Here is a 72,089-nt window from a genome sequence, read left to right on the forward strand (position 1 = left end):
CATGTTCCTTAAAGTAGATTACTAGTGTTATTGTCCTCACTAAAACAAAAATACACGTAATTGAACATTTGATTGAAATACTGTAGAATGCCATTCATTCCTATGGAGAACTGCTCCTACTAGGGAGTGCCAATATGGATGACCAACAGCTTCAAAGCCTCTCAATGGCCCACACATAGCATCAGCAATCCAGAGTTTATATACATCATTGCACTTACCCCATTCATAGACGCCAACTGTTTTTGCGCCTATTTGTGATAGTATCTTCTGACGAGGGAGTTTTGTTAAGAGCCTAGCTTAAGGCACCGTTTTGGAAACATAAATAACTTATAAAACAACACCTTCATAAGGTTAGTGTTCCACGTGGCCATATTATATCCATGTTACAGCGTTTGTTTACAGAAAACAGAGGTGACCACCTGTGCTATTTTGCTATGTTTCGAACACACCTGCACAATGAAATGTTGCGTTTGCCTTGCAGCATCGTGTTGCGGAGGGCAGTTGCAGTGCGTTCGGTGTGGTGCATACGTTGAACGTATGCGTCAAACTGTCAGTGTAGACGGCTTGACAGAAATGGCAGCAGAAGGTGAATGTTGAACTTTGGTTGCATACATATCCAGATGATGCTGCATACTATTTTGCGCAATGTCACGGTCGGTGTGTTCGAACCGTATCTAGCGTGCTTCAAACACTTGTACGCGTAACTCGGGGAGTGTAGTTTCGTCAGATGGAGGCACCTATATCTGTATGAATCTGTGCAAAATATTTTTTATTTAAAGTATTGTTTTCTCGCTAATGAAAGGGCCATATGTTTCGAGAGCGATTATTACCAAATCGTATTAGTCACATGCACCGAATACAACAGGTGAAATGCTTACTTACAAGACCCTAACAAACAATGCAGTTACAAGAAATACAGATAATAATAAGAGAAAAGTAACATTATTAAAGAGCAGCATGAAATAACAGGGAGAGTAAACAGGGGGGTACCGATACATTTGCCTGGAAACCCAACATTGAATTGGTTAGAATGCTATGTCAGCAAGAAATTAGCTTTTGAATAATGAACGTTTCCTCTCACGACCCCATTTTATTTAACTAGGCAAGTCAGTAAGAACAAATTATTATTTTAAATGACGACATAGGAACAGTGGGTAAACTGCCTTGTTCAGGGGCAGAACGATAGATGTTTACCTTGTCAGGTCGGGGATTCGATCTTGAAACCTTCCGGTTACTAGTCAAACGCTAGGCTACCTGCCGCCCCGCTATAGGCCAGAATGTTGAATACAATTACCGGTGTCTGTGCAAAAGTTGATGTAATTATACTTTCCTATCGATATGTCTCACATTCCTACCACCAAAGGGACCAACTGCACGGACCACCGGTAGGCCTACCTTAAAATAGATTTGTATTGAACATTCTCGCTTGTGGAGGAAGAGGAAACTTTCATGATTCAAAACGCTCATTTCGGATGGACGTAGAATTCTAGGGAATTCAATGTCGGGTTTCCAGGCAACTCTATCTATCTTCTATGCGAACTTTGTAAATGTCGACAAATCACTGGACAAGTTCACGGAAACATAACTAGTGACACAAAGGAGATAAGTCACTCACAGCATATAGCTGGTAGGCAGAGGCATAATGTTTAACGTTATTACAGATCTGATGTTTACAGACATACAAGACCGAGGGAAACAATTACCAATGACAAGTGGAGGCACAGATGACATGATGATGATAACGGCGGAAATATTACGATTTATTTTTGTGAACATGTTGCCACTATTTCAGCACTCACCAATAAAGGCCAGCTTCTGACGTTAACAGTACTGCAGCAAACAAAACAGCCACCCACCTATGCTAACGATGCTAGTACTTCTGTTAGCTTGCTCTCTCTGTTTCTGTCCTTTTCATAGAGTTCTAGCTATTTAGATGATCCCGCATTCTAGTAGGGGCAGTAATCCTTAAATCAGCAACGTATCAAGTCACGTCTCATATATAAATATATTTATTATAAATTGGAAAACGCGGAGTTGCTAGCCACCTACCTGATGGCAGCACAAATATTACGCCACTTCCGGTTTTAGTACGGAACGGAAGTTTACAGTCCTACTGGAGCGCAACCTTTTCTCCCCAAACGATTAATAGCAAAGACTTTTCAACGTTAAATGTGAGTTTAGGAGTTGACTAATGTGCGACTAAAGCTTGCATGGCGCACAGTAAACATTAGGTTTACTGCAGGTAGCTAGCTGCTAGCCAAAGGTAGCTTTTTTTTGTTACTAGCTAACGTTAGCTAGCTGCACCAGTATCTTGGTAGAGGAGACGTTGAATTTGACGAATATCCTCTCTTGTCCAGTAATTTACAATCTATTGCCCCATTAGACAACTCTGCAACCGTTATAATGTCAAAATACGTTCGCTCCGATTTGGAAAATCGTTTTGAACAGCCATCCAAGTCGGATACTAGGGTATCTTTCTAGAGCTCCGACCTGAAGTTTACTAACGTCATTATTTAACCTCGTTTCCCCCCCAGTTGTCCTGAAAGCACCAGTACTTCCAAAAAAGGTCTACATTCGAGAAGGGGGTAGCTGCCGCTCAATATGGCGAGTGGGTGTGTCGAAAGCGCTCTGGTTTTGATGGATTTGCGCTCCGGTTTTTTTTCTTCCGTTTCTTACCACGCAATACTGTAAATTGACCTAATATACAGCTAGAGTTTGTACTTCTGTTTTGAAGCCAAAGGATGAGTCCGAGTCGCATTTCACTGTTAGTTTTATACAAACCATTTTTTTTTGTACTGATGATGAGGGAAACGATACCTAGTCAGTTGTTCAACTGAATGCATTTAATCCAACCCCTCTGCTTCAAGCGCTGTATGCATGTGCTGACTATGACCCTGAAACTAGGTAGCTACTTCTCATGCCATTGCCGGACAGTAGTGTTGTTGCCATTCATGGCCTCCCCATTGAGTCGAATGTATGTACATGTATCAAGGTGACAACTAGATGGTTATCAATATTAACTATCTAGAAAGGCACTATAGGAGTGTCATGGCAAAAACTAACAGATTGGCCAATAGCTTCTACCCGCAGACCATTTGGGCTCTCGAGTGGCGCAGCATCTCAGTGCAAGAGGCGTCACTATAGTCCCTGGTTCGAATCCAGGCTGTATCACATCTGGCCGTGATTGAGAGTCCCATAGAACACCGGTGCACTAGTCTACGGCTTATTGACTCGTTGTGCAGCCCAATCAGCCATGTACAATCGTTTTGAGTGGCAAAAAATCTGCCCAATTAGCTGATTCGCTCTCCATACACCCACACTCCGGTTGCCATATTGGGCTGCAGCTACCCATACTTTCTCAAATCTTTGTCTTCTTCAGTTTTGTCTTCTTCAGTGGGGTTTTAGGGTGGACTACAACCTGAAAAGTTGTATTACTGCCCTCTACTGGATTCATAAAACAAAGGGTGGAAATCCAAAATAGAAAAGGGAAAAAAAGAAAACAACTTAACCCCCTCAAACGTCTGAAAAACAACATACAAAACAAAAACGTAATCCTCAGTCATTCAGATTCCCCCAGAGCCCTACACAGATCTGGGGACCTGAGAGGATGGAACTACTCCAGCCAGTATTCCGTGCAGCTGTCAAGGTCCCCTGTCGCGCATCGCCACCTTGCTGTCAAAGGTCTGAAGAAAAATGTAGAAAACAACTATGTAAAGTAGTTTGAGCTACCACCACGGGGGGAAGTAAGGTGGTACGACGTCCCCGGCAAAATAAATAGTGGGGGTACGCCGTACTGGTAAAACATGAGCCTTTCACAATAATTAAAACATGAGCCTTTCATAATAATTAAAACATGAGCCTTTCACAATAATTAAAACAAAATGTCAAACTGTAGGCTAGTAGACCACTATTTATCACTACTGCCTGTCAGAGGCATGAACAACGAGCCAATGGCCTTAAACGGGTGGTGTAGCCTACGCTCCATAATGTCAGTGTTCTCGTCTAACCTAACACATTTAGCCAAGGCAGAGATGAGTTGACGACACGAGACTCACGCGGATAGCAGTGGATGCATATATTCTGGCATAATGACAATCTCCAAATGTCATCACACTTTCTGGTGTTTTGTGTAACAGATGTCTCTTTCCATTCACGACTGTAGCCTAATAAAGGAGACCTTTTGAGGTGATTGTTTGACAATGAGATGAAAACATTATTTCATGACTGGTTGTGTTTATGCCACAATTTACATTTATAAAGTCAAATCACAAATCTTTATGACTTAAAGGGATTCTTAATGTAATTATATTTCAATTGAACCTTTATTTAACTAGGCAAGTCAAACTCTTATTTTCAATGACTGCCTAGGAACAGTGGGTTAACTGCCTCGCTCAGGGGTAGAATGACAGATTTGTACCTTGTCAGCTCGGGGATTTGATCTTGCAACCTTTCGGTTACTAGTCCAACGCTCTAACCACTAGGCTACCTGCCTCGCCATAAATGAATATGATGTCGTGACGTGACTATAATTAATGTGATGACAGCTATTGATGAATAATTACCTACTACGTTTAATTGTTACTCAATTAAATTAATCATGTAACAATTAACTCATTGGGAATTTGGGGCACCACGGGAAAAGTTGTTTACTGAGTTACTATCTCCCGACTTAAACTATAAAGATCTATACATTTCTCTTACATTAATAACAGTCAATTATTCATTATTACCTCATCAGTCTCATTCTGAACGTCGCAATATTCCTGGATCCGCAAGAACCCTTAACCTAAGTGATGAATCAGCGATACATAAATTGGCTTAATTATTTATTTAGTAACTAAATAATCACACAGAATACACAAACACACGGTATAGGTTATTGATTACTAACATAATGCAATGGTCCCTAGTGGACCGTTTGGTTACACCATGCAAAGGGAGGGGTGATAAGGGATGAAGGAGACAAAAAGACTGGATTCAGAAAACAAAGGGTGGAAATCCAAAATAGAAAAGGGGAAAAAAAGGAAAAAAACGTAACCCCCTCAAACGTCTGAAAAACAACATACAAAACAAAAACGTAATCCTCAGTCATTCAGATTCCCCCAGAGCCCTACACAGATCTGGGGACCTGAGAGGATGGAACTACTCCAGCCAGTATTCCGTGCAGCTGTCAAGGTCCCCTGTCGCGCATCGCCACCTTGCTGTCAAAGGTCTGAAGAAAAATGTAGAAAACAACTATGTAAAGTAGCTTGAGCTACCACCACGGGGGGAAGTAAGGTGGTACGACGTCCCCGGCAAAATAAATAGTGGGGGTACGCCGTACTGGTAAAACATGAGCCTTTCACAATAATTAAAACATGAGCCTTTCATAATAATTAAAACATGAGCCTTTCACAATAATTAAAACAAAATGTCAAACTGTAGGCTAGTAGACCACTATTTATCACTACTGCCTGTCAGAGGCATGAACAACGAGCCAATGGCCTTAAACGGGTGGTGTAGCCTACGCTCCATAATGTCAGTGTTCTCGTCTAACCACATCACATTTTGCCAAGGCAGAGATGAGTGGCCGACGAGACTCACACGGACAGCAGTGGACGCATAAATTCTGGCATAATGACAATCTCCAAATGTCATTACACTTTCTGGTGTTTTGTGTAACAGATGTCTCTTTCCATTCACGACTGTAGCCTAATAAAGGAGACCTTTTGAAGTGATTGTTTGACAATCAGATGAAAACATTATTTCATGACTGGTTGTGTTTATGCCACAATAAAACATTTACATTAATAAAGTCAAATCACAAAATCTTTATGACTCACAGAGATGCTATTGAATTAAAGGGATTCTTAATGTAATTATATTTTTTTCAATTTAACCTTTATTTAACTAGGCAAGTCATTTAAGAACACATTCTTATTTTCAATGACTGCCTAGGAACAGTGGGTTAACTGCCTCGCTCGGGGGCAAAACGACAGATTTGTACCGTGTCAGCTCGGAGATTTGATCTTGCAACCTTTAATTTACTAGTCCAACGTTATACTGTTACATTTAGCAACGGTTATGAACGAGGCCCCTGTGAGTTGTAGAATTTTGCCAGTACAGAGTGACGTGCTTCAGTAAGGTTGGCTAAGTTTGGCTTTTTAGTCTTCATTGTCATGGTTATCAACTGTACACTCTAAAAAGAAAAGGTTCCTTGTGTATCATTTAGGAGTTCTTCAAATTGAAACTGTGAGGGAAGCCCTATAAATTCTTCACATTGAAACTGTGGGAGAAGCCCTATAACTTCTTCAAATTGAAACTGTGGGGGAAGCCCTATAAGTTATTCGAATTGAAACTGCGAGGGAAGCCCTATAAGTTCTTACCATTTAAACTGTGGGGGAAGCCCTATAAGTTCTTCAAATTGAAACTGGGGGAAGCCCTATAAATTCTTCAAATTGAAACTGTGGGGGAAGCCCTATAAGTTCTTCAAATTGAAACTGTGGGGGAAGCCCTATAAGTTCGTCACATTGAAACTGTGGGGGAAGCCCTATAAGTTCTTCAAATTGAAACTGTGGGGGAAGCCCTATAAGTTCTTCGAATTGAAACTGTGAGGGAAGCCCTATAAGTTCTAAAAATTGAAACTGTGGGGGAAGCCCTATAAATTCTTCGAATTGAAACTGTGGGGGAAGCCCTATACGTTCTTCAAATTGAAACTGTGGGGGAAGCCCTATAAATTCTTCAAATTGAAACTGTGGGGGAAGCCCTATAAGTTCTTCACATTGAAACTGTGGGGGAAGCCCTATAAGTTCTTCACATTGAAACTGTGGGGGAAGCCCTATACGTTCTTCAAATTGAAACTGTGGGGGAAGCCCTATAAATTCTTCACATTGAAACTGTGGGGGAAGCCCTATAAGTTCTTCAAATAACCTTTTAAAATAACCGTTTGGGGTAAAAATGTATCCCCCTCCCCCATATTATTATTAATATGCATAACAATAACAACAATAATACAATATTTTAGCTGTCAGTGTTATGATTTTAGTGGCAAAGCAGAATACAAACAATCTAAACATGAGGTAAACTCCCAGCAGAGCCCCAAGTCCAATGTCCAATCCTCTGGCCTGTTGATGTTAATGTGTTGATGTTCTCCGTATATAGCCAGAAGGATTTGGCAGTGCATGATGATTGAACAGGTTTCCTGTTATATTCAGAGGTGTAGGGATGGTGAAGTCTGTGAATCCAAAAAATACAAAGGTATGTTAATTGGTATGTGTTATGCATATCACATTTACCATCCTCCTTCCTTACCTTGCCAATGAATATCCCATAGGACAATGTATGTTTATGAAAACCAATATCCCAAAATATTTTTTCATTCACACTTACCACAAAAACCAAGGTAAAAAATAATAATAAAATCAAATCAAATTTTATTTGTCACATACACATAATGCGAGATGTTAATGCGAGTGTAGCCAAATGCTAATGATGAATATAACAGGAAACCTCTGGCTATTCTGGCTATGGATACCGAGAACATCAACAATACTTGGCATGGTAATTTGTATTTTTCTATCACAAAGTATAATTAATTTATTCTCCGGTCCAGGTGGTGGCGGTAATGCAACATTATACTGGATGCCACCCGCCGTTAAACCAAAGAAGGAGTTGCGCGAGCTAGAACAACAACAGCTGCCAATTCAATGTCAAGCGTCAAGGTAAGATCTAGATTTCTAACATATTCTGAAACGATTCCATATGTAAACATTAGTAGGCGGATTATTTATCCACGTCCACCAAATTATGTGTAAACAATAGCCATTTTAGCAAACGTTAGCTAGCTTACTCACTGGTCATTAAAATGCCTACTCAAGCTAACGAAGGTTTCTATCTATCGATCGATCGATCATGCCAAGCAACTCTTAAAGATGCTGTTGTGAATGATACCGTTATTTGTTATTAAGACAGTAATGTGAATTGTGTGATGTGTGAATTGTCCATCTTCAAGATGGCAAAGATATATTGGCAACCCTTAGCTAATAAGTTAGCATGGCTAGTTAGCTAGTCTGTTTCTAAGGCTGGCTAGCTAGCAAGCTAGTTATTTTAATTTCAGTACCTAATCATTAGCTAATTGGTCATTTTAGAGATTACAAATCAAATGTTATTTTGGTTCGGCAATGTTTCAAATGAACTTCTTGCTGATAATTTGTTTATCGTTTTTTCCTAGTGAGAAAGTGACAGTAAAATTCGTCAGTAAGCTAATGCTAACCCAACTAGCTTAACGTTGCTAACGCTAGCTGTACAATCGCCAAAGCAATACCAGCTAGCTAAATGTATTAGTGAATATTTAGATATATTCCTTTATTAACTAAGATGTTCCAGTTGTGAAACTCACCTTACGTTTTCGTTTATGCCTCTTTTGAATCCTACTATAGCCTTCCATGTCTGAACCCAAGTCCCCGGGTTCTTACTGTGGTGTTCCAGCACAGAGAAGCTCACAGTGGGGTCCAGAGATGGTCTTAGTGAAGCTGGAGGACTGCAGTCAACCACTGGAACTCAATGTGATAGTCAAAGAGGAGGAGGAGGAGAGAGGGATTAAAGAGGAGGGGGAGGAGAGAGCATTCAAAGAGGAGGCAGAGGAGAGAGCATTCAAAGAGGAGGAGGCAGAAGAGAGCGCATTCAAAGAGGAGGAGGCAGAGGAGCGCGCATTCAAAGAGGAGGCGGAGGAGAGAGCATTCACAGAGGAGCAGAGAGCATTCAAAGAGGAGGCGGAGGAGAGAGCATACAAAGAGGAGGAGGAGGCGGAGAGAGCATTCAAAGAGGAGCAGAGTGCAGTCACAGAGGAGGTGGAGGAGAGAGCATTCAAAGAGGAGGAGGAGGCGGAGAGAGCATTCAAAGAGGAGCAGAGAGCAGTCACAGAGGAGGCGGAGGAGAGAGCATTCAAAGAGGAGGAGGAGGCGGAGAGAGCATTCAAAGAGGAGCAGAGAGCATTCACAGAGGAGGCGGAGCAGAGAGCATTCATAGTGGAGCAGAGAGCAGTCACAGAGGAGGCGGAGGAGAGAGCATTCACAGCGGAGCAGAGAGCATTCACAGAGGAGGCGGTGCAGGGAGCATTCACAGCGGAGCAGAGAGCATTCAAAGAGGAGGCGGAGGAGAGAGCATACAAAGAGGAGGAGGAGGCGGAGAGAGCATTCAAAGAGGAGCAGAGAGCAGTCACAGAGGAGGCAGAGGAGAGAGCATACAAAGAGGAGGAGGAGGCGGAGAGAGCATTCAAAGAGGAGCAGAGAGCAGTCACAGAGGAGGCAGAGGAGAGAGCATACAAAGAGGAGGAGGAGGCGGAGAGAGCATTCAAAGAGGAGCAGAGAGAAGTCACAGAGGAGGTGGAGGAGAGAGCATTAACAGCGGAGCAGAGAGCATTCACAGCGGAGCAGAGAGCAGTCACAGAGAGGGCAGAGGAGAGAGCATTCACAGAAGTGGAGAACAGGGAAGAGGAGGAAGAAGTAGATGGGAACACTGACCCAGGTAAGTTCAGTAGTTTAGGATGGAGAGAGGCTGGTGCATTGACAACCACAGGGGATTCCAGAACTATTATTGTCTTTCCACCAATCTGGTAACTTTTTCTTTGAAGGGGTAAGCAGGGTAGGCTCTATCCACCAATCAGGGCTGTGTATGTAAATATATTTTAATTTGTATCAACATGCCCAGAAGATCAGACTGAGCATTTCAATGGCAAAAGGAGGCTCAGGGAAATCAATGATAACAAATATATTTGAAGTTATTTTCATGAAATAAAAACATGCAGTGATTTATTAAAAATACTGCATGGGGGCTTTAACATTATGGGCTGTTTTCAGCTGGCGATTAGGAGGCCCAAGTGTCAAATACACATTAGTTTGGAATTGTAAGAGCATGAGCGCTGGCATTTTCCAGCCCCAACGCCAGGTTCACCTATGTACCTGTCTAACATCTGTGTAACATCAGCTCACTTGTGCTGAGGTGGGAGTGGTGGCAATATTGGAGGCGTGTCCTTAAAAACACTGACAGTTTCATGCAGCTCTAAAAGGAACGTTTCAGACCCACAAACAGCAGGTCTCCTTGGTAACACAGTTGGTTTAGAGAGTGGAACCACAACCTATCCAGCCATGACACACAGTGTCCATGGTAGAGAGATGTTCATTTTGTGCTGGTGAATCTGGTATTTACAAACAGCCTACCCTACTCCTAAATCCTGGCTGGTTTAACAGCATCACATAGGTGTCTTTTGATCCTGGCCATTAGCCCAGTAGCCTAATAATAAAGGGGATTTAAATGGTCTACTGAGAGTGCCTTGAAATATTAGCCTTAATGTTTTTTCATTATTCACAATTCACATACCAGCATACTTCATTTTCCTCGTTTTGAGTAAGCTATCTAGCCCCAACTCCAGCTCCAAACTATTCCATCCTCCTATAATGCCATAAACTATTGATAGGAGCCTAGTATTTTGTATACACTTGCAAATGTTATGTGTGAAGACATTTAGGCGTGTGCACAGAGAAGCGATTTTATGAGTTGATGTTTCTGACCCGAATCCTATTTAGAAATATTGTTGTTGGTTTAACAAATAGATTTGGGTTTTAATCAAATTAAACGAAAAACAAAGGTATTAGAAAGATTCAGCATCCGTGGTTTCATGGTGAGAACGGACATGGCTTCAATGCAATTTCTCCTTCTATTTATGGAAAAGTGCCAATTTCCCCCGTTAGATGGATGAAGGATGTTTATAAAACATAACAATACAACAGTATAATGGTGAGTGGACATTTCCCCCGTTAGATGGATGAAGGATGTTTATGAAACATAACAATACAACAGTATAATGGTGAGTGGACATTTCCCCCGTTAGATGGATGAAGGATGTTTATAAAACATAACAATACAACACTATAATGGTGAGTGGACATTTCCCCCGTTAGATGGATGAAGGATGTTTATAAAACATAACAATACAACAGTATAATGGTGAGTGGACATTTCCCCCGTTAGATGGATGAAGGATGTTTATAAAACATAACAATACAACAGTATAATGGTGAGTGGACATTTCCCCCGTTAGATGGATGAAGGATGTTTATGAAACATAACAATACAACAGTATAATGGTGAGTGGACATTTCCCCCGTTAGATGGATGAAGGATGTTTATGAAACATAACAATACAACAGTATAATGGTGAGTGGACATTTCCCCCGTTAGATGGATGAAGGATGTTTATGAAACATAACAATACAACAGTATAATGGTGAGTGGACATTTCCCCCGTTAGATGGATGAAGGATGTTTATGAAACATAACAATACAACAGTATAATGGTGAGTGGACATTTCCCCCGTCTCTTTGATATTGGATCTTTATCCAGCTCCTGTGAAAGAGTTTCTATGTAAAACCCTCCATAGTCTAAGTTGCCTTGTCTGTATTAAACGCACAGGGAACAAATCATGGTGCCTGTAACTGTATTTAGACGGCCGATTATGATTAGAATTATACACTGTCTTTTTAGGCCTTATCAATAGCCTAGTGAATTTAATCTTGCTTTTTGACTGTTTGGCATCAAGACTGCAATTTACAGTAGGCCTAGCCCCTATATCAGTGTTAATGCTATAGCCTATGTTTAATCATGTATTTCCACATTGAGGCAATGCAATAAGAACCATGCTGACTGCAAACATGTTCAACATATTTAGCAAATATGGGGCAAGCAATTTAACGAACTAGTTGGAGTTGGAGTTGATGACAACGCAATAAATAAAACTGTGAAGACACAACATGAAGGAGCCACATATTCAGCCATGGAGCTTACTGATTGGCCAGTGAGGGGCCAAGTCTCCAACCCCCACAACTTGTTTATTCATCAAAACCCAGCTCTTTCACGCCACCACAAGCTACTGCGCCCATAATTCCGATTCTGAAAATGGGCACAAATATTTACCATTGCGTTAGGTTTGTTAAAATAGAGCCCTCTGTCAAACGTGTAGTTCTGGAGTGGCCTATTCAAGGTCCAGACCTAATCCCAAGTCATAGAGACAATCAGAAAGGGGGAAAATGTGTTTTCACGGCACTGTAAGGGTTAACAGGGTTGTCCTGTTATTCTAAACCACTCCGCTTCCCACCACAACATGGCCATATACAGTAGAACCAGCTCACCTGCTTTTACATAGAGTAGAACCAGCTCACCTGTTTATACATAAAGAGTAGAACCAGCTCACCTGTTTATACATAAAGAGTAGAACCAGCTCACCTGTTTATACATAAAGAGGAGAACCAGCTCACCTGTTTATACATAAAGAGTAGAACCAGCTCACCTGTTTATACATAAAGAGTAGAACCAGCTCACCTGTTTATACATATACAGTAGAACCAGCTCACCTGTTTATACATATACAGTAGAACCAGCTCACCTGTTTATACATAGAGTAGAACCAGCTCACCTGTTTATACATAAAGAGTAGAACCAGCTCACCTGTTTATACATAAAGAGTAGAACCAGCTCACCTGTTTATACATATACAGTAGAACCAGCTCACCTGTTTATACATAAAGAGTAGAACCAGCTCACCTGTTTATACATAAAGAGTAGAACCAGCTCACCTGTTTATACATAAAGAGGAGAACCAGCTCACCTGTTTATACATAAAGAGTAGAACCAGCTCACCTGTTTATACATATACAGTAGAACCAGCTCACCTGTTTATACATAAAGAGTAGAACCAGCTCACCTGTTTATACATAAAGAGTAGAACCAGCTCACCTGTTTATACATAAAGAGTAGAACCAGCTCACCTGTTTATACATAAAGAGTAGAACCAGCTCACCTGTTTAGACATAAAGAGGAGAACCAGCTCACCTGTTTAGACATAAAGAGGAGAACCAGCTCACCTGTTTATACATATACAGTAGAACCAGCTCACCTGTTTATACATAAAGAGTAGAACCAGCTCACCTGTTTATACATAAAGAGTAGAACCAGCTCACCTGTTTATACATATACAGTAGAACCAGCTCACCTGTTTATACATAGAGTAGAACCAGCTCACCTGTTTATACATAGAGTAGAACCAGCTCACCTGTTTATACATAAAGAGTAGAACCAGCTCACCTGTTTATACATAAAGAGTAGAACCAGCTCACCTGTTTATACATAAAGAGTAGAACCAGCTCACCTGTTTATACATAAAGAGTAGAACCAGCTCACCTGTTTATACATAAAGAGTAGAACCAGCTCACCTGTTTATACATAAAGAGTAGAACCAGCTCACCTGTTTATACATAAAGAGTAGAACCAGCTCACCTGTTTATACATATAGAGTAGAACCAGCTCACCTGTTTATACATAGAGTAGAACCAGCTCACCTGTTTATACATAGAGTAGAACCAGCTCACCTGTTTATACATAAAGAGTAGAACCAGCTCACCTGTTTATACATAAAGAGTAGAACCAGCTCACCTGTTTATACATAAAGAGTAGAACCAGCTCACCTGTTTATACATAAAGAGTAGAACCAGCTCACCTGTTTATACATAAAGAGTAGAACCAGCTCACCTGTTTATACATAAAGAGTAGAACCAGCTCACCTGTTTATACATATACAGTAGAACCAGCTCACCTGTTTATACATATACAGTAGAACCAGCTCACCTGCTTTTACATAAAGAGTAGAACCAGCTCACCTGTTTATACATAAAGAGTAGAACCAGCTCACCTGTTTATACATATACAGTAGAACCAGCTCACCTGTTTATACATATACAGTAGAACCAGCTCACCTGTTTATACATAAAGAGTAGAACCAGCTCACCTGTTTATACATAAAGAGTAGAACCAGCTCACCTGTTTATACATAAAGAGTAGAACCAGCTCACCTGTTTATACATAAAGAGTAGAACCAGCTCACCTGTTTATACATAAAGAGTAGAACCAGCTCACCTGTTTATACATAAAGAGTAGAACCAGCTCACCTGTTTATACATATACAGTAGAACCAGCTCACCTGTTTATACATATACAGTAGAACCAGCTCACCTGCTTTTACATAAAGAGTAGAACCAGCTCACCTGTTTATACATAAAGAATAGAACCACCTGTTTATACATAAAGAGTAGAACCAGCTCACCTGTTTATACATAAAGAGTAGAACCAGCTCACCTGTTTATACATAAAGAGTAGAACCAGCTCACCTGTTTATACATAAAGAGTAGAACCAGCTCACCTGTTTATACATAAAGAGTAGAACCAGCTCACCTGTTTATACATAAAGAGTAGAACCAGCTCACCTGTTTATACATAAAGAGTGGAACCAGCTCACCTGTTTATACATAAAGAGTGGAACCAGCTCACCTGTTTATACATAAAGAGTAGAACCACCTGTTTATACATAAAGAGTAGAACCAGCTCACCTGTTTATACATACAGAGTAGAACCAGCTCACCTGTTTTTACATAAAGAGTGGAACCAGCTCACCTGTTTATACATAAAGAGTAGAACCAGCTCACCTGTTTATACATAAAGAGGAGAACCAGCTCACCTGTTTATACATAAAGAGGAGAACAAGCTCACCTGTTTATACATAAAGAGTAGAACCAGCTCACCTGTTTATACATAAAGAGTAGAACCAGCTCACCTGTTTATACATAAAGAGTAGAACCGGCTCACCTGTTTATACATACAGAGTAGAACCAGCTCACCTGTTTATACATAAAGAGTGGAACCAGCTCACCTGTTTATACATAAAGAGTAGAACCACCTGTTTATACATAAAGAGTAGAACCAGCTCACCTGTTTATACATACAGAGTAGAACCAGCTCACCTGTTTATACATAAAGAGTAGAACCACCTGTTTATACATAAAGAGTAGAACCAGCTCACCTGTTTATACATAAAGAGGAGAACCAGCTCACCTGTTTATACATAAAGAGGAGAACCAGCTCACCTGTTTATACATAAAGAGTAGAACCAGCTCACCTGTTTATACATAAAGAGTAGAACCAGCTCACCTGTTTATACATAAAGAGTAGAACCGGCTCACCTGTTTATACATACAGAGTAGAACCAGCTCACCTGTTTATACATAAAGAGTAGAACCAGCTCACCTGTTTATACATAAAGAGTAGAACCAGCTCACCTGCTTTTACATAAAGAGTAGAACCAGCTCACCTGTTTATACATAAAGAGTAGAACCAGCTCACCTGTTTATACATAAAGAGTAGAACCGGCTCACCTGTTTATACATACAGAGTAGAACCAGCTCACCTGTTTATACATAAAGAGTAGAACCAGCTCACCTGTTTATACATAAAGAGTAGAACCAGCTCACCTGCTTTTACATAAAGAGTAGAACCAGCTCACCTGTTTATACATAAAGAGTAGAACCAGCTCACCTGTTTATACATAAAGAGTAGAACCGGCTCACCTGTTTATACATACAGAGTAGAACCAGCTCACCTGTTTATACATAAAGAGTAGAACCAGCTCACCTGTTTATACATAAAGAGTAGAACCACCTGTTTATACATAAAGAGTAGAACCAGCTCACCTGTTTATACATAAAGAGTAGAACCAGCTCACCTGTTTATACATAAAGAGTAGAACCAGCTCACCTGTTTAGACATAAAGAGTAGAACCAGCTCACCTGTTTATACATAAAGAGTAGAACCAGCTCACCTGTTTATACATAAAGAGGAGAACCAGCTCACCTGTTTATACATAGAGTAGAACCAGCTCACCTGTTTATACATAAAGAGTAGAACCAGCTCACCTGTTTATACATAAAGAGTAGAACCAGCTCACCTGTTTAGACATAAAGAGTAGAACCAGCTCACCTGTTTATACATAAAGAGTAGAACCAGCTCACCTGTTTATACATAAAGAGTAGAACCAGCTCACCTGTTTATACATAGAGTAGAACCAGCTCACCTGTTTATACATAAAGAGTAGAACCAGCTCACCTGTTTATACATAAAGAGTAGAACCAGCTCACCTGTTTATACATAAAGAGTAGAACCAGCTCACCTGTTTATACATAAAGAGTAGAACCAGCTCACCTGTTTATACATAAAGAGTAGAACCAGCTCACCTGTTTATACATAAAGAGTAGAACCAGCTCACCTGTTTATACATAAAGAGTAGAACCACCTGTTTATACATAAAGTGTAGAACCAGCTCACCTGTTTATACATAAAGAGTAGGACCAGCTCACCTGTTTATACATATACAGTAGAACCAGCTCACCTGTTTATACATAAAGAGTAGAACCAGCTCACCTGTTTATACATAAAGAGTAGAACCAGCTCACCTTTTTATACATAAAGAGTAGAACCAGCTCACCTGTTTATACATAAAGAGTAGAACCAGCTCACCTGTTTATACATAAAGAGTAGAACCAGCTCACCTGTTTATACATAAAGAGTAGAACCACCTGTTTATACATAAAGAGTAGAACCAGCTCACCTGTTTATACATAAAGAGTAGAACCAGCTCACCTGTTTAGACATAAAGAGTAGAACCAGCTCACCTGTTTAGACATAAAGAGTAGAACCAGCTCACCTGTTTATACATAAAGAGTATAACCACCTGTTTATACATAAAGTGTAGAACCAGCTCACCTGTTTATACATAAAGAGTAGAATCAGCTCACCTGTTTATACATAAAGAGTAGGACCAGCTCACCTGTTTATACATATACAGTAGAACCAGCTCACCTGTTTATACATAAAGAGTAGAACCAGCTCACCTGTTTAGACATAAAGAATAGAACCAGCTCACCTGTTTATACATAAAGAGTAGAACCAGCTCACCTTTTTATACATAAAGAGTAGAACCAGCTCACCTGTTTATACATAAAGAGTAGAACCAGCTCACCTTTTTATACATAAAGAGTAGAACCAGCTCACCTGTTTATACATAAAGAGTAGAACCAGCTCACCTTTTTATACATAAAGAGTAGAACCAGCTCACCTGTTTATACATAAAGAGTAGAACCACCTGTTTATACATAAAGTGTAGAACCAGCTCACCTGTTTATACATAAAGAGTAGAACCAGCTCACCTGTTTATACATAAAGAGTAGAACCAGCTCACCTGTTTATACATAAAGAGTAGGACCAGCTCACCTGTTTATACATATACAGTAGAACCAGCTCACCTGTTTATACATAAAGAGTAGAACCAGCTCACCTGTTTATACATAAAGAGTAGAACCAGCTCACCTGTTTATACATAAAGAGTAGAACCAGCTCACCTGTTTATACATAAAGAGTAGAACCAGCTCACCTGTTTATACATAAAGAGTAGAACCAGCTCACCTGTTTATACATAAAGAGTAGGACCAGCTCACCTGTTTATACATATACAGTAGAACCAGCTCACCTGTTTATACATAAAGAGTAGAACCAGCTCACCTGTTTATACATAAAGAGTAGAACCAGCTCACCTGTTTATACATAAAGAGTAGAACCAGCTCACCTGTTTATACATAAAGAGTAGAACCAGCTCACCTGTTTATACATAAAGAGTAGAACCAGCTCACCTTTTTATACATAAAGAGTAGAACCAGCTCACCTGTTTATACATAAAGAGTAGAACCAGCTCACCTGTTTATACATAAAGAGTAGAACCAGCTCACCTGTTTAGACATAAAGAGTAGAACCAGCTCACCTGTTTATACATATACAGTAGAACCAGCTCACCTGTTTATACATAAAGAGTAGAACCAGCTCACCTGTTTATACATATACAGTAGAACCAGCTCACCTGTTTATACATAAAGAGTAGAACCAGCTCACCTGTTTATACATAAAGAGTAGAACCAGCTCACCTGTTTATACATAAAGAGTAGAACCAGCTCACCTGTTTAGACATAAAGAGTAGAACCAGCTCACCTGTTTATACATAAAGAGTAGAACCAGCTCACCTGTTTATACATAAAGAGTAGAACCAGCTCACCTGTTTATACATAAAGAGTAGAACCAGCTCACCTGTTTATACATAAAGAGTAGAACCAGCTCACCTGTTTATACATAAAGAGTAGAACCAGCTCACCTGTTTATACATAAAGAGTAGAACCAGCTCACCTGTTTATACATAAAGAGTAGAACCAGCTCACCTGTTTATACATAAAGAGTAGAACCAGCTCACCTGTTTATACATAAAGAGTAGAACCAGCTCACCTGTTTAGACATAAAGAGTAGAACCAGCTCACCTGTTTATACATAAAGAGTAGAACCAGCTCACCTTTTTATACATAAAGAGTAGAACCAGCTCACCTGTTTATACATAAAGAGGAGAACCAGCTCACCTGTTTATACATAAAGAGGAGAACCAGCTCACCTGTTTATACATAAAGAGTAGAACCAGCTCACCTGTTTATACATAAAGAGTAGAACCACCTGTTTATACATAAAGAGTAGAACCAGCTCACCTGTTTATACATAAAGAGTAGAACCACCTGTTTATACATAAAGAGTAGAACCAGCTCACCTGTTTATACATAAAGAGTAGAACCAGCTCACCTGTTTATACATAAAGAGTAGAACCACCTGTTTATACATAAAGAGTAGAACCAGCTCACCTGTTTATACATAAAGAGTAGAACCAGCTCACCTGTTTATACATAAAGAGTAGAACCACCTGTTTATACATAAAGTGTAGAACCAGCTCACCTGTTTATACATAAAGAGTAGAACCACCTGTTTATACATAAAGTGTAGAACCAGCTCACCTGTTTATACATAAAGAGTAGAACCAGCTCACCTGTTTATACATAAAGAGTAGAACCACCTGTTTATACATAAAGAGTAGAACCAGCTCACCTGTTTATACATATACAGTAGAACCAGCTCACCTGTTTATACATATACAGTAGAACCAGCTCACCTGCTTTTACATAAAGAGTAGAACCAGCTCACCTGTTTATACATAAAGAGTAGAACCAGCTCACCTGTTTATACATAGAGTGGAACCAGCTCACCTGCTTTTACATAAAGAGTAGAACCAGCTCACCTGTTTATACATAAAGAATAGAACCACCTGTTTATACATAAAGAGTAGAACCAGCTCACCTGTTTATACATAAAGAGTAGAACCAGCTCACCTGTTTATACATAAAGAGTAGAACCAGCTCACCTGTTTATACATAAAGAGGAGAACCAGCTCACCTGTTTATACATAAAGAGTAGAACCAGCTCACCTGTTTATACATAAAGAGTAGAACCAGCTCACCTGTTTATACATAAAGAGTAGAACCAGCTCACCTGTTTATACATAAAGAGTGGAACCAGCTCACCTGTTTATACATAAAGAGTGGAACCAGCTCACCTGTTTATACATAAAGAGTAGAACCACCTGTTTATACATAAAGAGTAGAACCAGCTCACCTGTTTATACATACAGAGTAGAACCAGCTCACCTGTTTATACATAAAGAGTGGAACCAGCTCACCTGTTTATACATAAAGAGTAGAACCAGCTCACCTGTTTATACATAAAGAGTAGAACCAGCTCACCTGTTTATACATAAAGAGTAGAACCAGCTCACCTGTTTATACATAAAGAGTAGAACCAGCTCACCTGTTTATACATAAAGAGTAGAACCACCTGTTTATACATAAAGAGTAGAACCAGCTCACCTGTTTATACATAAAGAGGAGAACCAGCTCACCTGTTTATACATAAAGAGGAGAACCAGCTCACCTGTTTATACATAAAGAGTAGAACCAGCTCACCTGTTTATACATAAAGAGTAGAACCAGCTCACCTGTTTATACATAAAGAGTAGAACCGGCTCACCTGTTTATACATACAGAGTAGAACCAGCTCACCTGTTTATACATAAAGAGTAGAACCAGCTCACCTGTTTATACATAAAGAGTAGAACCAGCTCACCTGCTTTTACATAAAGAGTAGAACCAGCTCACCTGTTTATACATAAAGAGTAGAACCAGCTCACCTGTTTATACATAAAGAGTAGAACCGGCTCACCTGTTTATACATACAGAGTAGAACCAGCTCACCTGTTTATACATAAAGAGTAGAACCAGCTCACCTGTTTATACATAAAGAGTAGAACCAGCTCACCTGCTTTTACATAAAGAGTAGAACCAGCTCACCTGTTTATACATAAAGAGTAGAACCAGCTCACCTGTTTATACATAAAGAGTAGAACCGGCTCACCTGTTTATACATACAGAGTAGAACCAGCTCACCTGTTTATACATAAAGAGTAGAACCAGCTCACCTGTTTATACATAAAGAGTAGAACCACCTGTTTATACATAAAGAGTAGAACCAGCTCACCTGTTTATACATAAAGAGTAGAACCAGCTCACCTGTTTATACATAAAGAGTAGAACCACCTGTTTATACATAAAGAGTAGAACCAGCTCACCTGTTTATACATAAAGAGTAGAACCAGCTCACCTGTTTATACATAAAGAGTAGAACCACCTGTTTATACATAAAGTGTAGAACCAGCTCACCTGTTTATACATAAAGAGTAGAACCACCTGTTTATACATAAAGTGTAGAACCAGCTCACCTGTTTATACATAAAGAGTAGAACCAGCTCACCTGTTTATACATAAAGAGTAGAACCACCTGTTTATACATAAAGAGTAGAACCAGCTCACCTGTTTATACATATACAGTAGAACCAGCTCACCTGTTTATACATATACAGTAGAACCAGCTCACCTGCTTTTACATAAAGAGTAGAACCAGCTCACCTGTTTATACATAAAGAGTAGAACCAGCTCACCTGTTTATACATAGAGTGGAACCAGCTCACCTGCTTTTACATAAAGAGTAGAACCAGCTCACCTGTTTATACATAAAGAATAGAACCACCTGTTTATACATAAAGAGTAGAACCAGCTCACCTGTTTATACATAAAGAGTAGAACCAGCTCACCTGTTTATACATAAAGAGTAGAACCAGCTCACCTGTTTATACATAAAGAGGAGAACCAGCTCACCTGTTTATACATAAAGAGTAGAACCAGCTCACCTGTTTATACATAAAGAGTAGAACCAGCTCACCTGTTTATACATAAAGAGTAGAACCAGCTCACCTGTTTATACATAAAGAGTGGAACCAGCTCACCTGTTTATACATAAAGAGTGGAACCAGCTCACCTGTTTATACATAAAGAGTAGAACCACCTGTTTATACATAAAGAGTAGAACCAGCTCACCTGTTTATACATACAGAGTAGAACCAGCTCACCTGTTTATACATAAAGAGTGGAACCAGCTCACCTGTTTATACATAAAGAGTAGAACCAGCTCACCTGTTTATACATAAAGAGTAGAACCAGCTCACCTGTTTATACATAAAGAGTAGAACCAGCTCACCTGTTTATACATAAAGAGTAGAACCAGCTCACCTGTTTATACATAAAGAGTAGAACCACCTGTTTATACATAAAGAGTAGAACCAGCTCACCTGTTTATACATAAAGAGGAGAACCAGCTCACCTGTTTATACATAAAGAGGAGAACCAGCTCACCTGTTTATACATAAAGAGTAGAACCAGCTCACCTGTTTATACATAAAGAGTAGAACCAGCTCACCTGTTTATACATAAAGAGTAGAACCGGCTCACCTGTTTATACATACAGAGTAGAACCAGCTCACCTGTTTATACATAAAGAGTAGAACCAGCTCACCTGTTTATACATAAAGAGTAGAACCAGCTCACCTGCTTTTACATAAAGAGTAGAACCAGCTCACCTGTTTATACATAAAGAGTAGAACCAGCTCACCTGTTTATACATAAAGAGTAGAACCGGCTCACCTGTTTATACATACAGAGTAGAACCAGCTCACCTGTTTATACATAAAGAGTAGAACCAGCTCACCTGTTTATACATAAAGAGTAGAACCAGCTCACCTGCTTTTACATAAAGAGTAGAACCAGCTCACCTGTTTATACATAAAGAGTAGAACCAGCTCACCTGTTTATACATAAAGAGTAGAACCGGCTCACCTGTTTATACATACAGAGTAGAACCAGCTCACCTGTTTATACATAAAGAGTAGAACCAGCTCACCTGTTTATACATAAAGAGTAGAACCACCTGTTTATACATAAAGAGTAGAACCAGCTCACCTGTTTATACATAAAGAGTAGAACCAGCTCACCTGTTTATACATAAAGAGTAGAACCAGCTCACCTTTTTATACATAAAGAGTAGAACCAGCTCACCTGTTTATACATAAAGAGTAGAACCAGCTCACCTGTTTATACATAAAGAGTAGAACCAGCTCACCTGTTTATACATAAAGAGTAGAACCACCTGTTTATACATAAAGAGTAGACCCAGCTCACCTGTTTATACATAAAGAGTAGAACCAGCTCACCTGTTTAGACATAAAGAGTAGAACCAGCTCACCTGTTTAGACATAAAGAGTAGAACCAGCTCACCTGTTTATACATAAAGAGTAGAACCACCTGTTTATACATAAAGTGTAGAACCAGCTCACCTGTTTATACATAAAGAGTAGAACCAGCTCACCTGTTTATACATAAAGAGTAGGACCAGCTCACCTGTTTATACATATACAGTAGAACCAGCTCACCTGTTTATACATAAAGAGTAGAACCAGCTCACCTGTTTATACATAAAGAGTAGAACCAGCTCACCTTTTTATACATAAAGAGTAGAACCAGCTCACCTGTTTATACATAAAGAGTAGAACCAGCTCACCTGTTTATACATAAAGAGTAGAACCAGCTCACCTGTTTAGACATAAAGAGTAGAACCAGCTCACCTGTTTATACATAAAGAGTAGAACCAGCTCACCTGTTTATACATAAAGAGGAGAACCAGCTCACCTGTTTATACATAGAGTAGAACCAGCTCACCTGTTTATACATAAAGAGTAGAACCAGCTCACCTGTTTAGACATAAAGAGTAGAACCAGCTCACCTGTTTATACATAAAGAGTAGAACCAGCTCACCTGTTTATACATAAAGAGTAGAACCAGCTCACCTGTTTATACATAGAGTAGAACCAGCTCACCTGTTTATACATAAAGAGTAGAACCAGCTCACCTGTTTATACATAAAGAGTAGAACCAGCTCACCTGTTTATACATAAAGAGTAGAACCAGCTCACCTGTTTATACATAAAGAGTAGAACCAGCTCACCTGTTTATACATAAAGAGTAGAACCAGCTCACCTGTTTATACATAAAGAGTAGAACCAGCTCACCTGTTTATACATAAAGTGTAGAACCAGCTCACCTGTTTATACATAAAGAGTAGAACCAGCTCACCTGTTTATACATAAAGAGTAGGACCAGCTCACCTGTTTATACATATACAGTAGAACCAGCTCACCTGTTTATACATAAAGAGTAGAACCAGCTCACCTGTTTATACATAAAGAGTAGAACCAGCTCACCTTTTTATACATAAAGAGTAGAACCAGCTCACCTGTTTATACATAAAGAGTAGAACCAGCTCACCTGTTTATACATAAAGAGTAGAACCAGCTCACCTGTTTATACATAAAGAGTAGAACCACCTGTTTATACATAAAGAGTAGACCCAGCTCACCTGTTTATACATAAAGAGTAGAACCAGCTCACCTGTTTAGACATAAAGAGTAGAACCAGCTCACCTGTTTAGACATAAAGAGTAGAACCAGCTCACCTGTTTATACATAAAGAGTAGAACCACCTGTTTATACATAAAGTGTAGAACCAGCTCACCTGTTTATACATAAAGAGTAGAACCAGCTCACCTGTTTATACATAAAGAGTAGGACCAGCTCACCTGTTTATACATATACAGTAGAACCAGCTCACCTGTTTATACATAAAGAGTAGAACCAGCTCACCTGTTTATACATAAAGAGTAGAACCAGCTCACCTTTTTATACATAAAGAGTAGAACCAGCTCACCTGTTTATACATAAAGAGTAGAACCAGCTCACCTTTTTATACATAAAGAGTAGAACCAGCTCACCTGTTTATACATAAAGAGTAGAACCAGCTCACCTTTTTATACATAAAGAGTAGAACCAGCTCACCTGTTTATACATAAAGAGTAGAACCACCTGTTTATACATAAAGTCTAGAACCAGCTCACCTGTTTATACATAAAGAGTAGAACCAGCTCACCTGTTTATACATAAAGAGTAGAACCAGCTCACCTGTTTATACATAAAGAGTAGGACCAGCTCACCTGTTTATACATATACAGTAGAACCAGCTCACCTGTTTATACATAAAGAGTAGAACCAGCTCACCTGTTTATACATAAAGAGTAGAACCAGCTCACCTGTTTATACATAAAGAGTAGAACCAGCTCACCTGTTTATACATAAAGAGTAGAACCAGCTCACCTGTTTATACATAAAGAGTAGGACCAGCTCACCTGTTTATACATATACAGTAGAACCAGCTCACCTGTTTATACATAAAGAGTAGAACCAGCTCACCTGTTTATACATAAAGAGTAGAACCAGCTCACCTGTTTATACATAAAGAGTAGAACCAGCTCACCTGTTTATACATAAAGAGTAGAACCAGCTCACCTGTTTATACATAAAGAGTAGAACCAGCTCACCTTTTTATACATAAAGAGTAGAACCAGCTCACCTGTTTATACATAAAGAGTAGAACCAGCTCACCTGTTTATACATAAAGAGTAGAACCAGCTCACCTGTTTAGACATAAAGAGTAGAACCAGCTCACCTGTTTATACATATACAGTAGAACCAGCTCACCTGTTTATACATACCTGTTTATACAAGAGTAGAACCAGCTCACCTGTTTATACATATACAGTAGAACCAGCTCACCTGTTTATACATAAAGAGTAGAACCAGCTCACCTGTTTATACATAAAGAGTAGAACCAGCTCACCTGTTTATACATAAAGAGTAGAACCAGCTCACCTGTTTAGACATAAAGAGTAGAACCAGCTCACCTGTTTATACATAAAGAGTAGAACCAGCTCACCTGTTTATACATAAAGAGTAGAACCAGCTCACCTGTTTATACATAAAGAGTAGAACCAGCTCACCTGTTTATACATAAAGAGTAGAACCAGCTCACCTGTTTATACATAAAGAGTAGAACCAGCTCACCTGTTTATACATAAAGAGTAGAACCAGCTCACCTGTTTATACATAAAGAGTAGAACCAGCTCACCTGTTTATACATAAAGAGTAGAACCAGCTCACCTGTTTAGACATAAAGAGTAGAACCAGCTCACCTGTTTATACATAAAGAGTAGAACCAGCTCACCTTTTTATACATAAAGAGTAGAACCAGCTCACCTGTTTATACATAAAGAGGAGAACCAGCTCACCTGTTTATACATAAAGAGTAGAACCAGCTCACCTGTTTATACATAAAGAGTAGAACCAGCTCACCTGTTTAGACATAAAGAGTAGAACCAGCTCACCTGTTTATACATATACAGTAGAACCAGCTCACCTGTTTATACATAAAGAGTAGAACCAGCTCACCTGTTTAGACATAAAGAGTAGAACCAGCTCACCTGTTTCTACATAAAGAGTAGAACCAGCTCACCTGTTTATACATAAAGAGTAGAACCAGCTCACCTGTTTATACATAAAGAGGAGAACCAGCTCACCTGTTTATACATAAAGAGTGGAACCAGCTCACCTGTTTATACATAAAGAGTAGAACCAGCTCACCTGTTTAGACATAAAGAGTAGAACCAGCTCACCTGTTTATACATATACAGTAGAACCAGCTCACCTGTTTATACATAAAGAGTAGAACCAGCTCACCTGTTTAGACATAAAGAGTAGAACCAGCTCACCTGTTTCTACATAAAGAGTAGAACCAGCTCACCTGTTTATACATAAAGAGTAGAACCAGCTCACCTGTTTATACATAAAGAGGAGAACCAGCTCACCTGTTTATACATAAAGAGTGGAACCAGCTCACCTGTTTATACATAGAGTAGAACCAGCTCACCTGTTTATACATAAAGAGTAGAACCACCTGTTTATACATAAAGAGTAGAACCAGCTCACCTGTTTATACATAAAGAGTAGAACCAGCTCACCTGTTTATACATAAAGAGTAGAACCAGCTCACCTGTTTATACATAAAGAGTAGAACCAGCTCACCTGTTTATACATAAAGAGTAGAACCACCTGTTTATACATAAAGAGTAGAACCAGCTCACCTGTTTATACATAAAGAGTAGAACCACCTGTTTATACATAAAGTGTAGAACCAGCTCACCTGTTTATACATAAAGAGTAGAACCACCTGTTTATACATAAAGTGTAGAACCAGCTCACCTGTTTATACATAAAGAGTAGAACCAGCTCACCTGTTTATACATAAAGATTAGAACCACCTGTTTATACATAAAGAGTAGAACCACCTGTTTATACATAAAGAGTAGAACCAGCTCACCTGTTTATACATAAAGAGTAGAACCAGCTCACCTGTTTATACATAAAGAGTAGAACCAGCTCACCTGCTTTTACATAAAGAGTAGAACCAGCTCACCTGTTTATACATAAAGAGTAGAACCAGCTCACCTGTTTATACATAAAGAGTAGAACCGGCTCACCTGTTTATACATACAGAGTAGAACCAGCTCACCTGTTTATACATAAAGAGTAGAACCAGCTCACCTGTTTATACATAAAGAGTAGAACCACCTGTTTATACATAAAGAGTAGAACCAGCTCACCTGTTTATACATAAAGAGTAGAACCAGCTCACCTGTTTATACATAAAGAGTAGAACCAGCTCACCTTTTTATACATAAAGAGTAGAACCAGCTCACCTGTTTATACATAAAGAGTAGAACCAGCTCACCTGTTTATACATAAAGAGTAGAACCAGCTCACCTGTTTATACATAAAGAGTAGAACCACCTGTTTATACATAAAGAGTAGACCCAGCTCACCTGTTTATACATAAAGAGTAGAACCAGCTCACCTGTTTAGACATAAAGAGTAGAACCAGCTCACCTGTTTAGACATAAAGAGTAGAACCAGCTCACCTGTTTATACATAAAGAGTAGAACCACCTGTTTATACATAAAGTGTAGAACCAGCTCACCTGTTTATACATAAAGAGTAGAACCAGCTCACCTGTTTATACATAAAGAGTAGGACCAGCTCACCTGTTTATACATATACAGTAGAACCAGCTCACCTGTTTATACATAAAGAGTAGAACCAGCTCACCTGTTTATACATAAAGAGTAGAACCAGCTCACCTTTTTATACATAAAGAGTAGAACCAGCTCACCTGTTTATACATAAAGAGTAGAACCAGCTCACCTGTTTATACATAAAGAGTAGAACCAGCTCACCTGTTTATACATAAAGAGTAGAACCAGCTCACCTGTTTATACATAAAGAGGAGAACCAGCTCACCTGTTTATACATAAAGAGTAGAACCAGCTCACCTGTTTATACATAAAGAGTAGAACCAGCTCACCTGTTTATACATAAAGAGTAGAACCAGCTCACCTGTTTATACATAAAGAGTAGAACCAGCTCACCTGTTTATACATAAAGAGGAGAACCAGCTCACCTGTTTATACATAAAGAGTAGAACCAGCTCACCTGTTTATACATAAAGAGTAGAACCAGCTCACCTGTTTATACATAAAGAGTAGAACCAGCTCACCTGTTTATACATAGAGTAGAACCAGCTCACCTGTTTATACATAAAGAGTAGAACCAGCTCACCTGTTTATACATAAAGAGTAGAACCAGCTCACCTGTTTATACATAAAGAGTAGAACCAGCTCACCTGTTTATACATAAAGAGTAGAACCAGCTCACCTGTTTATACATAAAGAGTAGAACCAGCTCACCTGTTTATACATAAAGAGTAGAACCAGCTCACCTGTTTATACATAAAGTGTAGAACCAGCTCACCTGTTTATACATAAAGAGTAGAACCAGCTCACCTGTTTATACATAAAGAGTAGGACCAGCTCACCTGTTTATACATATACAGTAGAACCAGCTCACCTGTTTATACATAAAGAGTAGAACCAGCTCACCTGTTTATACATAAAGAGTAGAACCAGCTCACCTTTTTATACATAAAGAGTAGAACCAGCTCACCTGTTTATACATAAAGAGTAGAACCAGCTCACCTGTTTATACATAAAGAGTAGAACCAGCTCACCTGTTTATACATAAAGAGTAGAACCACCTGTTTATACATAAAGAGTAGACCCAGCTCACCTGTTTATACATAAAGAGTAGAACCAGCTCACCTGTTTAGACATAAAGAGTAGAACCATCTCACCTGTTTAGACATAAAGAGTAGAACCAGCTCACCTGTTTATACATAAAGAGTAGAACCACCTGTTTATACATAAAGTGTAGAACCAGCTCACCTGTTTATACATAAAGAGTAGAACCAGCTCACCTGTTTATACATAAAGAGTAGGACCAGCTCACCTGTTTATACATATACAGTAGAACCAGCTCACCTGTTTATACATAAAGAGTAGAACCAGCTCACCTGTTTATACATAAAGAGTAGAACCAGCTCACCTTTTTATACATAAAGAGTAGAACCAGCTCACCTGTTTATACATAAAGAGTAGAACCAGCTCACCTTTTTATACATAAAGAGTAGAACCAGCTCACCTGTTTATACATAAAGAGTAGAACCAGCTCACCTTTTTATACATAAAGAGTAGAACCAGCTCACCTGTTTATACATAAAGAGTAGAACCACCTGTTTATACATAAAGTCTAGAACCAGCTCACCTGTTTATACATAAAGAGTAGAACCAGCTCACCTGTTTATACATAAAGAGTAGAACCAGCTCACCTGTTTATACATAAAGAGTAGGACCAGCTCACCTGTTTATACATATACAGTAGAACCAGCTCACCTGTTTATACATAAAGAGTAGAACCAGCTCACCTGTTTATACATAAAGAGTAGAACCAGCTCACCTGTTTATACATAAAGAGTAGAACCAGCTCACCTGTTTATACATAAAGAGTAGAACCAGCTCACCTGTTTATACATAAAGAGTAGGACCAGCTCACCTGTTTATACATATACAGTAGAACCAGCTCACCTGTTTATACATAAAGAGTAGAACCAGCTCACCTGTTTATACATAAAGAGTAGAACCAGCTCACCTGTTTATACATAAAGAGTAGAACCAGCTCACCTGTTTATACATAAAGAGTAGAACCAGCTCACCTGTTTATACATAAAGAGTAGAACCAGCTCACCTTTTTATACATAAAGAGTAGAACCAGCTCACCTGTTTATACATAAAGAGTAGAACCAGCTCACCTGTTTATACATAAAGAGTAGAACCAGCTCACCTGTTTAGACATAAAGAGTAGAACCAGCTCACCTGTTTATACATATACAGTAGAACCAGCTCACCTGTTTATACATAAAGAGTAGAACCAGCTCACCTGTTTATACATATACAGTAGAACCAGCTCACCTGTTTATACATAAAGAGTAGAACCAGCTCACCTGTTTATACATAAAGAGTAGAACCAGCTCACCTGTTTATACATAAAGAGTAGAACCAGCTCACCTGTTTAGACATAAAGAGTAGAACCAGCTCACCTGTTTATACATAAAGAGTAGAACCAGCTCACCTGTTTATACATAAAGAGTAGAACCAGCTCACCTGTTTATACATAAAGAGTAGAACCAGCTCACCTGTTTATACATAAAGAGTAGAACCAGCTCACCTGTTTATACATAAAGAGTAGAACCAGCTCACCTGTTTATACATAAAGAGTAGAACCAGCTCACCTGTTTAGACATAAAGAGTAGAACCAGCTCACCTGTTTATACATATACAGTAGAACCAGCTCACCTGTTTATACATAAAGAGTAGAACCAGCTCACCTGTTTAGACATAAAGAGTAGAACCAGCTCACCTGTTTCTACATAAAGAGTAGAACCAGCTCACCTGTTTATACATAAAGAGTAGAACCAGCTCACCTGTTTATACATAAAGAGGAGAACCAGCTCACCTGTTTATACATAAAGAGTGGAACCAGCTCACCTGTTTATACATAAAGAGTAGAACCAGCTCACCTGTTTAGACATAAAGAGTAGAACCAGCTCACCTGTTTATACATATACAGTAGAACCAGCTCACCTGTTTATACATAAAGAGTAGAACCAGCTCACCTGTTTAGACATAAAGAGTAGAACCAGCTCACCTGTTTCTACATAAAGAGTAGAACCAGCTCACCTGTTTATACATAAAGAGTAGAACCAGCTCACCTGTTTATACATAAAGAGGAGAACCAGCTCACCTGTTTATACATAAAGAGTGGAACCAGCTCACCTGTTTATACATAGAGTAGAACCAGCTCACCTGTTTATACATAAAGAGTAGAACCACCTGTTTATACATAAAGAGTAGAACCAGCTCACCTGTTTATACATAAAGAGTAGAACCAGCTCACCTGTTTATACATAAAGAGTAGAACCAGCTCACCTGTTTATACATAAAGAGTAGAACCAGCTCACCTGTTTATACATAAAGAGTAGAACCACCTGTTTATACATAAAGAGTAGAACCAGCTCACCTGTTTATACATAAAGAGTAGAACCACCTGTTTATACATAAAGTGTAGAACCAGCTCACCTGTTTATACATAAAGAGTAGAACCACCTGTTTATACATAAAGTGTAGAACCAGCTCACCTGTTTATACATAAAGAGTAGAACCAGCTCACCTGTTTATACATAAAGATTAGAACCACCTGTTTATACATAAAGAGTAGAACCACCTGTTTATACATAAAGAGTAGAACCAGCTCACCTGTTTATACATAAAGAGTAGAACCAGCTCACCTGTTTATACATAAAGAGTAGAACCAGCTCACCTGTTTATACATAAAGAGTAGAACCAGCTCACCTGTTTATACACTATGATTTGACTATTAGATGGTCAATGTTTCTGTCTTAAAAAACGATGTAGAAGGAATAGTGTCTTTTGTTTTATTTAAACAAGGTTAAAGGTCAATGTTTCAGTCTACGTTGGCCTTCATCAGAATAATCCCACAAAGGGAAGTGCCAGTGTTATGATTTTCCTTTGCGATGATGATGTATTTTTTAGATTGCACCTCGACTCACGTTGATTGAGAGCCCTCCTCTTCTCTCCAAAAAGGAATAGTTTCACCATCTTTAAAACGAGCGTTCAGTTTCCGTAACGGGTTTGACCTTAAAACGAGGGACGGTCGTAAATGAGTCACTAATCACATGAAATAAATAATAACGATCAGAAAGGACTTTCTAGAAGCATCAACGCTAGGGCTTTACAATGATGGTGAAAATGTCGATACGTTTTGGTGTTCGATGGGTTAAACTCGTCCAAGACGTCCACTGAGGTGCACAGGAGGGACTTGTCAAAATGCTACACATCTGCACTTCTCTGTGGTCATTTAATATAACAAGCTTTTAAAAGTCATTATTGGTGCACAATTTCTTCTTAAAATATCAAAGCGATGCAGAAGAGACGTTTTTTTTCTTCCTGGAACATCCATATTGTGTTTGTTTAGAGGGGCGGCGGGCAGCCTAACGGTTAGAGAGGTGAGCCAGCGACCAAGGATTGACAGTTTGAATTCCGGGTCCTGCAGAGAAGTTGGTGCGTTGGCAGCCCCAGGAGGTTCCAAAACTCTGTCGGAAGGTGAGCTGTGCAACTGGAAGGTTGCTGCTATCTGATATCAAAATCCCAGACGTCATCACCCGCTGTTGTGCCCTTGAGTAAGGCACTTAACCCTCCACAACAACTGCTCCACGGGAGCCAGAGCATGGAAGTCCCCTGCTCCAACCTCTCCAACCTGTGTGTGTGTCTTTCAGGGACAAAGCAGAAGTAAACATTTTCATTGGACCTTGTGTACAATGGGGAACATTCTTAAATCTAGAATCCTTTGCTGCTACATCAATTTTTTTACTTTGAAATTAATGATATTTACCCATTGATTCTTGAAGAATATCACTTTTATAAATGGCACATGAGCGTAGTTCAACGGTTGTTCCCCATCCCCAAACAATGTTAAATGTAACCAAACACTGTATCTCTAAACATGCCTCTAAACATGGTTAAAACTATAATTTTGAAAGCATTCATGGTCAGTCCTTGCATCTTCAGATGTGTCTATTTCATTTGAGAGTGGTTACATTTCCCTTTTCTTTGTTATTGGTTTAAATAAGGAATCTAGATTTTAAAGTCCAAGTGCACTCAAAATTCAGTTTTTCCTGTGTTTTACATCATTTTGTATGACAGCTGATGAAACTAACACTAAAAGTGTGATTTAAAAAATGTCCTGTTAGTTGCTGTTTTACGCAGGACCTTGTAATCAGCAGACTTGTGTGGCCGGGAGCTGAGGCTTCCATGGTGATGTCACCATGTGGTAAATTATGCAAAGTTCTTCCTGGAGAAAGTTTTTTTTTTTTGCTAAAAAGGTTTTTTTTTTTCTTCCCAATTTCAATGGAAATCTACACTGAACAAAAAATGTAAATGCAACCTGTAAAATATTGGTCCAATATTTCATGAACTGAAAGAAAACATCCCAGAAATGTGCATGTACAAAAAGTTTATTTAAATTTGAGACACAAATTTGTTTATATACCTATATATATAGCATTTCTCCTTTGCAAAGAGAATCCATCCACCTGACAGGTGTGGCATATCAAGAAGCTGATTAAACAGCGTGATCATTACATGGAACTGGGGACAATAAAAGACCACTCTAAAATGTGCAGTTTTGTCACGCAACACAATGCCAAAGATATTTCAAGTTTTTAGGGAGCAGTAGCTGTTGCTAGATAATTTTAATGTTCAATTCTCTACCATAAGCACACTGGAGAAGTGTGCTCTTCACGGATGAATCCTGGTTTCAACTGTACCGGTCAGATGGCAGAAAGCGTGTATGGTGTCGTGTGGGCGAGTGATTTGCTGATAACGTTGTAAACAGAGTGGTAATGATGGCGGGTTATGGTATGGGCAGGCATAAGCTACTGTGTTCCTTGTCAGCTCGGGGATTTGAACTTGCAACCTTTGGTTACTAGTCCAACGCTCTAACCACTAGGCTACCCTTCCGCCCCGTATCTATGACCAACCGATGCATATCTGTATTCCCAGTCATGTGAAATCCATAGATTAGGGCCTAATGAATGTTTTTCAATTCACTGATTTCCTTTTATGAGTATAATTTTTGAAATTGTTGCTTCTTGCATTTATATTTTTGTTCAGTGTATTAAAGTAAAGTACTCAGTTGTTACCCAATAAATGGTTTGATATTGATATAAAAACGGCTGTTAAAGACCATTTCAATGCTGTTCCTGATTCTAATCCCATATCTGTTCATATTCCCACAGGAGAGATCTCCAACCCAGGTTCAGACAGTGAGCCCAGTTCCACATCATCAGGAAACCATAAACAACACAGACGGAGGAACTCAAGACAGAAACATCACCACTGCATGGACTGCTTCACTAGTTTCTATGATCCAGAGGAGTTGAGAAGACACACTTGTAGGCCCCGACCCTGCTCAGATTGCAGAGGCAGTGTTATTTGTCCAACTCACCTCAAATCAAAACAGACTCAAAAAACGATGGCGACATACCCGTGTGGTCAATGTGGGATGAGATGTGAAACACCAAGCAAACTCAAGACGCACCAGAGGACTCACACAGGAGAGAAGCCATACCACTGCACTGTTTGTGGGAAGGGTTGCAGTCATTCGGACCATCTAAGGACGCACCAGAGAACTCACACAGGAGAGAAGCCTTACCACTGCTCCCAATGTGGAAAGAGTTTCAGTCAGTTAACAACTTTGAGAAACCACCACCTAACTCACACAGGACAGAAGTCTTACCTCTGCTCTCATTGTGGGAAGAGTTTCAGTCAGTTAGCCAACCGAAATACACACCAGTTAATTCACACAGGAGAGAAGCCATACAACTGCTCTCAGTGTGGGAAGGATTTCAGATCTCCAAGAGAATTAAAGTCACACATGAGAACGCACACAGGAGAGAAGCCTTTCCACTGCTCCCAATGTGGAAAGAGTTTCAGTCAGTTATCAAGTCTGAAAAGACACCAACTAACTCACACAGGAGAGAAGCCTTACCTTTGTTCTCAATGTGGGAAGAGTTTCACCACGTTATCTGAACTGAAGCCACACCAGATAACTCACACAGGAGAGAAGCCTTACCTCTGCTCTCAATGTGGGGATAGTTTCACCAGTTTATATTTCCTAAAGAAACACCACCTAACTCATACTGGAGAAAAGCCTTACCTCTGCTCTCATTGTGGGAAGAGTTTCAGTCAGTTAGCCAACCTAAATACACACCAGTTAATTCACACAGGAGAGAAGCCTTACCACTGCTCTCAATGTGGGGATAGTTTCACCAGTTTATATTTCCTAAAGAAACACCAGCTGATTCACACGGGTGGAAAGCTGTTCCAATGCTCACAGTGTGGTAAGAGTTTCAGTCATTCATCAACTCTGAAGAAACATCAGATAACTCACACAGGGGAGAAACCTTACCACTGTTCTCAGTGTGGAAAGAGTTTCAGTCTGGTAGGAAACCTAAAGAGACACCAACTAACCCACACCGTAGAGAAGCCTTAACAATGCTCTCATTGTGGGAAGTGTGTCAGTCATTTACACCACCTAACGTCCAGTTAATTCACACAGTAGAGAAACAATACCGCCGCTCTGTGTGGGAAGCGTTTCAGTCAATCAGCAAATTTGAAGAAGCATCAGGGAATTCATACAGGAGAAAAGCTGTGTCGTTAGATCTGAAGACACCCGTTTGTTCACATAGGGGAGAAGCCTTAACTCTGCTATCAATGTGGGGATAGTTTCACCAGTTTATTTCCAAAATAACACCAGCTAATTATGACTAATAATAACTTACCTGGTTAGATAAAGGGGGTAAAAAATGACTTGCAAAGGATTGTGGCAGCTGCTCCCTGTGTGGAAAGCTTCAGTCAGTGAACAAATTTGAAGACCCACCATTTCCCTGGCACAGTGTGAGGAAAAGATTCCGTCGCCTAGGAGACCTAAAGAAACACCAGCTAACTCACCCTGGAGAGATTCCTTACCATCTTCTTAAAATAAAGCTGGTATGATAAGGCTTTATTGTGAACATATCCCTATTTCAGGAATCACCAAAAAGGCAGCACGGCAGAGAAAACTGAGTGAAGTTGACATTGTGGAATCCATAGCTATAATCTGTCCATAGAGAATCCTCAGTAATCAGACATCATATATTCTAGTTGGATTTCTATATCTTTTTTTTTTTAAAGAAGAAAAAATATATAATTTAGTCACAGAAAATGTAAACAACAAAAACTTCTAAATGGCAGAAAATAAACACAACTATTGTAAGTATCCTGTCTCTCTTTATTATGGAGGGTTGAAGAGTCATTATATCTGGTGTTTTACAGGTAGGCTATACTGTAGTAAAGCTGTGGCGTTTGGTGCCGTTTTAAGATGAGAAGGAATATATTTTTTTTAAATGTATGAGCCTTATTTCTATTACAGCAGACTGGATGCCTGTCATTCATATTCCATTCATCCAGATCAATGGAACATCGATAGGTTTAGGCTACTACACGATACTCATTTTCCCTCTACCCATCACGAGGATGCTACAACCTGGCCTATGAATTAAAGTTTAAAACGTAGGTGCACAGGTGGAGATAATTTAGAGGAATCAAGGTGACAGACGCGTTCAATACTGCCTTGCACACTTGCCTGCATCTAGCTGATCTAGGGTTTAATCATTAGTCATTAGTCCAACAGTTGCACATTAGAGTTTCTGTTGGACAAAGGTAAGTTTATCCCTGTTTCGTTCCATTTGCTTCCGTTTAAGAAAAGTTCCTCACAAAGACAAAGACACGGCGGTTGGAACCAGAAGTCTTAAATTTGGGCTCATCAGACCAAAGGACATATTTCCACCGGTCTAATGCCCACTGCTCGTCTTTCTTGGCCCAAGCAAGGCTCTTCTTCTTATTGGTGTTCTTTAGTAGTGGTTTCTTTGCAGCAATTAGACCACGAAGGCCTGATTTACACAGTCTCCTCTGAACAGTTGATGTTATGTGTCTGTTACTTGAACTATGTGAAGCATTTATTTTGGCTGCAATCTGAGGTGCAGTTAACTCTAATGAACGTATCCTCTGTAGCACAGGTAAGTCAGGGTCTTTCCTTCCTTTGCCGGTCCTCATGAGAGCCAGTTTCATCATAGCACTTGATGGTTTTTGCGACTGCACTTGAAGAAACTTTCAAAGTTCTTAAATTTCCAGATTGACTAACCATGTCATTTGAGCTGTTCTTGTCATAATATGGACTTGGGTCTTTTACCAAATAGGGCTCTTCTGTATACCACCGCCTACCTTGTCACAACACAACTGATTGGCTCAAACGTGTTAACAAGGAAATAAATTCCACAAATGAATTAAGAAGGCACAGCTGTTAATTGAATTCATTCCAGGTGACTCGTGACCTCATGAAGCTCGTTGAGAGAATTCCAAGAGTGCGCAAAGCTGTCATCAAGGCAAAGGGTGGCTACTTTGAAGAATCTCAAATAAAATATATTTTGATTTATTAATCCCTTTTATGTTACTACATGATTCTGTACAGTATGTGTTATTTCATAGTTTTGATGTCTTCACTATTATTCTACAATGTAGAAAATCATCAAAATAAAGAAAAACCCTTGAATAGTAGGTTTGTCCAAACTTTTGACTGACACTGTGAATATCTACTGTAGTGTTAGATGGCAGAGTATCTGTTTATTCATTTTTTCAAGCAAAGTATAATGGAGATATTCTCCATTCTAGTAGGTGGCTGTAATGCAATAATTATTGGATGCCAACCTCTGTTAAACTTCATCGAATAAATTTAACCCTGGTATGACACTATAGGGATGATGGCGGAAGCAGAAGTGTCGTGCTGAAAGCACGTCGAGGACAGTTAGCGAGAAGGATGAGTGGACAACAGTGAAGTCCAAGAATGGAACAAAAAGGGAGAAATTGTTGTGAAAATGAGTCTGATGAATCGTTGCTTGTTGGAGAACGTTTTTTGGATAATGATGTTTATTTGGGAAACTCTTTTGAAGTCACGAGGACGGTGAAGAAGGCTTCAGGAAAAGTGAATGTAGTCATAGTAACCAGGAGTGTTATGGTGTTGACATTGTGTAGTCATAGTAACCAGGAGTGGTATGGTGTTGACATTGTGTAGTCATAGTAACCAGAAGTGGTGTTGATGTACAGGGGTACCGGTACAGAGTCAATGTGCAGGGGCACCGGTTAGTCGAGGTAATTGAGGTAATATGTACATGTAGGTGGAGTGACCATGCATAGATAATAAATAGAGAGTAGCAGCAGCGTAAAAGAGGGTTGAGGGGGGGCAATGCAAATTGTCTTGGTAGCCATTTGATTACCTGTTCAGGAGTCTTATGGCTTGGGTGTAGAAGCTGTTATTAAGAAGCCTTTTGGATCTATTGGCTCTCCGGTAACGCTTGCCTTGCGGTAGCTGAGAGAACAGTCTAGTGTGGCTGGAGTCTTTGACAATTCTTAGGGCCTTCCTCTGACACCGCCTGGTATAGAGGTCCTGGGTGGCAGGAAACTTGGCCCCAGTGATGTCCTGGGCCGTACACACTACCCTCTGTAGTGCCTTGCGATCGGAGGCCGAGCAGTTACCATACCAGACAGTGATGCAACCAGTGGTTGCAGCTGTAGAACTTTTTGAGGATCTGAGGACCCATGCCAAATCTTTTCTGTCTCCTGAGGGGGTAAAGGTGTTGTCGTGCCCTCTTCACGACTGTCTTGGTGTGTTTGGACCATGATAGTTTGTTGATGATGTGGACACCAAGGAACTTGAAGCTGCTCCACGACAGCCTTCGATGAGAATGGAGCAGACGGAAAGGCTGTTATCCTGTAACCACACGGCCAGGTATGTGACCTCCTCCCTATAGGCTGTCTTATCGTTGTCGGTTGTGTCGTCGGCAAACTTAATAAAGGTGTCGGAGAAGTTTTGGGCCTCCAAGACTTAACGGCAGAAACACTGCATGGGCTACTGTTGCCAGGAAATGTCCCGCCATCACAGGATCCTTCTGAGCCTGTGTAGGAACCTGATTAAACAGAAAAGCAGGCTGATTTAGTTTAATTAACATTTCGTTGCTCAGTTTTGTATAGGTTTTTATTTTTTACCATGCATTTTTTTCTCCCTTTGTGGGTCCTTATTATCCACCTGGACACTAGGTGGCGGAACGCACATATAATTGTTGCGGACGCCATTATACCAAAGAAGAAGTTAATCCTCACCGAAAAAGTTACTCCAGATAGCTAGAACAACAAGAGCTGCCAATTCCAGTTTCAATGTAAGATCAAGATTTCTAACATATTCTGTAATTTTTCCTTAGGTTAACATTAGTAGTGGGATTATTTGTCCACGTCCAACAGATCGCGTGTAAACAAATCCATTTGTGCTAACATTAGCTAGCTTGCTTCCTAAATTACCCATTTAAACGGCTAGCCAAGCTAACTGGCTTTCTGTCATACCGACAAAGTGAGTTTATCTTCAAGACTTTGTTGTGAATGATAACGTTATTTGTTATTAAGACAGCCATGTCAACTATGTGATCTGTGCATTGTCCATCTTTAAAACGGCATAAATCTATTGGCAACCCTTATCTAGTAAGTTAGCATGGCTAGTTAGCAAGGCCGTTAGCTTGTTAGCCAGCTTTAGATAACAAACTCAATTAAAGTAGCTAACCTTAATCATTAGCTAACTGTTCATTTAGAGATGACAAATGACAAATTACATTTTGGTTCGCGATTGCGTCAATCTAACTTCTTGCTGGTAAAATGTCTATCTAGCTAGATCGTTTCATCCTAGTGAGAAAGGTGACATTTGAATTCGTCTGTAAGTTCAAGCTAAACCAACTAACTCGACACTGTCAACGCTAGCTGTACCTTTGCCACAGCAATGCCAGCTAGCAAAATGTATTAGTATACATGGAATATGTCTTTGTATTAGTATGGATGGAATATGTCTTTGTGAGCTAAGCTGTTCCAGTATTTTGTGAAACTCACCCTGTTTGTGAAACTCATCTTACATTTTGTTTGTGCCTCTTTTGAATCCTACTATAGCCTTCCATGTCTGAACCCAAGTCCTCGGGTTCTTACTGTGGTGTTCCAGCACAGAGAAGCTCACAGTGGGGTCCAGAGATGGTCTTAGTGAAGCTGGAGGACTGCAGTCAACCACTGGAACTCAATGTGATAGTCAAAGAGGAAGAGGAGGAGAGAGAAGTCAAAGAAGAGGTAGAGATTAAAGAGGCGGAGGACATGGCCCTCAAAGAGGAGGCGGAGGACATGGCCCTCAAAGAGGAGGCGGAGGACATGGCCCTCAAAGAGGAGGCGGAGGACATGGCCCTCAAAGAGGAGGCGGAGGACATGGCCCTCAAAGAGGAAGCGGAGGACATGGCCCTCAAAGAGGAGGCGGAGGACATGGCCCTCAAAGAGGAGGCGGAGGACATGGCCCTCAAAGAGGAGGCGGAGGACATGGCCCTCAAAGAGGAGGCGGAGGACATGGCCCTCAAAGAGGAGGCGGAGGAGATGGCCCTCAAAGAGGAGGCGGAGGAGATGGCCCTCAAAGAGGAGGCGGAGGAGATGGCCCTCAAAGAGGAGGCGGAGGAGATGGCCCTCAAAGAGGAGGCGGAGGAGGAGATGGCCCTCAAAGAGGAGGAGGAGGAGGAGGAGGAGGAGATGGCCCTCAAAGAGGAGGAGGAGGAGGAGGAGGAGGAGGAGATGGCCCTCAAAGAGGAGGAGGAGGAGGAGGAGGAGGAGGCGGCGGCGGCGGAGGACATGGCCCTCAAAGAGGGGGAGGAGGAGGCGGCGGCGGAGGAGAGGGTGGTCACAGAAGTGGAGAACAGGGAAGAAGTAGATGGTAACACTGACCCAGGTAAGTTCAGTAGTTTAGTACGGAGAGCGGTTGGTGTATTGACAGCCACAGGAGATTCCAGAACTATTATTTACACCAATCTGGTGGCTCTTTCTGAAGAGTAACTTGGTTTCACCTCGTTTTAAAGGGGCAGTGCAGTTAAAAACGTGTTACTGTTTTGAAAATAATTCCTGGAATTTCAGCCTGTTCAGGTGGGATGGAGTTTTTGGGCCAGATCATGACATCACAATCTGATCTGAATGACCAGTCATCTTTTATTTGCACTTGTATCCTCCTACTTTGAAGGGGTAAGCGGGGTAGGCTCTATCCGCCAATCAGGGCTGTGTGTGTAAATATATTTACATTTGTATCAACATACCCACAAGATCAGACTGAGAATTTTAATGGCAAAAGGACGCTCAGGGAAATAAATCATAAAATAATATATTTGAAGTTATTTTCATGAAATAAACAGTGATTTATTAGACAGCCAGTGATGATTTAACCATTCTGCCATCAGACTGGCCACCGATGCTCCTTATAGGACACATCACTGCACTTTATACTACTCTGCATACTGGTCATCTCTGTATACCTGTCGCATGATGCACTGGTGGATGCTTCCTTAGAAAACCCTCTTTTGCCTCTCCCCCCCCCCCCCCCCCTTATCTGAGATACCTACTGCAGCCCTCATCCTCCACATACAACACCCGTTCTGCTAGTCACACTCTGTTAAAGGTCTCCAAAGCACACTCCTCTTTTCAGTTCGCTGCAGGTATTACTGGAATGAGCTGCAAAACAAAAAACTCCAACTGGACAGTTTTATCTCAATTTCTTCATTCAAACACTCAGTCATGGACACTCTTACTGACAGTTGCACTCTTACTGACAGGCTGCTTCGCGTGATATATTGTCTCTACCTTGCCCTCTGTGCTGTTGTCTGTGCCCAATAATGTTTGTACCATGTTTTTTGCTGTTGCCTTGTTGTGTTGCTACCATGTTGTCATGTTGTGTTGCTACCATGTTGCCATGTTGTGTTGCTACCATGTTGCCATGTTGTGTTGCTACCATGTTGCCATGTTGTGTTGCCACCATGTTGTCATGTTGTGTTGCTACCATGTTGCCATGTTGTGTTGCTACCATGTTGCCATGTTGTGTTGCCACCATGTTGTCATGTTGTGTTGCTACCATGTTGTCATGTTGTGTTGCTACCATGTTGTCATGTTGTGTTGCCACCATGTTGCCATGTTGTGTTGCTACCATGTTGCCATGTTGTGTTGCCACCATGTTGCCATGTTGTGTTGCTACCGTGTTGCCATGTTGTGTTGCTACCATGTTGCCATGTTGTGTTGCTACCATGTTGTCATGTTGTGTTGCTACCATGTTGTCATGTTGTGTTGCTACCATGTTGTCATGTTGTGTTGCCACCATGTTGCCATGTTGTGTTGCTACCATGTTGCCATGTTGTGTTGCCACCATGTTGCCATGTTGTGTTGCCACCATGTTGTCATGTTGTGTTGCTACCATGTTGCCATGTTGTGTTGCTACCATGTTGCCATGTTGTGTTGCTACCGTGTTGCCATGTTGTGTTGCTACCATGTTGTCGTGTTGTGTTGCTACCATGTTGTCGTGTTGTGTTGCTACCATGTTGTCGTGTTGTGTTGCTACCATGTTGTCATGTTGTGTTGCTACCATGTTGTCATGTTGTGTTGCTACCATGTTGTCATGTTGTGTTGCTACCATGTTGTCATGTTGTGTTGCTACCATGTTGTCATGTTGTGTTGCTACCATGTTGTCATGTTGTGTTGCTACCATGTTGTCATGTTGTGTTGCTACCATGTTGTCATGTTGTGTTGCCACCATGTTGTCATGTTGTGTTGCCACCATGTTGTCATGTTGTGTTGCTACCATGTTGTCATGTTGTGTTGCTACCATGTTGTCATGTTGTGTTGCTACCATGTTGTCATGTTGTGTTGCTACCATGTTGTCATGTTGTGTTGCCACCATGTTGTCATGTTGTGTTGCCACCATGTTGTCATGTTGTGTTGCTACCATGTTGTCATGTTGTGTTGCTACCATGTTGTCATGTTGTGTTGCTACCATGCTATGTTGTTGTCTTAGGTCTCTCTTTATGTGGTGTCTTGATGTGTGTTTTGTCCTATATTTCTTTTAAATCCCAGCCCCTTTCCCCACAGGAGGCCTTTTGCTTTCTGGTAGGCCGTCATTGTAAATAAGAACTTGTACATTTTTTTTAATGTTATTTTTTTATTTCACCTTTATTTAACCAGGTAGGCTAGTTGAGAACACCTTTATTTAACCAGGTAGGCTAGTTGAGAACACCTTTATTTAACCAGGTAGGCCAGTTGAGAACACCTTTATTTAACCAGGTAGGCCAGTTGAGAACACCTTTATTTAACCAGGTAGGCTAGTTGAGAACACCTTTATTTAACCAGGTAGGATAGTTGAGAACACCTTTATTTAACCAGGTAGGCAAGTTGAGAACACCATTATTTAACCAGGTAGGCTAGTTGAGAACACCTTTATTTAACCAGGTAGGCTAGTTGAGAACACCTTTATTTAACCAGGTAGGCAAGTTGAGAACACCATTATTTAACCAGGTAGGCTAGTTGAGAACACCTTTATTTAACCAGGTAGGCTAGTTGAGAACACCATTATTTAACCAGGTAGGCAAGTTGAGAACACCATTATTTAACCATGTAGGCAAGTTGAGAACACCATTATTTAACCAGGTAGGCAAGTTGAGAACACCATTATTTAACCAGGTAGGCTAGTTGAGAACACCTTTATGTAACCAGGTAGGCAAGTTGAGAACACCTTTATTTAACCAGGTAGGCAAGTTGAGAACACCATTATTTAACCAGGTAGGCTAGTTGAGAACACCTTTATTTAACCAGGTAGGCTAGTTGAGAACACCTTTATTTAACCAGGTAGGCTAGTTGAGAACACCTTTATTTAACCAGGTAGGCTAGTTGAGAACACCTTTATTTAAACCAGGTAGGCTAGTTGAGAACACCTTTATTTAAACCAGGTAGGCAAGTTGAGAACACCTTTATTTAACCAGGTAGGATAGTTGAGAACACCTTTATTTAACCAGGTAGGCTAGTTGAGAACAAGTACTCATTTACAACTGTGACCTGGCCAAGATAAAGCATAGCAGTGTGAACAGACTGCAACACAGAGTTACACATGGAGTAAACAATAAACAAGTCAATAACACAGTAGCTAAAAAAATAAATAACTATTTTACTATGTACTGACTTGCATAGTAAAATAAAAACATTTAAAAAATGAAATATTTCATGGGGGCTTTAACATTCTGGGCCTGTTTTCAGCTGGCGATTAGAGGCCCAAGTGTCAAACACACTTTAGTTTGGAATTTTAACATGTAAGAACATGAGCGCTGGCATTTTCCAGCCCCAACGCCAGGTTCAGCTATGTACCTGTCTAACATCAGCTCACTTGTGCTGAGGTGGGAGGGGTGTCAATATTGGAGGCGTGTCCTGTCGCGGTAGGGTATTCTGCTATAGGACCGTTAAGGTAAGACCGTTAAGGTTCCCCCGTCGAGGGTGATACAAGTCGTCTCACTCAAGTTCTTATGTCACCGGGCTAACGGGTGACTCGCAGGCTAACGGGTGACTCGCAGGCTAACGGGTGACTCGCAGGCTAACGGGTGACTCGCAGGCTAACGGGTGACTCGCAGGCTAACGGGTGACTCGCAGGCTAACGGGTGACTCGCAGGCTAACGGGTGACTCGCAGGCTAACGGGTGACTCGCAGGCTAACGGGTGACTCGCAGGCTAACGGGTGACTCGCAGGCTAACGGGTGACTCGCAGGCTAACGGGTGACTCGCAGGCTAACGGGTGACTCACAGGTCCGCCGGACTGGCCTGGTTATGTATCCTGCCCTTTTATTCTGAGATTAGCCTTGTGTGGTGCCGTTAGGCTTGTTTCAGGATCTTAGATAATATCAATCAGACTTAGAGTACCTCTTGTTTCAGGATCCTAGATAATATCAATCAGACTTAGAGTACCTCTGGGTTTTACTTTCCCTTTGTATGCTCTTATATCTAGACTCACGCAAGCTATACCTTAGTTACGATTTACAGTCTATGTCCGTCGACTAATACTACCTGAGTATTAATATAGAGGATACCTGTTACAATAAAATGATTATTCTGTCCAAACCATCATATTGTCTTTAGTGTAGAAACTAGACTTGTTCCCCTAGAACGGGAGTGTCAGAGGCGTTCTCTCCCCTCTAGGGTTTTGGGTCTAGTTTCTACTTTTTATTCAATGTTTGCAGTTCACACAGTTGTACACGTTATTACAGTTTCTTCTTAGTCCTTATTCTATAACATCAAACATCATCAAAACACCTACTACTATTAATGCCTTATATATGTATTACAACAAGTGGTTAATTACCTTCTATATGTATTACAACAAGTGGTTAATTACCTTCTATATGTATTACAACAAGTGGTTAATTACCTTCTATATGTATTACAACAAGTGGTTAATTACCTTCTATATGTATTACAACAAGTGGTTAATTACCTTCTATATGTATTACAACAAGTGGTTAATTACCTTCTATATGTATTACAACAAGTGGTTAATTACCTTCTATATGTATTACAACAAGTGGTTAATTACCTTCTATATGTATTACAACAAGTGGTTAATTACCTTCTATATGTATTACAACAAGTGGTTAATTACCTTCTATGTGTATTACAACAAGTGGTTAATTACCTTAGCGTTGGTTGACCTGGTTGGTCCCCAAAGAGTATGTTCTTCCACTCACAATTGCTCCAGAGGCTTATCCAATCCCTCAGTATCTGTTTCTCCTACTAGAAGTTTGTACTATGATTTACTGAAAGAGAACGGTTTGAGACAACAAATAAAACTTATAACACCACTGATGCTATTTATCCACTCTGGTTAGGAGGTGGATGTATTCAGCACGAGGAGTGTGGAGGGTAGTTGTCTCAGTATGTCTCGTTCAGAAGTCAAGAGATACAATTGTTCTAGAGTATGAAAGTCAGATATTACCTATTAGGTTGATGATAGTTGAAGTATCACAAGCTGTCTGTCAGTGATAAGTCAAGTAGCACTATCATAGTAGCACTATCATGCCCTCTTAAGGAAAGCACTCTCCTTATATCCTCTTTTCGGGACCAGGTCAGCTTTAGCGCTGAGCCACATTCTAACCTTGTGGCGAGCTATTTCTGTAAAGGGTCAGTTTGACATGTTACTGTGAAACATTACTAATGACAGATGCATCCTCGATCCACAACTCTTGCATCAGTTTAACTCATTCAAATTCTACTGCTAGTCTATCTCTTCCTTGTTCTGTCGATGGCCCGCTCTCTCCCCCTTCTGGGGGTGGTGCCCGAATGCAAGGCATCTCCTCAGGCCAGCTATCTCCCCCTTCTGGGGGCGGTGCCCGAATGCAAGGCATCTCCTCGGGCCAGCTCTCCGGCCCCCACTCAAGAGGCGGAGCCGGTGTGTGCTGATCCAGTGAAGGAGGTGTCATCAGAGCCCCTTTTTGTGCTTCCGCATCAGTCCTTAAAAACACAAAACACTGACAGGTTCAGCTGTGTACCTGTCTAACATCTGTGTAACATCAGCTCACTTGTGCTGAGGTGGGAGTGGTGGCAATATTGGAGGCGTGTCCTTAAAAACACTGACAGTTTCATGCAGCTCTAAAAGGAACGTTTCAGACCCACAAACAGCAGGTCTCCTTGGTAACACAGTTGGTTTAGAGAGTGGAACCACAACCTATCCAGCCATGACACACAGTGTCCATGGTAGAGAGATGTTCATTTTGTGCTGGTGAATCTGGTATTTACAAACAGCCTACCCTACTCCTAAATCCTGGCTGGTTTAACAGCATCACATAGGTGTCTTTTGATCCTGGCCATTAGCCCAGTAGCCTAATAATAAAGGGGTTTTAAATGGTCTACTGAGAGTGCCTTGAAATATTAGCCTTAATGTTTTTTCATTATTCACAATTCAGCATACTTCATTTTCCTCGTTTTGAGTAAGATTTCCAGTCACATGTCACAGTTCTTCCATGGCCTGCATACACACCAGACATGTCACTCGTTGAACATGTCTGGGATGCTCTGGATCGATGTGTATGACAGCTTGTTCAAGTTCTCGCCAATATCCAGCGACTTCATACAGCCATTGAGGAGGAGTGGAACAACGTTCCACAGGCCACAATCAACATCCTAATCAACTCTAAGCGAAGGAGATGTTGCTCTGCATGAGGCAAATGGTGGTCACACCAGATACTGACTAGTTTTCTGATCCACACTCTTACCTTTTCTTAAAGGTTTCTGTGACCAACCGATGCATATCTGTATTCCCAGTTGTGAAATCCATGGATTAGGGCCGAATGAATGTTTTTCAGTCTACTGATTTCCTTTTATGAGTTTTAGAAATGATTGCTTCTACCATTTGTATTTTTGTTCAGTGTATTAAAGTAAGGTACCTAATTGTTACCCAGTAAATAGTTTGATATTGATATCAAAATGGCTGCATTAGGCCTTTAAACAAGTCTTTTAAAGACCATTTCAATGCTGTTCCTGATTCTAACCCCATATCTGTTCATATTCCCACAGGAGAGATCTCCAACCCAGGTTCAGACAGTGAGCACAGTTCCACAGCATCAGGAAACCATAAACAACACAGACAGAGGAACTCAAGACAGAAACATCACCACTGCATGGACTGCTTCACTAGTTTCTATGAGCCAGAGGAGTTGAGAAGACACACTTGTAGGCCCCACCCCTGCTCAGATTGCAGAGGCAGCTTTATTTGTCCAATTCACCTCAAATCAAATCAGACTCAGAAAAGGATTATGACATACCCGTGTGGTCAATGTGAGAAGATATGTGAAACACCAAGCAAACTCAAGACGCACCAGATAACTCACACAGGAGAGAAGCCATACCACTGCACCATTTGTGGAAAGGGTTGCAGTCATTCGGATCAACTAAAGACACACCAGAGAACTCACACAGGAGAGAAGCCTTACCATTGCTCCCAATGTGGAAAGAGTTTCAGTCAGTTATCTACTCTGAGAAAACACCACCTAACACACACAGGAGAGAAGCCTTACCTCTGCTCTCATTGTGGGAAGAGTTTCCGTCAGTTAGCCAACCTAAATGCACACCAGCTAATTCACACAGGAGAGAAGCCATACCACTGCTCTCAGTGTGGGAAGGATTTCAGACATCCAAGAGACTTAAAGTCACACCAGAGAACTCACACAGGAGAGAAGCCTTACCACTGCTCCCAATGTGGAAAGAGTTTCAGTCAGTTGTCAACTCTGAAAAAACACCAGCTAACTCACACAGGAGAGAAGCCTTACCTCTGCTCTCAATGTGGGAAGAGTTTCAGCAGGTTATGTGAAATGAAGGCACACCAGATAACTCACACAGGAGAGAAGCCTTACCACTGCTCTCAATGTGGGGATAGTTTCACCAGTTTATATTTCCAAAAGAAACACCAGCTGATTCACACAGGAAAAAAGTAATTTCACTGCTCCCAGTGTGGGAACAGTTTTAGTCAATCATCAACTCTGAAGACGCACCAGATAACTCACACAGGAGAGAAGGCCTTCCACTGCCGTCAGTGTGGGAAGAGTTTCAGTCATTTATCAACTCTGAAGACTCATCAGATAACTCACACAGGAGATAAGCCTCACGTCTGCTCTCAGTGTGGGAAGAGTTTCAGTCTGGTAGGAAACCTTAAGCGACACCAGCTATCCCACACAGTAGAGAAGCCTTACTGTTGCTCTCATTGTGGGAAGAGTTTCAGTCAATCATCAGCTTTAAAGAAACACCAGAGAACTCACACAGGATAAAAGCTGGGTCATTAAATCTGAAGACACCAGTTTGCTCACATAGGGGATAAGCCTTAACTCTACTATCAATGTGGGGGTAATTTCACCAGTTTATATTTCCCCCCCCAAAAAACAGCTGTGGAAAGGTTCTGTAATGAATAAAATGTTCTGTTTGCATCTTATCTTTGGTGTCCTAAACTGGTACTTGTGCATCTAAGTTTGACTGTGACCTCTCCAGCTTTCTGACAATAAAGGGAGATTCATTTTAATATTGACTTTGAGTGTCCCAGTGTAAGAATTTCCACAACAATTCAGTCAGTCATCAAATTTGAAGACCTACCTTTTCACTGGCACAGGTGAGAAGCCGTACCGCTGCTCTGTGTGAGGGGAAAAGGTTCAGTAGCCTAGGAGACCTAAAGAAACACCAGCTAACTCACACTGGAGAGAAGTTTGTTCTGAAGTTTGACTATTGTTTATTGAAATAAAGCAGGGATTATTTTGAACATGTCACTATTTCAGGAATCAGTCAAAAGGAGAGAAAAGGCAGTTTTACAGAAAGTGTTTTTATTTGATTGGTGGACATGGTTTGTCATGGTCAGTATTTCCACTAAACAGCTGTCTGGGAATGCAATACTTATATTTATTTAACCTGCAAGTCAGTTAAGAACAAATTCTTATTTTCAATGACGGCCTAGGAACAGGGGCAGAACAACAGATTTGTTCCTTGTCAGCTCGGGGGTTTGAACTTGCAACCTTCCAGTTAATAGTCCTACGCTCTAACCACTAGGCTACCCTGCCTGTAACCAGTAGGCTACCCTGCCTCTAACCACTAGGCTACCCTGCCTGTAACCACTAGGCTACCCTGCCTGTAACCACTAGGCTACCCTGCCTGTAACCACTAGGCTACCCTGCCTGTAACCACTATGACCTCCTCTTTAGGACCATATGCCAGAACGCCCTGACTATGTTCTTTAAGACAGGAGACTCCAATGAATCATGTTTATGTAGGTTTAGATAGCGGTATATACGGCTTTATGTAAAGGAAGGCCCTTTTAGAGCTTCACACTGGTTCTTATGCATCAAAGTTTGACTGTGACCTCTCCAGCTCTCCTACCATTTGTCCCATCTCTAATTGGACCTACTTCACAGTAGTCAATAGAATAGTAGTAAACAGATGAGCTATTTCAAGTATTTAGCTCTATATAGCCCCCGACCCGAAGTTAAACTGTAAAAACAGACAGTTCACATTTTCCATTGACTGGCCATAGCCTACGTCTGAATACCGTAATGTCAAATTTATCAAGTAGACAATATTTAATTTATAAACATAATGCATATCATAAACAATTGCAGAATAATTCTCTCACCATTTCTGGCCATGAGTTCATCTTCCTGAAGTAGCCATACACCAAATTACCATACACATCTCATTTAATTGTTCCTATTAGATAGACTATTATAGTTTCTAGTTTTTGCTCTATGCATGTGCAGCTGTTCGGCCATGGAAACCCATGGAAACCCATGGAAACCCATGGAAACGCATGGGAACGCATTTCCTGACGCTCCCGACGAACAGTTATTTTGCTGAAGTTGCTTCCAGAGGCAGTTTGGAACTCGGTAGGTGAGTGTTACAACGTAGGACAAACCATTTTTATGCACTACATGCTTCAGCAATCGGCAGTTCCCCTCTGTGAGGTTGTGTGGCCTACCACTTTGCGGATGAGCTGTTGTTGCTCCTAGACATTTCCACTTCACAATAACAGCACTTACAGATGACCGGGGCAGCTCTAGCAGGGCAGACATTTGACGAACAGACTTGTTGGAAAGGTGGCATCCAATGACTGTGTCACGTTGAAAGTCACTGAGCTCTTCCGTATGGACCATTCTACTGCCAATGTTTGCCTATAAAGATTGTATGGCTGTGTGCTCCATTGTATACACCTTTCAGCAACGGGTGTGGCTGAAATAGCTATATCCACTAATTTGAAGGGGTGTCCACGTACTTTTGTATATATAGTGTATGTCCTTGTCCTCTCCTTGGTTGATTTAGAGGAAATATTAAATAAATAATTAAAGTCAGTAATAAACATTGTAAGTCACATAAATAGACACCAAAACCACTCAATCATCCTAACATAATACATGTAATGGTTACACCAAAACCACTCAATCATCCTAACATAATACATGTAATGGTCTTATTTAGCAAATAAGTGTTTAATTTAAATCAGTGTTTAATAATTTCAACATCCGTGATTATATGAAATTGATTTGTCTTTTTCAGTTCCTCTTAAGGATCCGCCCCCTTTTTTTCAATTTTCACCTAAAATGACATACCCAAATCCTAACTGCCTGTAGTTCAGGTCCTGAAGCAACGATATGCATATTCTTGATACCATTTGAAAGGAAACGCTGAAGTTTGTGAAAATGTGAAATGAATGTAGGAGAATATAACACATTAGATCTGGTGAAAGACAATACAAAGAACAAAAACATGCGTTTTTTGGTATTTTCTTTGTAGCATCATCTTTGAAATGCAAGAGAAAGGCCATCATGTATTATTCCATCCCAGACGCAATTACAATTTTGGCAACTAAATGGCAGCAGTGTATGTGCAAAGCTTTAGACTGATCCAATGAAATATTGCATTTCTGTTCAAACTTTTGTATCAAGACTGCCCAAATGTGCCTAATTGGTTAATTAATAACGTTACAAGTTCATAACTGTGCACTCTCCTCAAACAATAGCATGGTATTATTTCACTGTAACAGCTACTGTAAATTGGACAGTGCAATTAGATTAACAAGAATTTAAGCTTTCTGCCAATATCAGATATGTCTTTGTCTTGGGAAATTTTCTTGCTACTGACAACCTCATGCTAATCGCATTAGTCTACGTTAGCTCAACAGTCCCGCGGTGGACCCACCGATCCTGTAGCGGTTCCAGGTAAGTAAAAATGAATGAACTAATACATTTTGTCATTAACACCACATTCTGTCCTTTCCATCACAGTTCATTATGTGGTGGCAATGACGTGTGGTGAGAATTACATTTTTGCAGTATTTGGTCATAAATAGCAGGGATTCTAGCATGCTAACTCCAGTTGGACAGCTAGCATACAATGTCTCCTAAATACGCATCATTAAAACCATTTCCTAATCTGAAATAATTTGAGGAAATTAGCTAAATATATATTCTCATACTTGTGCAAATCTTTCTAAAGCCGAAAATGGAGACAATTCAAAGGATATCAATCAACAAAGTGGTAAGAATATTTAGGCTATAACAATATGTTGAAAGATGGCTGTATTGGGTAGAGATGACTGAACTGCTCAGTTTTGTGTTTATGTCTGCAGGTATACAGACAAGGAGGCATACAAAGTTATGTCAATTGGTATTGGTATGTTATGCAGATCACATGTAAACACCCTCTTCCCTTACTTCTTCAATGAATATCCCATAAGCCTCTACATTATGGACAAGGCATGTGTATGAAAACTGTTTTGATAATGGTTTTCATTCACATTCACCACAAAAAGCAAGTTATGAATACTGTCTTGTGCATGTTTTGTTAATCATCTGTATAATTACTAAAAAAAAATGTCACAGACTTCAGCCTCCCTAAACCTCTGAATATAACAGGACATCTTTTCGATCACCATGCACTGCAAAATCATTCTGGCTATGGATACGGAGAACATCAACACATTAACATCAACAATACTTGGCAGGGTAATTTGTATTTTTCTATCACAAAGTATAATTTATTTATTCTCCGGTCCAGTTGGTGGCGGTAATGCAACATTATACTGGATGCCACCCGCCGTTAAACCAAAGAAGGAGTTGCGCGAGCTAGAACAACAACAGCTGCCAGTTCAATGTCAAGCGTCAAGGTAAGATCTAGATTTCTAACATATTCTGAAACGATTCCATATGTAAACATGATGAATTCGATTATTTGTCCACTAAATCATGTGTAAACAATAGCCATTTGTACTAACGTTAGCTAGCCAGTAAAATGGCTACCCAAGCAAATGTGTTTATCTTCAAGATGCTGTTGTGAATGATAACGTTATTATTTATTGAGACAGCAATGTGAATTGTGTGATGTGTGAATTGTCCATCTTCAAGATGGCATAAATATATTGGCACCCTTAACTAATAAGTGAGCATGGCTAGTTAGCTAGGCTGTTTCTAAGGCTGGCTAGCAAGCTAGATAATATAATTTCCCTATCTAATCATTAGCTAACTGGTAATTTATAGATTACAAATCAAATGTTATTTTGGTTCGGCGTTGCTTCAAAATAACTTATTGCTAGTAATTTGGTTATCTAGCTAGATCGTTTCATCCTAGTGAGAAAGGTGTCAGTGATCTAAAGCTAACCCAACTAGCTCAACATTGCTAACGCTAATGCTGTGGTAATCGTACAACTAGTACGATTACCACAGCAATGCTAGCTAGCTAGTTACATGTATTAGTAGATTCCTAGTGGTTGGAATATTTAGATATATTCCTTTATTAACTAAGATGTTCCAGTTGTGAAACTCACCTTACATTTTGTTTGTGCCTCTTTTGAATCCTACTATAGCCTTCCATGTCTGAACCCAAGTCTCCGGGTTCTTACTGTGGTGTTCCAGCACAGAGAAGCTCACAGTGGGGTCCAGAGATGGTCTTAGTGAAGCTGGAGGACTGCAGTCAACCACTGGAACTCAATGTGATAGTCAAAGAGGAAGAGGAGGAGAGAGGTATTAAAGAGGAGGAGGAGGAGGAGGTGGCAGAGGAGAGAGCATTCAAAGAGGAGGTGGAGGAGAGAGCATTCAAAGAGGAGGCAGAGGAGAGAGCATTCAAAGAGGAGGAGGGGGAGAGCGCATTCAAAGAGGAGGAGGGGGAGAGCGCATTCAAAGAGGAGGAGGGGGAGAGCGCATTCAAAGAGGAGGAGGGGGAGAGAGCATTCAAAGAGGAGGAGGCGGAGGAGAGAGCATTCACAGCGGAGCAGAGAGCAGTCACAGAGGAGGCTGAGGAGAGAGCATTCACAGAAGTGGAGAACAGGGAAGAGGAGGAAGAAGTAGATGGGAACACTGACCCAGGTAAGTTCAGTAGTTTAGGATGGAGAGAGGCTGGTGCATTGACAACCACAGGGGATTCCAGAACTATTATTGAGTCTTTCCACCAATCTGGTGCCTCTTTCTGAAGAGTAACTTGCTTTCAACCTATTTTAAAGGGGCAGTGCAGTTAAAAATGTGACGTTCCTGTTTTGAAAATAATTCCTGGAATTTCAGCCTGTTCAGGCGGGATGGAGTTTTTGGCCCAGATCATGACATCACAATCTGATCAGAATGACCAGTCATCTTTTATTTGCACTTGTATCCTCCTACTTTGAAGGGGTAAGCGGGGTAGGCTCTATCCGCCAATCAGGGCTGTGTATGTAAATATATTTACATTTGTATCAACATGCCCAGAAGATCAGACTGAGCATTTCAATGGCAAAAGGAGGCTCAGGGAAATCAATGATAACAAATGTATTTGAAGTTATTTTCATGAAATAAAACAAACACAGTGATGTATTAGACATATGGGATGATTTAAAAATACTGCATGGGGGCTTTAACATTATGGGCCTGTTTTCAGCTGGCGATTAGAGGCCCAAGTGTCAAACACATGTTAGTTTGGAATTTCCTAATGTAAGAATATGAGCACTGGCATTTTCCAGCCCCAACGCCAGGCTCAGCTATGTACCTGTCTAACATCTGTGTAACATCAGCTCACTTGTGCTGAGGTGGGATGGGTGGCAATATTGGAGGCGTGTCCTTAAAAACACTGACAGTTTCATGCAGCTCTAAAAGGAACGTTTCAGACCCACAAACAGCAGGTCTCCTTGGTAACACAGTTGGTTTAGAGATTGGAACCACAACCTAAATAACCACAATGTAAATAGTCCTGGTAGCCATTTGATTAGCTGTTCAGGAGTCCTATGGCTTGGGGGTAAAAACGGTTGAGAAACCTTTTGGTCCTAGACTTGGCACTCCGGTACCACTCGCCATGCGGCAGTAGAGAGAACAGTCTATGACTGGGGTGGCTGGGGTCTTTGACCATTTTTAGGGCCTTCCTTCGAAACCCATTTCATGAAGCTCCCGACGAACGGTTCTTCTGCTGCTGTTGCTTCCAGAAGCAGTTTGTAACTCGGTAGTGAGTGTTGCAACGGAGGACAGATTAATTTGACGCGCTTCAGCACTCAGCGGTCCTGTTCTGTGAGCTTGTGTGGCCTACCACTTTGTGGCTGTCTATTCATTTGAGTGGTTACCTATCTCAAAGCCCATCCCTCAGCGTTTACCAAAACAGAGAAGGGGTTTGTTATTGGTTTAATTACGGATTCCAGCTTTAAAGACCAAGTGCAAAACATTCAATTTTTCCTGTGTTTTATATCATATTGTTCAACGGGATGAAACTAAAACTGTAAAAGTGTGATTTAAAAAAAAAAAAATCAGTTATTTCCTGGTAGTTGCTGGTTGAAAATACAATTTACACAGGACCTTCTAATCAGCAGACTTGCGCGTCCGGGAGGTTAGGCTTTTCATGGTGACATCACCATGTGGTAAATTGTGGCAAACTTCTTGCTTGAGAAATAGTTTTTTTTTCTCTCCTAAAAAGCTATTATTTTTCCCATTTATTATAGAAATCTACACTGAACAAAAATATCAACACAACATGTAAAGTGTTGGTCCCATGTTTCATGAGCTGAAGTAAAAGATACCAGGAATGTTTAATATGCACAAAAAGCTTATTTCTCTGAAATGTAGGGCACGGATTTGTTTACAGCCCTGTTAGTGAGCATTTCTCCTTAGCCAAGATATTCCATCCACCTGACAGATGTGGCATATCAAGAAGCTGATTAAACAGCATCATTAGCATCATCACACCCTCTATAATGTGCACTTTTGTCAAACAACACAATGTCGCAGATGTCTGCCATGTTGAGGGAGCAGCTGGCATGCTGACTGCAGTAATGTCCACCAGAGCTGTTGCTCTAATGTTAATTTCTCTACCATAAGCCGCCTCTACCGTCATTTTAGAGAATTTGGCATTATGTTCAACCGGCCTCACAACTGCAGACCACATGTAACCACGCCAGCCCAGGACCTCCACATCCGACTTCTTCACCTGCGGGATCGACTGAGACCAGGCACCCGGACAGCTGATGAAAATGTGGGTTTGCACAACCGAAGAATTCTGCTCAAACTGTCAGAAATGGTCTCAGGGAAGCTCATATGCGTGCTCGTCGTCCTCATCAGGGTCTTGACCTGACTGCATTTTGGCGTCGTAATCGACTTCAGTGGGAAAATGCTCACCTTCGATGGCCACTGGCACTCTGTAAAAGGGTGCTCTTCACAGATTAATCCCGGTTTCTACTGTACTGGGCAGATGGCAGACAGTGTGTATGGCGTCGTGTGGGCGAGCGGTTTGCTGTTGTGAACGTAGTGCCCCATGGTGGCGGTGGGGTTACGATATGGGAAGGCATAAGCTACGGACAATGAACATTATTGCATTTTATTGATGGCAATTTGAATGCACAGCGATACCGTGACGAGATCCTGAGGACCATTATGGTGCCATTCATCCACCGCCACCACCTCATGTTTCAGCATGATAATGATCCTGAGGACCATTATGGTGCCATTCATCCACCGCCACCACCTCATGTTTCAGCATGATAATGATCCTGAGGACCATTATGGTGCCATTCATCCACCGCCACCACCTCATGTTTCAGCATGATAATGATCCTGAGGACCATTATGGTGCCATTCCTCCACCGCCACCACCTCATGTTTCAGCATGATAATGATCCTGAGGACCATTATGGTGCCATTCCTCCACCGCCACCACCTCATGTTTCAGCATGATAATGCACGACCCCATGTCGCAAGGATCTGTAGACAGTTCCTGGAAGCTGAAAATGTCCCATTTCTTCCTTGGTCTACATACTCACCAGACATGTCACCCACTGTACATGTTTGAGATGCTCTGGATCGATGTGTTCTGATCCCGCCGATATCCAGTAACTTTGCATAGCCTTCGAAGAGGAGTGGGACAATGTTCCACAGGCCACAATCAATAAACTCTCCCTCAACGTCAACACAACAAATGAGCTGATCGTGGACTTCAGGAAACAGCAGAAGGAGCCACGCCTCTATCCACATCGATGGGACCACAGTGGAGAAGGTGGAAAGCTTAAAGTTCCTCGGCGTACACATCACTGACAATCTGAAATGGTCCACCCACAATGCGTCTTCAACCTCAGGAGACTGAAAAAAATGTGGCTTTGCCTCTAAGACCGTAACAAAGTTTTACAGATGCACAATTGAGATTATCCTGTCGGGCTGTATCACCGCCTGGTACGGCAACTGCACCGCCCGCAGCCGCAGGGCTCTCCAGAGGGTGGTGTTGTCTGCCCAACGCGTCACCGTGGCACTGCCCTCCAGAACACCTATAGCACACAATGTCACAGGAAGTCCAAAGCTACGGCCTGTTCACCCCTCTACCATCCAGAAGGCGAGATCAGTACAGGTGCATCAAAGCTGGGACTGAGAGACAAAAAACAGCTTCTATCTCAAGGCCATCAGACTGCTACCACCCGGTTACTCAACCCTGCACCTTAGGGGCTGCTGCCCCATTTACATAGATGGAATCACTGGTCACTTTAGTAATGGAACACTAGTCATTTTAATAATGTTTACATACTGCTTTACTAATTTCATGTATTTTTGTCAATGTCAATATTTATATTTATATATGTCTTAATAACATTGTTACTTTTACATTTGTGTGTATTGTTGTGAATTATTAGATACTACTGCACTGTTGGAGCTAGGAACACAAGCATTTCGCTACACCCGCAATCACATCTGCTAAACAGGTGTATGTGACCAATACAATTTGATTTGAACAGCCTAATCAATTCTATGCGATGGAGATGTCGCCCTGCTGAGGCAAATGGTGGTCACGCCAGATACTGACTGGTTTTCTGATCCACACCCCTACCTTTTCTTGAAGGTTTCTGTGACCAACAGATGCATATCTGTATTCCCAGTCATGTGAAATCCATAGATTAGGCCCTAATGATTTTTTGTTCAGTTGACTGATTTCCTTATGAACTGAAACTAAGTAAAATTCTTGAAATTGTTGCATTTTGCATTTTATATTTTTGTTCGGTGTATTAAAGTAAAGTACTTAATTGTTACCTAATAAAGGATTTGATATTGATATAAAACGGCTGCATTAGGCCTTTAAACAAGTCTTTTAAAGACCATTTTCAATGCTGTTCCTGATTCTAATCCCATATCTGTTCATATTCCCACAGGAGAGATCTCCAACCCAGGTTCAGACAGTGAGCCCAGTTCCACAGCATCAGGAAACCATAAACAACACAGACGGAGGAACTCAAGACAGAAACATCACCATTGCATGGACTGCTTCACTAGCTTCTATGATCCAGAGGAGTTGAGAAGGCACACTTGTAGACCCCACCCCTGCTCAGATTGCAGAGGCAGCTTTATTTGTCCAACTCACCTCAAATCAAAACAGACTCAAAAAAGGAGGAAGGTGTACTCATGTGGTCAATGTGGGAAGAGATTTCAAACACCAAGCAAACTCAAGACGCACCAGAGAACTCACACAGGAGAGAAGCCATACCACTGCTCTGTTTGTGGGAAGTCTTTCAGTCAGTCGAACCAACTAAAGACACACCAGATAACTCACACAGGACAGAAGCCTTACCACTGCTCTCAGTGTGGAAAGAGTTTCAGTTGGTTACACAGCCTGAAGACACACCAGATAACGCACACAGGGGAGAAGCCTTACCACTGCTCGCAGTGTGGAAAGCGTTTCAGTCTGGTAGGAAACCTAAAGAGACACCACCTAACCCACACAGTAGAGAAGCCTTACCGCTGTTCTCATTGTGGGAAGAGTTTCAGTCAGTTACACCATCTAAAGACACACCAGTTAATTCACACAGGAGAGAAGCCATATCACTGCTCTCAATGTGGGAAGAGTTTCAGTCATCCAAAAGACTTAAAGTCGCACCAGAGAACTCACACAGGAGAGAAGCCATTCCGCTGCTCCCAATGTGGAAAGAGTTTCAGTCAGTTATCAACTCTGAAAAAACACCAGCTAACTCACACAGGAGAGAAGCCTTACCACTGCTCTCAATGTGGGAAGCGTTTCACCAGGTTATATCAACTGAAGGCACACCAGATAACGCACACAGAAGAGAAACCTTACCACTGCTCTCAATGTGGTGATAGTTTCACCAGTGCATATTTCCTAAAGAAACACCAGCTAATTCACACGGGTGAAAAGCCATTCCACTGCTCCCAGTGTGGGAAGAATTTCAGTCATTCATCAACTTTGAAGACACATCAGATAACTCACTCAGGAGAGAAGCCTCACCACTGCTCTCAGTGTGGGAAGAGTTTTGGTCATTCATCAACTCTCAAGACACATCAGATAACTCACTCAGGAGAGAAGCCTCACCACTGCTGTCAGTGTGGGAAGAGTTTCAGCCAGTCATCAACTTTGAAGAAACATCAGAGAACTCACACAGGAGGAAAGCTGTGTCATCAGAGCTGAAGACACTAGCTTATTCACATAGGGGAGAAGCCTAAACTCTGCTGTCAATATGGGGATAGTTTCACCAGTTTATATTAATAAAATATAACACCAACTGATTATGACTAACAATAACTTACCTGGTTACTTAAAGGGGGTTAAAACTTGCAAAGGAGTGTGGAACATGCTGTCTGTGTGGAAAGCTTCGGTCAGTCATCAGATTTGAAGACACAGCATTTAACTCGCACAGTAGAGAAGCCTTACTGTGTTCGGGAGTTGTTTGAATATTGTTTATTGAGATGAAGCTGCTATGTTCACAATAAGCCATTATCATCATATCACTTTTTCAGGAATCAGCAAAAAGTCGGCACTGCAGAGAAAAGGCAGTTTTACAGGAACTGTATGTATTTTGTTGGTGCTTAAACCAGACATGGCTTGTCGATGTCAGTATGTCCACTATACAGCTGTCTTTCTGAGGAATGCAATACTTTCCATACCAGCAGACCTTCCGCAGCCACAACGGGCAATTCAGTGAAGTTGTATTTGCCATTGTGGAATCCATAGCTAATATCTGTCCATAGAGATTCCTCAGTAATCAGACATCATATATTCTAGTTGGATTTCTATAATCACATTTTTTTTTTAAGTTTAAAAATTTATATAATTTAGTCACAAAAAATGTATGCAACAAAAACTTCTAATTAGAGGAATATAACCAAAAATGAATAAACATATTGTATTTCAATTACTAAGCTCAGTCTCCTGTCTCAGTTTATTATGGAAGTTTGAAGGTTCATTATATCTGGTGCTTTACAGGTAGGCTATACTGTAAGTAAGGCAGTGGCGGTCGGTGCTGTTTAAGATGAGGATGATTATAATTCGTTTTTTTTTTATGAGCCTTATTTCTATTACAGGATGATTTGTTTATGGCTTTATACATGGTATTGCCATTCGTATTCCATTCACCAAGTTTAATGTAACATCGATAGGTTTAGGCTACTACATGATACTCATTTTCCCTCTACCCATCATGAGGTTGCTACAACCTGGCCTATGAATTAAAGTTTAAAACATACAGTCCCAGTCAAAAGTTTGAACACACCTACTCTTGGCAGTCACTCAACCAGCTTCAGGATGAATGCTTTTCCAACAGTCTTGACGGAGTTCCCACATAAAGTGGGAAGAACAAGTATTTGATACACTGCTTATTTTGCAGGGTTTCCTACTTAGAAGGCATGTAGAGGTCTGTAATTTTTATCATAGGTACACTTCAACTGTGAGAGACGGAATCTAAAACAAAAATCCAGAAAATCACATTGTATGATTTTTAAGTAATTAATTTGCATTTTATTGCATGACATAAGTATTTGATCACCTACCAACCAGTAAGAATTCTGGCTCTCACAGACCTGTTAGTTTTTCTTTACGAAGCCCTCCTGTTCTCCACTCATTACCTGTATTTACTGCACCTGATTGAACTTGTTTCCTGTATAAAAGACACCTGTCCACACATTCAATCAAACAGACTCCAACCTCGCCACAATGGACAAGACCAGAGAGCTGTGTAAGGACATCAGGGATAAAATTGTTGACCTGCACCAGGCTGGGATGGGCTACAGGACAATAGACAAGCAGCTTGGTGAGAAGGCAACAACTGTTGGCGCAATTATTAGAAAATGGAAGAAGTTCAAGATGACGGTCAATCACCCTCGGTCTGGGGCTCCATGCAAGATCTCACCTCGTGGGGCATCAAAAAAAAAAAAAAAAAAACTTCAAATGCATCCAACAAGTACTAAACTTTTGACTACTTTAATACACATATACTGTAAGTGATTTTTGTCCCAATACTTATGACACCTTCAAATGGGAGGACTAGATACATAAAGTGCCTTTATTTTGTGAAGGAACATTTTATGTTTGTGGTTTTCTAATAACCAATTTGACTGGGTTCATGCAAGTGACTGATTGATCGTGCCTGGGAGGAATCCTCACTATCAGTATAAGCAATTTGGCAGAACGCCCATAACATTATTTTGAAAACCGAAAGAGATGTCTCAGTTTCAAGGTCTCAGCTTGGAGCGAAGAGGCCTCGTAAGGTAATGGTCGGTCACATGCATGAACCAAATGTTAATGATGAATTAATTATGAATAATGAATAAGTTAAATCATGTAAATATAACTTGTCTGTGTAAGCAGTAAATAAGAGAACTAACGGGACTGCCCCAGGGGAGCTCCTGATCGTCATGTGTACTATGGCGCATTAAGTTTGTTGGAACCTCTCCAGCTTGCTGATAATAGAGAATGATTCATTTAAGATTGACTTCAGGTGTCCCTGGTGGTATTTTCCACGACGGTAAAACATATATGTATGAAAATAGCCCCAAATAAAAGATCACATTCTGTACTGTCGCCTCATATGAAACAATATGCTGGAGTATAGAGCCAAATTAAACGTTTCAGCTTCACTGTCCAAATAAATACGTAGGTGTGTATCGCAAATATCCAAACAACATGTAGTATCACTATTCTCCAATAAAGGGGAATAAACGCCTAGAAGAGGCTACGCAAGGGGCCTTTTCTTGCCTGCCACTGTAAAGGTTGCTTAATGTCGTACAACCATCCGGAAGCCTCGCAAGCTTACGTTTTAGCGATGGAACTTAAGCCTTGTTCACATCACTCATAAACACTCCATCACGTTGCCCCGGATGTCATGCATTTTAATGGCGATGTCCACAACGGAGTGAAAAAGCAACGCCCCCTTGTGGTTCAAGGTACCGTTGCGAGACGGACACTGCATACGTTGACATTTTTCAAACTTTTTGTTTGTTTTGTTGCTAGCTACAATGCTATCTTCAACCTAGCCTAGCTTTTAGCTAGCTAGATGCTTTGCAATGCTCGCTGTGCCCTGAATTGCCCGTTTAACTTTTTTCACAGTTTGGTGCCTTTAAAATTAAATCTGAAAAATTATTAAATTAGACCATTTTTCCTACAGATTTACTCAAATTCTTTCAAAGTGAAAGAAGGTTATACAATTTTCCAAATTAAGAAAAAAATATATAGTAATTGGATAAGTCTCCACGCCCCTAAGTTAATACTTGATGGAAGCACCTTTGTCAGCCATTACAGCTGTGAATAATTTGGAATAAGATTTGACCAAATTTGCACAACTGTTAGGGCTACATATATCCATTGTTTTTGTCAAAATTGCTCAAGCTCATTAAATTTGGTTAGGAATCATTGATGGATTGCAGTATTCAAACCTAGTCTCTGTTTTTTAGGCAAATTTAAATCAGGACTGAGACTAGACGATTCCAGAACACTTAACACCTCTTGGAAATCCATTTTGGTGTGTCTTTGGCAAAAACATTTGTGTAATTGTCTGGCTGAAAAGTTGTATCCTATCCCAGGGTTTTCCTTTCATATTTCATTGGATCCTGACAAACTTCCCACTCCCAGCCAACGGCAAGCAAACCCATAACATGATGCTGCCACCACAATACTTGAAAATAGACTGTTTCAGTCTGTGTTGGATTGGATTTGACCCAACCTTGTAGTTTTTAATTTATGACAAAACGTTTTGACTTGCAGTATTACTTAACAGCCTTGTTGATAACAGAATGGGAGTGGATTCTTTAACACAGGCTTCTTCCTTTTCACTTTGTCATACAGGCCAGTAACATGGAGGGAATCACATCAAATTGTATTGGTTACATGGTTAGCTGATGTTAATGCGAGTGTAGCGAATGCAATGATGTTGATCCCTTTTGAATTTTTTAACTATGGTGGTGGCAGCATCATGTTATGGGTATGCTTGTCAGGGAAGTGGATTATGAATAGGTTCTGAAAGAGGAAACATTAACTACTGGAGAAAGGAAGGTTAGCTAGAGAATCACAGTCTGTATGCCACATTATTGTAGCTATTAGAAAGCTATTCATCATGAAACTTGAACAAAAATGGATTTTCATGACATTTAATCCACAGATGGGTCCTTTGGAGGAAGGATTGTTGACATACAATGGGGCAAAAAAGTATTTAGTCAGCCACCAATTGTGCAAGTTCTCCTACTTTCATCATAGGTACACTTCAACGATGACAGACAAAACGAGGAAAAAAATCACATTGTAGGATTTTTAATGAATTTATTTGCAAATTAAGGTGGAAAATAAGTATCTCAGATATATTGCTGTGGAAGCTGGATGTATTTCTGATACACCCGTTTCTGAACATGGCCATGTTGGGATTGCAAATGATCTGTTGCTTTGGTACACTTGTGGCTCTGCTATGGACTGTATGGGATCAAATTAGAGTTTCAAGAACAGCTCAGCAGGTTTGATACCATCTCTATGATGGAGGGTCATACAGTAATCCTAAACGACTTTAGGCTGCATGTATTTCTGACATCCAGTTTTGGATCACGGCCATGTTAGGAGAAGGTCACTGACAGGGGGTAATAATATGGAATATTTGTTTGTCTAAAGATCTGTAAATCTTGCTGTAAAACACAACAGCTCCCCATTTGATCCAAGTGTTTCTCCTTGTAAATGCATTAGATTCATATTACATGCATCCCTCCATTGACTTCACACTGCATGCTGAAAGATGAAGACCTCATACCTTTACTGTGGACCACAGAGAGATCTGATACAGGCCAGCACATTATATTGACCTTATAAGTCAACCACGAGGTCCTCACATTGCTGACACCGTAATAGATTTACAGAGAGACATGTGACTTGAAAAATAAGATCTGAATGAATTGAGCCAAGCTTGGTTGTTTTGTGGATCCATGCCAAACCATGCGACATTTCATATCAAGATTTAGATTTTTACTGGCTGTGACATTTTAATGGATTGAATCATGAAAATAACTCTGACGTGAGCCAAAGCACTGGGGTGTCTCAGGCCAAAGCACTGGGATGTCTCAGGCCAAAGCGCTGGGGTGTCTCAGGCCAAAGCGCTGGGGTGTCTCAGGCCAAAGCACTGGGGTGTCTCAGGCCAAGGCTCTGGGGTGTCTCAGGCCAACTCCTGTCTGTGGTGATAAAACTACTTTGTGAGCACAGACTGAGTCGTTTAAAGCACCCTTGAAATGTATTGGATCAAGAGTTACTATCCAATCCTCCCAAGGCCCTGATAAAATACGACATATGTACAATAACAGTTTTATAATGACAGTTTACTCAACTTCTTAATGACATCTGTCAGTTAATAACAGTATATGAGGGGCCTTTAACTCCTGTTCTGGACAGCCCATCCTCATGGTGTGCAGGCTCTTGTTCCACACCAGCACCACAGCAGGTTCAGCTAAATCAGAGAGGAAGAGGCAAAGTGTGAGGTTTTCCTCCTCTCAAATCTGTCCACGAAGATAAGCCCACGAAGTGAGGAATTTTTGCATGGAGGTCAATGAGAGTGTCGAATTGGTGTATGCTGTCACATGTTTTAATGACACAAATATATGTATGTATGTATGTTAACCCATATATTTATCCGTTTATCAGTTTATGCTAAATGATATGACTTTGTTATATTTATCCTAGCGATCTCCTAAGTTTGTGGCGGTATGTTGCTGCAGTTGTAAGCCTATTCCCTTTATCTAGTCACCTTGAGCCACCTTTTATGTTGATGTTCCTAATATGTTTCCCTCTTGTTTCTCTTCCAGACCACCACATCCTTCCACAACCTAACCTTCCTACCGGCCTTTCAAGCTCCAACTCTTAAACCCCAAACCTTAATCAAATTCCATTCCAAACCCTCCCCCATGTGCTCTGGGTTGGTGTTCAAATGTGTTGAATAAATACCATAAACCTGCATTCCTCCTCTCCATCTCCTCAATGCATTATTCTTGCCGATTCATCATGTTGGCAGCAGAAAATCCTAAACCAGTCAGTTATATAGGAAATGTCCTACTACATTGTTTTTAAAATCATAATCCTAAAAAATAAATCTTCCTTAATGTAATGCTTAATTTCTTATAATCAGGTTCAGTATGTTAGAAATTCAATTCAGTTAATTCAGGAAGTAAAACTGAAATTAAAATCTTTCACAATACTTTTGTCAGCGCCGTGTGTATAGGTGGCAAGGAAGTCAGGCGCAGGACAGTCGAAATAATGTGTAAATGGAGTCTTTTAATAACTGTCCACAGAACATGCTCCATAACACTAAATAGTACAGACATGAAAAAACATGGGTACGAGGACCCGTCGCGCACCAATACAACAAATAAACAACACTGACAATAAAACAATCTCTGACAAAGACATGAGGGGAAACAGAGGGTTAAATACACAACAGTTAATGAATGGAATTGAAAACAGGTGTGTGGGAAGACAAGACAAAACCAATGGAAAATGAAAAATAGATCAATGATGGCTAGAAGACCGGTGACGTCGAACGCCGAGCACCGCCCGAACAAGGAGAGGCAACGACTTTGGCAGAAGTCGTGACAGTACCCCCCCCCTGACGCGCGGCTCCAGCAGCGCGTCGACACCGGCCTCGGGGACGACCCGGAGGGCGAGGTGCAGGGCGATCCGGATGGAGACGGTGGAATTCTGATAACATGGAAGGATCTAACACGTCCTCCACCGGAACCCAGCATCTCTCCTCCGGCCCGTAACCCTCCCAGTCCACGAGGTACTGAAGGCCCCTCGCCCGACGTCTCGAATCCAAAATGGAACGAACAGAGTACGCCGGGACCCCCTCGATGTCTAGAGGAGGCGGAGGAACATTACGCACTTCAGCCTCCTGGAGCGGGCCAGCCACCACCGGCCTGAGGAGAGACACATGGAACGAGGGGTTAATACGGTAATTAGTGGGCAGTTGTAACCTGTAACATACCTCGTTCACTCTCCTCAGGACTTTAAACGGCCCCACAAACCGCGGACCCAGCTTCCGGCAGAGCAGGCGGAGGGGCAGGTTTCGGGTCGAGAGCCAGACCCTGTCCCCTGGTGCGAACACTGGGGCCTCACTGCGGCGACGGTCTGCGCCAATTTTCTGGCGCCTTATGGCACGCTGAAGGTGGACGTGGGCTGCCTCCCAGGTTTCCTCAGCGTGCCGAAACCAATTGTCCACCGCAGGAGCCTCGGTCTGGCTCTGATGCCAAGGAGCCAGAACCGGCTGATACCCTAATACACATTGAAAAGGGGTAAGGTTAGTGGAGGAGTGACGTAGCGAGTTCTGCGCCATCTCTGCCCAGGGCACGAACTTCGCCCACTCCCCCGGCCGATCCTGGCAATAAGACCGCAGAAACCTACCCACATCCTGGTTAACTCTCTCCACCTGCCCATTACTCTCGGGGTGAAAACCTGAGGTAAGACTAACCGAGATCCCCAGATGCTCCATGAACGCCTTCCAGGCCCTTGATGTGAACTGGGGACCCCGATCAGACACTATATCCTCAGGCACCCCATAGTGCCGGAAAACGTGTGTAAACAGGGCCTCCGCAGTTTGTAAGGCCGTAGGGAGACCGGGCAAAGGGAGGAGACGACAGGACCTTGAAAACCGATCCACAACGACCAGGATCGTGGTGTAACCCTGTGAAGGTGGAAGATCAGTCAAAAAATCCACCGACAGGTGCGACCACGGCCGTTGAGGAACGGGTAGAGGTTGTAGCTTACCTCTGGGCAGGTGTCTAGGAGCCTTGCACTGGGCGCACACCGAGCAGGAGGAAACATAAATCCTCACGTCCTTAGCTAAAGTGGGCCACCAGTACCTCCCATCAAGACAGCGCATCGTCCGACCAATCCCAGGATGACCAGAGGAGGGTGACATGTGAGCCCAATAGATCAATCGGTCGCGGACAGCAGACGGAACGTACAGACGACCAGCTGGACACTCAGGGGGAGAGGGCTCTGCACGTGACGCCCGCTCAATGTCCGCGTCCAGCTCCCACACTACAGGCGCCACCAAACATGAAGCTGGGAGTATGGGAGTGGGATCCATGGATCGCTCCTCTGTGTCATACAGCCGAGACAATGCGTCTGCCTTAACGTTCTGGGAGCCTGGTCTGTAAGAAAGAGTAAACACAAAACGAGTGAAAAACATGGCCCACCTTGCCTGGCGAGGATTCAGTCTCTTCGCCTGCCGGATGTACTCCAGATTGCGGTGGTCAGTCCAGATGAGAAAAGGGTGTTTAGCCCCCTCAAGCCAATGCCTCCACACCTTCAAGGCTTCTATGACAGCTAACAGCTCTCGGTTCCCCACATCATAGTTTCGCTCCGCTGGGCTGAGCTTCTTCGAAAAGAAAGCACAGGGGCGAAGCTTCAGTGGCGTACCAGAACGCTGAGAGAGCACTGCTCCTATCCCAGCTTCGGATGCGTCCACCTCCACTATGAATGGTAAAGAGGGATCCGGATGAGCCAACACAGGCACCGAGGTAAACAGAGTCTTCAGGTGCCCAAAAGCCCTGTTCGCCTCAGCCGACCACTGCAAGGGCACCGGGCCCACCTTCAGCAGTGAGGTAATGGGAGCAGCAACCTGACCAAAACCCCGGATAAACCTCCGGTAGTAATTGGCAAACCCTAAAAAACGCTGCACCTCCTTTACCGTGGTTGGAGTCGGCCAATTACGCACGGCTGTAATGCAGTCGCTCTCCATCTCCACTCCTGAAGTGGAAATCCGATGCCCTAGGAAGGAGATGGATTGTTGGAAGAACAAGCATTTCTCAGCCTTGACATATAGATCATGCTCCAACAGGCGACCAAGCACCCTGCGCACCAGGGACACATGCTCGGCGCGTGTAGCGGAGTATCAGAATATCATCGATATACACCATTACACCCTGCCCGTGCAGGTCCCTGAAGATCTCATCTACAAATGATTGGAAAACTGATGGAGCATTCATCAACCCATATGGCATGACCAGGTACTCATAATGACCTGAGGTGGTGCTAAATGCCGTCTTCCACTCATCACCCTTCCGAATACGCACCAGATTGTACGCACTCCTGAGATCCAATTTTGTGAAAAATCGTGCCCCGTGCATTAACTCAATAATAGTATTGATCAGAGGTAGCGGGTAACTATATTTCACAGTGATTTTATTTAGACTTCGATAATCAATGCACGGGCGTAAACCGCCATCCTTTTTTTTCACAAAAAAGAAACTCGAAGAGACGGGTGAAATGGATGGCTGAATGAACCCCTGATGCAGGGATTCAGAGACATATGTCTCCATAGCCTCTGTCTCCGCTTGCGACAGGGGATACACGTGACTCCTGGGGAAGCGCAGCGTCTGCCAGGAGATCTATCGCACAATCCCCCCCGTCGATGGGGTGGTAATTGAGTCGCCTTCTTTTTACAGAAGGCGAGAACCAAATCGGCATATTCGGGGAGAATGCGCACGGTGGAGACCTGGTCTGGACTTTCCACCGTAGTAGCACCAACGGAAACCCCTAAACACCTACCTGAGCACTCTCGCGACCACCCCCTGAGAGCCCTCTGTGGCCAAGAAACAGTGGGGTTATGACAAGCTAACCAGGGTAGGCCTAGCACCACAGAATACGCAGGAGAATCAATAAGGAAAAGACTAATCTTCTTCTTGTGACCCTCCTGCGTTATCATACACAAAGGTGCGGTGACCTCCCTGATAAACCCTGACCCTAATGGTCGACTATCTAAAGCATGAATAGGGAAAGGCATATCCACAGGAACAATAGGGATCCCTAAACTATGAGCTAAACTTTTATTAATGAAATTCCCAGCCGCACCTGAATCTACTAGTGCCTTATACTGGGAATGCAGGGAAAAAAATCAGGAAAAGAGACCGAAACAAACATTAGTGCAACAGAGGGCTCTGGATGAGAATGGTGCCTACTCACCTGGGGTGATGCCAGAATGCCCTGCCTGCCTTCTCTATTCCCAGAGGAACCAACCCAGCACCGAACAGCAGTGTGCCCTCTGCGACCATGAATGGTGCTCGAGCGGGAACCCCCTCTGGTCTCCCTGCACACCATCCCTCCCAATTCCATAGGTTCGGGAGAGAGGTTGCGGGAGGATGGAACAACCAGACCCCGATCTAGACGTCCACGAGTAGCCAGCATGTTGTCCAGCCTGATGGACATGTCCACCAGCTGGTCGAAGGTGAGGGTGGTGTCTCTACAGGCCAGCTCCCGACGGACGTCCTCACGTAGACTACAACGGTAATGGTCGATCAGGGCCCTGTCGCTCCATCTCACGCCGGCAGCCAAAGTCCTAAACTCCAAAGCAAACTCCTGTGCACTCCTCGTCTCCTGCCTCAGATGATAGAGGAGCTCACCCGCTGCTTTGCCTTGGGATGGATGGTCGAATACTATCCGGAATTGGCGGGTGAACTCCTCAAAATGGTCCAACGCCGAATCCTCCTTTCTACACACAGCGCTGGCCCATTCCAGGGCTTTCCCGGTGAGGCATGAGACGAGGGCGTAACTCTTCTCACGGTCAGATGGTACTGGGGAGAACGTGGCCAGATACAAGTTCAGCTTAAGGAGGAAACCCTGGCAGCCGGCATTATCTCCGTTGTATCCCGTGGGTAGGGATAAATGGATCTTCGGTTCCGGATGGGAAAAAGCGTTCAAGGGAGATTCCGGTTGTGGTGGTGGTGGCGCTGGAGAAACTCCCTGTCTCTCCCAGCGATCCATATTCTGGACAATGCGGTCCATTACAGAGCTCAAACAGTCAATCGCCTCCGCTTGTTTCCGGACACATTCCTCCACCTCCATGGGCGTAGTGTCCTCTTCTGCTGACTTCATATTTTTTGGTCAGAGATTCTGTCAGCGCCGTGTGTATAGGTGGCAAGGAAGTCAGGCGCAGGAGAGTCGAAATAGTGTGTAAATGGAGTCTTTTAATAACTGTCCACAGAACATGCTCCATAACACTAAATAGTACAGACATGGAAAAACATGGGTACGAGGACCCGTCGCGCACCAACACAACAAATAAACAACACTGACAATAAAACAATCTCTGACAAAGACATGAGGGGAAACAGAGGGTTAAATACACAACAGTTAATGAATGGGATTGAAAACAGGTGTGTGGGAAGACAAGACAAAACCAATGGAAAATGAAAAATAGATCAATGATGGCTAGAAGACCGGTGACGTCGAACGCCGAGCACCGCCCGAACAAGGAGAGGCAACGACTTCGGTAGAAGTCGTGACAACTTTGAAATGACAAATACTTTTAGTTTGCTTCCTTAATTGACCTGATTGACCCAGCCCAGATCTCGATACAGTGCTCACTGCATTGTGAAGAGACCATGGCTGTACAGTCAGTTGAGATCTTTGTGGCCAAATGCACAGTTGTCTAGTTGGGTATGACAGCTGTACATATTCCTCTGACACTGATCTAAGGTCAGTTTTATCCGGGAGGGTAACTTCTGCCCAGAGAAAGTTTGGAGCTGAACATGTCCCTCAAATATAAAAACGCAGGTCATAGATCATGCAAGATCTTTGCACATTAAAATCAATATCATACATGTTTAGTCTGCATGGTGCTAATTTTCTCTCCACACACAAACACGTCAAGTAAATATCTTGTTGAATAACAGTGGCATTGGTGCCAGAATTAGACTGTGTTGGCAGATATACCAAACAATAAACCCTGGCTGCAGTGAAGATGAGAGCACAGTCCAAGAAATGAAAAGGCTTTGATGGGATCCTTCCAGATGGTCACCCTGCTCCAGATGGGAATGGGGAATGGACAAGCAAAATATTTTGTTCCCCTGCCTTTGACAAAGTTGGCACTGATTATCAAAGGGCGACATCAGAGCTCACCTAAAATGTCCATATGGCACTGATTATCAAAGGGCGACATCAGAGCTCACCTAAAATTTCCATATGGCACTGATTATCAAAGGGCGACATCAGAGCTCACCTAAAATGTCCATATGGCACTGATTATCAAAGGGCGACATCAGAGCTCACCTAAAATGTCCATATGGCACTGATTATCAAAGGGCGACATCAGAGCTCACCTAAAATGTCCATATGGCACTGGTTGAAATCAATTGTCATGGTTTTTGGGCAGAATTATGTTTTATGTGTTGTTGGAGGTATGTCTTGGTCAGTTTCGAAAATGCCGCCCTCATCAATCTGCCCACATAGGCTGGACGCCTAATCCTGCCTAATGAGTGGGTCCGCGGTGGGATTCATTGAAACGTAATGTAAAGGAACCTGTTACTTTATTGCAACTACTCCCTATTCATTTTATAACAGTTTTATTGAAGCCAGCTCAGCTGCTAAGCGGTTAACTTCAGAGAGTAATAAATGTTTGAGGCAGTTATATCGCTGTCAGCAATATGAGTGGATAAGATGATTGAAATACTGGTATGTTGTTATGTAAGTCATAAGAATCCTACTGGACCGTTTTAGCCAACTGACATGTGAGACAAATAAAAGCCCCTCCAGCAGCTTCATTAGATCAAACTGTAGATACTGTAAATAAATACACATTAGATTTTTACCGGTTTATAAGCTGCTATTGAAAGCCTAATTTGACATGGCTGTAATGATTTGGTTAAATATTGCCTTAGACTGATGCACCACTCGGTAGGTCTACTTTGTCATGTTTTCTGTGGGACTGTAAAAAGAAAAAGGAGGAGAGGAGAGAGCAGTCACAGAGGAGTTGGATGAGAGAGCAGTCACAGAGGAGTTGTATGAGAGAGCAGTCACAGAGGAGTTGGATGAGAGAGCAGTCACAGAGGAGTTGGATGAGAGAGCAGTCACAGAGGAGTTGGATGAGAGAGCAGTCACATAGGAGTTGGATGAGAGAGCAGTCACAGAGGAGTTGGATGAGAGAGCAGTCACAGAGGAGTTGGATGAGAGAGCAGTCACAGAGGAGTTGGATGAGAGAGCAGTCACAGAGGAATTGGATGAGAGAGCAGTCACAGAGGAGTTGGATGAGAGAGCAGTCACAGAGGAGTTGGATGAGAGAGCAGTCACAGAGGAGTTGGATGAGAGAGCAGTCACATTGGAGTTGGATGAGAGAGCAGTCACAGAGGAGTTGGATGAGAGAGCAGTCACAGAGGAGTTGGATGAGAGAGCAGTCACATAGGAGTTGGATGAGAGAGCAGTCACATACCCGACACCCTAGACCCACTCCAATTTGCTTACCGCCCAAATAGGTCCACAGACGATGCAATCTCAACCACACTGCACACTGCCCTAACCCATCTGGACAAGAGGAATACCTATGTGAGAATGCTGTTCATCGACTACAGCTCGGCATTCAACACCATAGTACCCTCCAAGCTCGTCATCAAGCTCGAGACCCTGGGTCTCGACCCCGCCCTGTGCAACTGGGTACTGGACTTCCTGACGGGCCGCCCCCAGGTGGTGAGGGTAGGCAACAACATCTCCACCCCGCTGATCCTCAACACTGGAGCCCCACAAGGGTGCGTTCTGAGCCCTCTCCTGTACTTCCTGTTCACCCACGACTGCGTGGCCACGCACGCCTCCAACTCAATCATCAAGTTTGCGGACGACACAACAGTGGTAGGCTTGATTACCAACAACGACGAGACGGCCTACAGGGAGGGAGGAGGTGAGGGCCCTCGGAGTGTGGTGTCAGGAAAATAACCTCACACTCAACGTCAACAAAACTAAGGAGATGATTGTGGACTTCAGGAAACAGCAGAGGGAACACCCCCCTATCCACATCGATGGAACAGTAGTGGAGAGGGTAGCAA

General features: G+C 41.7%; 4 protein-coding genes across 6 annotated transcripts in view; 3 read left to right on the forward strand and 1 right to left on the reverse strand.

The window, feature by feature from the left end:
• LOC139423675 (zinc finger protein 16-like) overlaps positions 1-2,078 on the reverse strand; it is a 10,803-nt gene extending 8,725 nt beyond the window's left edge. Inside the window, exon 1 of one of the 2 annotated variants that reach the window (XM_071175287.1) lies at positions 1,857-2,078. The gene's annotated coding sequence lies outside the window, so the exon portion shown is untranslated. Of the gene's footprint in view, positions 1-1,799 lie in introns of both variants that reach the window. The other variant, XM_071175286.1, reaches the window with a different exon arrangement.
• Positions 2,079-7,627: 5,549 nt separating this feature from the next.
• On the forward strand, positions 7,628-35,388 carry LOC139423664 (oocyte zinc finger protein XlCOF6-like). Its single transcript, XM_071175272.1, has 3 exons — positions 7,628-7,700; positions 8,418-9,504; positions 33,370-35,388. Exons 1-3 carry the CDS (start codon positions 7,686-7,688, stop codon positions 34,623-34,625), a joined length of 2,358 nt encoding a protein of 785 aa, XP_071031373.1. The 5' UTR covers positions 7,628-7,685; the 3' UTR covers positions 34,626-35,388.
• Positions 35,389-38,297: 2,909 nt separating this feature from the next.
• Positions 38,298-47,946, forward strand: LOC139423670 (zinc finger protein 436-like). 2 transcript variants are annotated; one of them, XM_071175280.1, is made up of 3 exons: positions 38,298-38,382; positions 39,155-39,965; positions 46,597-47,946. In XM_071175280.1, exons 2-3 carry the CDS (start codon positions 39,161-39,163, stop codon positions 47,511-47,513), a joined length of 1,722 nt encoding a protein of 573 aa, XP_071031381.1. In that variant the 5' UTR covers positions 38,298-38,382; positions 39,155-39,160; the 3' UTR covers positions 47,514-47,946. The 2 variants fall into 2 exon arrangements, with proteins under 2 accessions (XP_071031381.1, XP_071031382.1); XM_071175281.1 differs by having other exon boundaries at positions 38,354-38,570.
• A 3,696-nt stretch (positions 47,947-51,642) lies between these two features.
• On the forward strand, positions 51,643-59,180 carry LOC139423669 (oocyte zinc finger protein XlCOF6-like). The gene is made up of 3 exons (XM_071175279.1): positions 51,643-51,715; positions 52,412-52,910; positions 57,182-59,180. The coding sequence occupies exons 1-3, from the start codon at positions 51,701-51,703 to the stop codon at positions 58,447-58,449; spliced, it is 1,782 nt and encodes a 593-aa protein (XP_071031380.1). The 5' UTR covers positions 51,643-51,700; the 3' UTR covers positions 58,450-59,180.
• The last annotated feature ends 12,909 nt before the right edge of the window (positions 59,181-72,089 follow it).

Source organism: Oncorhynchus clarkii, chromosome 13 (assembly GCF_045791955.1).
Source record: "Oncorhynchus clarkii lewisi isolate Uvic-CL-2024 chromosome 13, UVic_Ocla_1.0, whole genome shotgun sequence".
Taxonomy (NCBI): Eukaryota; Metazoa; Chordata; class Actinopteri; order Salmoniformes; family Salmonidae; genus Oncorhynchus; species Oncorhynchus clarkii.

Bases quoted from the DNA above. Each gene is read 5' to 3' on its own strand.
- LOC139423669 (XM_071175279.1), top strand. The intron at 52,911-57,181 runs GTAAGTTCAGTA...ATATTCCCACAG, and splicing joins AGATGGGAACACTGACCCAG to GAGAGATCTCCAACCCAGGT.
- LOC139423664 (XM_071175272.1), top strand. The intron at 9,505-33,369 runs GTAAGTTCAGTA...ATATTCCCACAG, and splicing joins AGATGGGAACACTGACCCAG to GAGAGATCTCCAACCCAGGT.
- LOC139423670 (XM_071175280.1), top strand. From the start codon at position 39,161: ATGTCTGAACCCAAGTCCTCGGGTTCTTACTGTGGTGTTCCAGCACAG. The intron at 39,966-46,596 runs GTAAGTTCAGTA...ATATTCCCACAG, and splicing joins AGATGGTAACACTGACCCAG to GAGAGATCTCCAACCCAGGT.